Source organism: Macadamia integrifolia, chromosome 8 (genome assembly GCF_013358625.1).
Source record: "Macadamia integrifolia cultivar HAES 741 chromosome 8, SCU_Mint_v3, whole genome shotgun sequence".
Taxonomy (NCBI): Eukaryota; Viridiplantae; Streptophyta; class Magnoliopsida; order Proteales; family Proteaceae; genus Macadamia; species Macadamia integrifolia.
In genome coordinates this window covers 24,415,316-24,487,404 of record NC_056564.1, presented here as the reverse complement: position 1 = coordinate 24,487,404, position 72,089 = coordinate 24,415,316, and the positions used below count along the sequence as shown (strand labels likewise).

Here is a 72,089-nt window from a genome sequence, read left to right as displayed (position 1 = left end):
CTGCTATGAAAAAAGAAAGAAGGCTAAAATCGACACATTGATTGTTTCCCAATCAATCACCTATCATCATTTAGCAATGATGCAATTGTGTGGCCGAGCAACTTACAAATTTGTCACGACCAGACAAACAATTAATTTCAAGAATTGATTCCCCATGACACCTATGTGTGGGGAATCTCTTATCCCATGACACTAGCAGCGAAGAGAATTCTATGATCCACATTACAACCCACACATAATTAGGATAAGAGAGAAAAGGAAAATTAGAAAAAAAAAAAAAATGTGAGTAATGGCATTGTGGCTGTGGGGGCACCTTTTCCCTGTCCACTTATAGCATCCAGGGACACCTTAGGTTGAGTTTGGTTGTCAAGAAATGACATCATATTTATAAAAAAAAAAGACTTCATGATGTAATAATTAATTTTTTTTCTCTCTTTTTAAATTTTAAAATTTTTGAATTTTTTTCTCATTTTTTCCTTTCCATTTCTTCACAAACCAAACTAAACAAGTTACCTTGCTGAAATCTCGTGGCATGCAGTAGGAATATAATCCAATTATCTTCATTCGCCATGCGAGACAATGCCGGTAGGCTTATTAGCTAAAGGTTTAAAGAGACATTTTGGAGACATATCATAAAGGCGTTAGGAGTTACTATATACATTCAATTAATGTTAATTATGTATGGTATATAATATTTAAAAACTTTAGTTTTGCATGTATCATATTCTAACACCCCTCCCACAAAAAATAAAAAGTTATATCATAAAGTAAGGAAAGCAGTTCTTATTGGTGCATAAGGACTAGTGGAAACACACGAGGAAGTATATAAAATAATCATTTTTCCTTTCATAAGGATCAGACTAATCATTTTCCCCCTTGTGTAGGGGTGCAGAGGCCACATTTCCACACATAAAACATTTTTCCCATAAAGTATCAATCAAAGCACAATTCCACACGTGCGCAAAGGCTAATGGGAGCACATGAGAAAACATCAAAAGAGTCATTTTTCCTTTCATAGCGCGCAAGGTGGTCATTTCCCCCCTCCATGTGTCACGGCGCAGGATCACACCACCACACAAAAAACATATTCCCCATCAAGTATCGATCAAAATACAATTTTTTACATAAATATCTGAAAAAAAATACTACCTGATCATGTAACCCCTGCACCTATCAATTGATGACCACACTCGAATACCACCCTACACTACACTAGTGAAATCTAGGGCGCCCTCCATGCATGTGACAACATGCACTCTCATTAGCTCTTGTGCTTTCAGAAGAAATACATGACCAAACAGCAATCTCTTACCCTACATATTTAAGGGTGGAACTCAATGAAATAGTAAGATTACTCCATTGTTACATAGTAGCAAGGATTTAGTTATCGGTATCGGTATTGATATCGATATCGATCGCAGCTGATACCGATATGATATGGATCGATATCGGTAAGGATCGGTTATGGATCGGAAATTGTATAGTTTTTCCAGATAGGTCATGGTATAGGCTTGGATCGGCCACAGTTTTTTTTAATCAAAAAAACTCAGGAAAAAAAAAATCACCCATACTCGAGATCTGAGAGCTCATCGATAATACGAGGCCCCATTTGCCGAGCCAGAGCTCCGATCAGAAAACAAAGAGGCGGCGAAGAAACTCCTCACTCACTGCTTCAATCTCGGCATCTCTGCTCTTCCCTTTTCCCTCTTCCCTCTTCCCTCTTCCCTCCCTGTCATCGATGTAGTCAAACTCGTTGTACGTCTTATTTCTTTTCTTAATTCCTTTTTGTTCAATCTCTTTCTCTTAGTATTCTTTATATTCTCACATGCAACCACTACACAGGTGTGAGAACTGAAAACATATCCGACATTCAATTCGGGACTTGGATCGACGTTAACAGAGAAAGGGGCTGTAGAGATGGAGGCGAGCATTATGGATAGGAGCAAGAGGAGATGTGGAATCGGCACTACCTGAGGAGAGGTATTTTTAGATAGAGTTCGCTGTTATCACTCAGAGATTTCTCTCGATTTTGGAATAGGCACCACCGGAGGGGAGAGGAGAGAATCTCCTCTCTTCCGAGCAATTCATTGTCGTCGATCACCATAATCTGTTCTATAGATCGAGAGATTCGAGACCATCTAAAAGAGAAAAGCAGAAATTGCCCAGAAAAAGGAATAGTCGAATTCAGGGTTTCCTTCTCGATATGGAGCAAGAGAGCCAGTCACTGAAAGAATTGCATATCTTTATTCATCCAATTGAACTCTTTATTCATCCAATTGAAATATCTTGCATATTTACTCTTAAGAAAGAAAAATCAACCAATTCCATTAAAAACAGAAAGGAAAAAAGGAAAAATATGAATCCGACGAGAGAGTCATCAATAGCAAGAGAAAAGTATTCCATAAAAATCCAAAACTCCACATGCTGCAAAATATTCTCTCTACTAGAAGTTGTTAATCAGACAAATATTCCATGTGTTTCTCCCAATCCTCCCTCTACCTTGGACCAATTTGTAACGTCGATCTCTTTATCGAGGCATGCTGATACCTAATTAGATATGAATAAAAAATGGGACTCAAACTCCAGGGTTTGCACGGCAGAGCATACCCTGAAATAGCGATCTCGAGCTACTCAAGCCAATGCCAAGACAAAGAGTGAGACGCGTCGAAGAAACTGCACTGTGTAACGGAAGGAGTGATTGGACTCAACGCACCTCCAAAGGTAACCTTAAAAAGGTAAGAGACGAGAAACAAGTTCTAGTTGAAGGAATGGGCTTGCTACTGGGTTTATTCATGGCCCATTTTAGGAAATTGAGAACAGGTATTGAGAAAGATTGACATCCAGATGCCACGAGAAGACGGAGAGGGGCCCAGGGGCTAGAGAGGCCATCCAGCAACACCAGAACTATCGATGGCTGCAATCGTCGCAGGCTCTGCAACCGTCAGCCACCGCTGCAATCGCCCTCTCTCTTTTCCGTTTGTTTAAGTTTTAAAAAATATTTTTTTAACAGATCAGGTCAGATCAGCCGATCCGAATCGATATCCAATACCCAAGACAATACCAATACCCATCCCAGGATCAGTCAGGTATCAGGATCAGTCTCAGCCGATACCAATCCAATCCAACCGATCCGATGCCAATACTTGATTCCATGCATAGTAGTCACGGGTTAGAAAGAGACCCCGCAAGCAAGGGTATACATATATCTACACATATGCTACATGACGCTCCCCAAACTCCGCAAAAGAAAGAGAGAGAGAGGGAGGGGGGGGGGGGGGGGCATGCACTATATAAGCCCCTTCTTTTCTTCTATCCACATAATCAATTAACACATTTCAGGCCAATACATAGCTGAGACTACTCACCCATGGCCAAACAGACTAGTCAACAGCACAATGACCTATCGGCTCACAAGCAACCTAAGAAAGCACACTCAATAGACCTGAACATCTAATCTTTAATTGATTTGGGCCAAAAGAAATATTGAAATTTCAGTCTCATGAATCTAATTTTTTTTTTTTCCACTGAAAGTCTCATGAATCTAATTTATCAAACCAACTACATGAAAAGGAGCTTTAGTGTGTTTCGTTACTAATGCAGATGAAATGAGAGAGAGATTCAAGAAGATAAAATAAAACTTTCCAACAATCACTGCAACCTCAAAAAAACACTTAAACAGAGAAAGCTGTTTACTCATCACAAGCCGAAGAGGTCTTAGGGAGAGCCACTCTCAGTTCGTTAACTCCATGATGGCAGAAACAATGTCACCCTCACAAGCCTTGAGAGCCTTCACAGCTTTCGACCTAGAAACTCCTGCTTGTGTCATCACCAACTCAATGTCCTTGGGCTCCACTCCTGTCTCATCCACCTCTTCATCCTCCTGAGCCATGGCTGAAGACTCTGGCTTGGAGATAACGTGACTGAGATCAGGTGCCTTGAATTGCTCTGCAGCTTGAGTTTGAAGTTGTGAGCTCAAGTCCTCTATCTTTGCCTCGCCAAATATTACATAGGTATCTGATGTTGGGCTCTTGAAAACATCTGGTTTTGATATGACAAATAATATCTGATAAGAATGGAAATTATTTCAGTAAATACCCACAGTAGCATGCATTTGATATCAAGCAACAATAAATTAAAAAGGTATAAAGACGAACATTCTTGCTCTTCTTGACAGTTACACGACTAACACCGGGGATGGGTTTCATTCCAAGCTTCAACATTGCCTTGCGACTCTTCTTCTCACTTCTACTCTGCTTTGACCTACCACTTGCATCCCCATCTTCTTGTCCTGCAAAAACAAGTTAAAACAATATCAAGCAGAGGCATGTGAAAATTAACCAAACCAAAAGGGCAACACACAATTTTGATCCAGTGAAGAGATGCCTGCAAGATGCTTTGGAAGTAGGCCCTTTGAAATTGATGAATCTGACATTTTCAAGGTAGGCCCCTACTAGCCCAGGAGAATCTATGCTGAATAATCACATGAACCATGGGAGAGCAAATTTTAGGTGAATGGTGGCAGCACAGATGCAATCGTAGATTTGGAATTAAATTAATCTGAACCACCCATTGATTTCCTTTCCCCCACTTTTGTCACTGGTTCCTGGATTTTACTGTGAAAGCCTCATGGCTACTCTGAACCCCTCATCTCCCACCACCGTCCCCAGCACCACTCCTTGCATCACCTCACCTACGATGACACGATCACGAATGCTAAGAGGGTAGATGAGATTCCCACACGAACGAAAAAAATGAAATTCAACCAACCCTTTCCCCATCGGTTGTACATTCTTATGATTTGATTGCTATTCATGACTTGGTACGTTATACAAGCCAAGATGTCAAAATAATTTTCTTAACTTAAGATGCCTTTCATGATCCAGCAAAAGAAAATAATGCATTGATAAAAGAAAATAGGTTCAAAAAAATTACAGCAAAATAAATGCAAATCTTAACTTCCTTGACATACTCACCCTCAGCATCATCATCATCCTTGTCATCATCTTCATCATCGTCGTCATCTTCATCATCTTCATCTTCAACCACGGGCTCATCAGGCTGCAACAAACATCAATTGAAATTTTAGTACCAGCATCCAATCAAATAGGCAACAGAAGCATAAAAACATTGGAATTCTCAAGCAACTAACAGAGAGAAGGGTATAGAATCAAGGAAACAATAGGAGTTTGACCACAGCCACACTGGGCACTGTCTGTGTCAACCCTGGCATAGCTAAAGGGTATAGAACCAAGGGTACAATAGCAGGGGTGTGGCTAGGCTGTTTTTGCGTCAACCCTGGCACATAATCCCTCAACTGTAACCAAGCTTAGTTGGTTAGGCTAACTTTATATCAGGGAAAACCAGCCAATTTTTTTGTTTCTCAAATGGGACAAGCTAAATTAAGGCTAGTCCAGTCCAAGTTGGATTGATCCTCTTAACATCTTAATCATGCAATGCTTCCATATCACTGTTATGTAACACAAAGATATAGTTACAAAGATCGTACAAAATAAATGGTTACTATGATATACGAAAACAAAGTAAATTACAAACTATTACATGCATACATCTGACTACATATTACTAACATTAAGCGCGTAAGGTCAGGATCAGACCCGAGGCCATAACCCTCAGCAGCCCAGATGTAATGTCTAGGCCATATGATGTAAATTAACAAATGAATCTGCAAAATGAAGGGAAAAAAAAAAAGCAGAGTCCATGTGAATGACAGTTGTCAAGACCTTGACTAGGACATTGGTGACTTAGATGCCCCAGGAACTGATCGTCTCAAGTGTCATATGCATAGACCAGAACAAGGGGTAAAAAAGGAAGTGGGAGAGAAAAGGAAATTACTAGGACTAACATAAAAAATAAAAAGCGGGAGGGAGAAGAAGAAGAAGTATCAAAACATACCCACAAAATATTGATGGTCTAGGCCTCACCTGGGGCACCATAGCTTCACCTAGACATCAACGGCCGATGGCCAATGCCTTGGCTCACCTTCATGCCAGGACAAACATGGCTAATGGTGATGCATTCACCACCCCCAAAAAAAAAAGGGGGTGGAAGTAAACATTTTGTCATTCAAAAAGGGTTGAGAAGCAAGGGTTAAAATTCTGAGAAAACTGAGAAATAGATGGGAAGTTTTCTATAATTGATTCCCAATGAAGAGAAGGGGCAAGCCCAACACAACACAGGTATCTGGTTTACTGTGACACACACCAAGTCAGCAAGCCATCCTTTGACTTTCAATATCATCATATCAACCATTGATGCCTTTCTAAAACATTCTCCACAGGCCATGTTAGGAAGACATTTCAAGAAGTAACATGAGGGGTCATGCCAAGCTACCCTTGAGAATCAGTAAAAATGTTGCTCTGCAATAAAAGGGAATGAATCAAACACCCCTTTCTTCCCAGTAACAGCAATAGAGTTCTTGGAACAATATCACTTCACAGGCCATGTAAGGAAGACATTTCAAGAAGTAAATGAGACCGCTCCATGAGGGGTCATGCCAATCTACCATTGAGAATCAGTAAAAATGTTGCTCTGCAATAAAATGGAATGAATCAAACACCCCTTTCTTCCCAGTAACAGCAATAGAGTTCTTGGAACAATATCACTTCCTTTGCAGCAGCTTTCTTAAATTGAGGATAGTCAGAATTCATGAACAGCTAGAACAGAGGATCATTCAGCGCAGAAAATTCATAGTAAGAAGACAATTATCCATGACGCCACTTGGTATATTCCATAGTTCTTGTATCAGTACTGTATTGGATGACACAGCAGTATCGACAGTTTATCAGCCAAAAAGTGGATAATTTTTAAAATCATGCCCCCTATACCAACCAATTCCAGCTAGATCAGTATTGGTATCAAATTAGTATAAACCGAGACTGATAAAGATACCAATACATATAACCATGGTATATTCAGCGCATTGGCCAACTGTTTAATCAAATCAATTGAACCCATCAGTTCTACAGCGTCTAACCCAATTCCTCATCATTGAAACCAAATCTAAGAAATGTAAAACTTTACAAATAAGAACTCACGATTCTTTTTTACAAATATACAAGCTCCAAACTGGTTAGCAATGGAACAACACACTCACCAAGCATGAAGCCAACGCCAGCTACACAGATCCCAATTTGGACGATAAGACACATAACATCACAGAGAAAAACTACCGCCACCCAATAAATTATGTAGGAAAATTTCTAAGGAATAAAGCATCAGCTCTTCACCCAAAACATTAGCCTTTCTTTTACCGACACTAATAAATACTGAATTGAATTCAAAGCTCAAAAGGCACATAGCAATGTTCTGACTCCAATACTTATACTAGAACTTAGATCTGACCTTTAGCAAGTAAATCCACGGAAGACATGCTACTACAGAGGGGGTTTTACCCTAAAATCATTAAAGTAAACCATTTGTTCCCTTCTACCAATAAACCTCAAAAGGACCCAACTGGTTCAATACAGAAGAAATACATAGTTATCGAATAAAAGGGGAAATAAAAAAAGAAACGAAGAAGAAACCAGAGTTATAGATGGTTATAAGATAAAAATGAAAAGACTAAAAGGAATCTCAGGACGAAAGTAATACTAGGTTGAACTTCCATTTACATAATGATGAAATCAAACGAGAAGAATCGATCGATATGATTGAGAGATATAGAGAAGCTTACATCGATCTTTTGCTGCTCGAGGTGAGCGGCGAGAAGCTCCTCTTGTGTCTGCGCAGTCATGGCGTCGAGAGGCTCTTCTGAGACGAGAGAGAGACGAAAACCCTAAAAACCCCAAACTCGAACGAAAGCAGTCGTATGAGAGTGTAACCATGGAAAGAAAGGGTTTTATAGTAGGGATGATGTCTTAAATGACGATAATGGATTTCTGGTTTTCCAGAAATGACCCCAACGATGAGTAATTTGGAACTTCAGCTAGATGGGGTAGGGCCGGAACTTCGAAAAAAAGAAGCCAGTACTAGTAAGATTTTCCTTGACGCCTCAACATTTGGGTTATTGGTTGTGTAAATCATATTATTACCAAAAAAAAAAAGGTTGTGCAAATCATATTTATCAAAAAAAAAAAAAAATTTGTTATGTAAATCATAGTCTCTACCAAAAAAAATTGTATAAATAATAAGAAAGAGATAGGCACATTGTCTGCGTGCAACAAGTTCACAAGCTGCATCAATTGAGGCATAGGATGGGGCATCATACAGGAGAGTAGGGGTGTCAATCGGTCGTTTTCAATTAGCTTCAGTTTGGTTTAGCCGGTTTTGATGTGAGAATTAGTGAAACCAATACATGAACCAATAAGGGTGCATCAATTTTGATTCGATCTCAGTTTGGTTCGAGTTTACCATGTAAATATATTCAATAGTATGAAAAAAATTAATTTTTTTTAGGAAAATTATCTTGTACCACCCCTTTGTTTAAAATTTATCTGAGATACCACCCTCAAAAGTCAAATATAGCAAATGCACCCCTAAAGTCTAACATCGTTAGTTTACAAAAGCAATTTACCTTTTTGACCCTTTTTGACCCTTGAACAAAATACGAATAAAGTATAAAGTATGATGATTTTGATTGAACCCTAGAAAGAAGCCCCTGCTTCGCTTCTTCTCAAAGAGGCGATGGCCAGGAGTCCGACACTTGACGGCCAGCGATTGTAGGAAACCAACCATTGACAGCAAGCAATTGCAGGCGACGACCAACGATTGCAGGCGACGACCATTGACGGCTAGCAATTGCAGCAGCCAGCAGTTTGAGGATCATTGTGTGATCATCGAAGGAGGAGCAACCATTAACCAAAGGGGTTTAGGGAAGAGCAACCACTACCATCAACGTTGAAGTAGCAGTGGCCGAATGTGGTATTGAAAGCTCTCTATTAAATTTTTGGATTTTTATTTTAGATTAAAGAAAATAAGAAAATATGGGCAGCATATTTTTCCTTCTCTGCTGCGCACCATTACCAGGTTTATTATTTGAGATACCATGAGGGTGCCAGGTTCACCTTCCTCTTGTACTTGAGCTCTATAGCACTAAATGTTTTAGGGCTTGGAAGGAAGTCCATTGCCCTTCACATTTTCTCACATCCTCAATATTAACCCCTTACCATGTAATTAGGATTTCATTATCTGAGATACCATTATCAGGTTCTTCTCTTGTTTTTCCCCAATTTAAGATACCACCTTTAATTTTGTTACTCTAATGGAATTGTTTTTGCAGGTGAAATATGTCATCATCAAGGAGTGTTAATGACACCAACAACTCCCTAGGTCCTCTAAAATATTAGAACTTAAGGTATGAATGTCAAAAATGGCATCAGTGAGAATTTTTGAGTCCGTTTGGAATACGAACAAACTATATTATTGTTGCCCAGAGTTCCCAGAAGAAGGTTGTGGATTTTTTAGTTGGTGTGAACCTGCAGATGCACTAACTGGATGTAATGTGATTAGAGAAACTGCTCCAACAATTGTAGATGTTGGTAATGTTCAAATGGAGCAAATGATGGAAGAGTCCAAAAAACTTAGTGAAGAGATCCGCAGTGTGAAGAATACCCTGAATTTTATGAGTCATGTTGTAATAGTTTTATCAATGGTGATTGTTGTGTATTGTATGGATAAGCTAATATGACAAAATTGTATGAAATCCTTTTTAATGAAATGAGGTTATTTGGATCTAATGATTTTTCAAGTGTATGCTTTCAAATCCACTCAAAGCTTACCTATCAAATGGCAATAAAATCTCAAGAAAAAAAGAGGGGGGTTGTAAATAACATTACAACCTATCAACTTCCATTCAAACTCATAACAATAGGTCCACCTTCATCCATAAGAACCTAAAAAACACACCCAAACTATCCTGACACAACAAGTCCACCTTCACACATCAAGACCTAAAAAATCCATTCACATGAATATGACAATAATTCCAACTTCAAACAAAATGATGGTAACTCATTGTTCCACCAAGACTTTAAAAGACAAGTACTTTCTTACATATCCACACAAAGTATTAAATAGGTTCCAAATAAGCCCCACTAAGACTTAAAAACTACAAATTCTTTCACATCCATGATGATATTACAGTCCAAAGTATCACCACCACCAAAAATGACAAATTACATTAGCACCTAATTTTTTCTTCCACTATCTCCTTTCTTACTAGCTCTCTTTGCTGCCATCAATGTTGCTTTCTTAGTCATTCTCTCCCTTTGTCTTTCTTTAACACTAGATTGACTTCCTGTTGTTGTAGCTTGTGATCTAGTTACCATCTCCAAACTGGAATCTCCACCTAGGTCAACATCAGAATTCTTCCTCTACATATGAAGAAATCATATACATAAACATCCACATGAATTAGTTTCTATCCAAACCATAAGACAATAATTAAAGTGAACAAAATTAAAACATGAAATTGGGCCTTAATAAGTATTTAAATTCCTTACCTTCAAACCACCTCTTGGTCTAGATTGTTGCTTCTCCTGTTGATCTACATCTCTCTCGCAAGTCCTCTTATTATGCCATTTTCTTTTGTATATCTCACACTGAACCATATAACTTTTCTTTCTAAGATCTCTAGGTGCATCCTCACCAGGTTCTCTTTTCCTATTTTTTTTAGGTCTACCTGGTAATCTCTTCAATGGTGGATGCTGCCATACTTCATTGGCATCACTCAAGTAGTCCACATTTTTCAAATCTGGAATAGGATGAATCATCTCTCTATGTGACAATCGATATTTTTCTACAATGTAAAATGGGTCACAATAGGATTCAACATCACCTCTTATGAACTTGATGGCTGATGCAGCATGTCTACAAGGGATTCCTGTTCCATCCCATTCCTTGCAACAACATGTCTTGTTCATTAGATGCACAACCATTCTGGACCTCCCATCTATGACCTCAAACTCTTCTGTCCCTAATGGAATTGCATTACAAAATCCTGATTCATCTATGATCATGTCCAATTTCTTCCTTATATTTGGAGTTACCCTGCCCTCCATAGTTGCTGCTTTCTTGTATCTTTTATCTAGCCTTCTCATTAACTTACATCTAAGTTCATCAACTAATGTCAAGATAGGCTTACTTCTCAGCTCTCTGATCCAGTTGTTGAAAGACTCTGTCATATTGTTTGTGACATGATCACTCTTCGCGCGTTTATCAAATGCATGCCTAGACCACATTGAGGGATGATTGCTATTCAGCAACCAATCGTAAGCTGCCTTGTTCAACCCCTTAATTTCCATTGTCTTGTTGAAGATGAACTCCTTGGATGCTTTACATGCAACCCAAAATTGGGTCTTCAATAACAAGCCTGGGAAGGATGCCTTAAATTTACTGTACAAATTTCTGCAACAGTTTCTGTGATGTGCACCTGGAAATATTCCGGATATAGCATCTGCAAGACCCTACAGAAAGCATACAAATGTCCATCATTATAATTGAAATCCAGTTAATACTAGAGTAATAGTCAATAAATTGAAGAATCTTACCTTCTGTTTGTCAGACCCGAAGGTAAGCCCTATGTCACAGTCATCCAGCCTCAAGGCAGCATCCAAACAATGTAAAAAAAAAGTCCAACTATCCTTGTTCTCTACTTCAACAATACTAAAGGCAATCGGATATATGCCATTGTTCCCATCAACTGCAATTGCAGACAACAGTACACCACCATATCTACCCTTTAGATGACATCCATCTAGACCCATAAAGGGTCTACATCCATCCAAAAATCCATTCTTACAAGCTTAAAGGCACACAAATAATCTCTTGAATTGTGGGTTTTTAGTGAAGTCATGTCTCTCATAGGGTACCAGTTTGTACACAGTACCAGTTTGTACACAGTACCAGGGTTATGCCTTCTTAACAACTAACCATACTTGGGTAATTTTGCATAAGACATGTCATAGCATTCAGCAACCTCCCCTCTTGCCAGACTACGAGCTCTGTAGCATTGTAACCTCTGTGCTTCAAAACCATACTTTTGGTGCAATACTGCTCTCATGATCTTGACACTCATGTTTGGCTCTGCCTTAAGCATAGGTCCCAGTTTCCTTGCTATCCACTTGTATGTAATGCTCCTATCTTTTGTGGGGGGATTGGAGCATGTATGTGATGGACCTACTGACTTGATCTTGAAATTTGCTTTATCTTTTGTAAGAGATGCATGGATTCTCCAACTGCAACCATCACCTGTACACAGAACAGTAAATCTTGTTTTTTTCATTTTTTGTCCTCAAGATTTCAAACCCTTCTTGTATAACATAATTATGCAAAACGGCCCTAAAGTGGTCAACATCATAGAAAACATCTCCCTTTTCTAACTTCACTATTGAATCTGAATCAATATTATGTTCTCTGTCATGTGTGCCATGATAGTCATCAGAGTTGTACCCTGACACATCTGAATCATCAGAATTGTTATCTTCAAGTTGAGAATTACCATCAACATCCACTTCATCAGTATCCATTTCACCACCCTCATCATAGTCAGATTGACTATCTTCTGATTCAACATAATCTTTGTCACTATCATCTTCACATTCACCATCACTATCACTTTCAGATGACTCAGAAATGATATGAGGAGTTACTATCTCATCTTCACAACATTTGAGGAAGTACCACTTCCTCCAGCAGATACAAAACTCCTACTGACAGTTGATATATTTTCTCCAAACTTTGACCTTGCCCCAACATTACTGGCACTCAAATTCTCTATCCTTGCAACACCAGAACCACATCCAGTTGCACTACTTGTAGCTGTACCTGTACCACCACCTCTTCTTACAGTACGCTTACTCGGCCTGGAACTCCAGTCAGTGACCCTTGTAGTGTCATTGAGATGGCCCCTGCTTTTGACGTCCAATATGGGGATCACTTTACCAGCATAGCCATTGATGGTGTAATTATCCATTGTGGTCTTACTTACAGTCAGGCCATAGACACATATAGTGATAGTAGAGTCCGGATCCACTACAACCTCTTCATGTCTTCCATTGTATATGTAGTGTATTCGAAACAGATTGTCCATTGGTTAATCAACAACACCCTGTTCAATAAAGTGGACAAACAACATATGATAAAATCCAAACACAGGCTGGGCATGGAATGTAGGGAAATGCAGGGAAAGATTGAAATTTCAACCTAAGATTTATGCCTCAAGAATTTCATTGCAGGGAATGCACTGAGGAGTATCATATATAGTTCATAACTAAAGTCATTTATTCTCAATAAAATGGAACTCCAAGGATTTTGAAGGAACTTACCGATATGAAGCCCTAATTCGAATGTGGGAGCTGAATCCCTAATTCGAGTGTAGAATCCCCAAATTGATTATAATAGATCAATCATCAAGATGAAGCCCTAATTTGGAACATTGGGGAGCTGAGGCCCTAATCGAGAATTCCTTCTTCAATTGAGAGAGAGAGACCAACTGATTAGTAGAATGGGGGACTGAAGACTGCGTTCCCTGTTCTGTTCCACCAAGACCAGCAGCCAGAGATGGAGAAGAAGAACGAAGAGACGGTCATTGCTTCTGAGCGAGACCAACCAAGTAGAATGATCTCACCACCTAATCGAGAATTGCTTCTAGTAGAATGGCGAGACCAACCGAGTAGAATGGTGAGACGAAGCCTGCGTTTTCGTCTAGCAGCCAGACATGGAGAAGAAGAAAGGCAGCCGAGAGTGGGAAGGTACCTGCTTTTCTCTTCCCCTAAACCAAGACCAACACACGAGAATAGGAAATGAGATGGGTTATTAATCACGAGGGTAAATTAATAAGTTTACCCTTGAAGGGTAAACTTGTCATTTAAAAAATTACAAACATGACACATCATCACTTGACGTTTGGGAGCTAACGGATTGGATTTAAGAGAATTTATTTTTATAAAAAAGGGGGTATACATGTTATATTTAACTTTTTAGGGTGGTATCTTAGATAAATTTTAAAAATAAGGGTGGTACAAGATAATTTTTCTTTTTTTTAATATGAATTGCATATTACTATCTAATTCTTATTGGGTTATATCAGTTTTTGTCCGATTTTTAAATTTGATTTGGTGTTTTGTTGGTTTCAATGCTGTCCGATTTGATTTCAGTCTCACAAAACCCCAACCTAATCCTATAAGTTCATATCAGTTTTGATTTGATCTGGCTCGATTTTGTCAATTCCAACTAGGTTTCGACACCTATATAAGATGGGTGGGAAGTCATTTCAAAACCAAAAGAGAGATATACATAATGGGCATTAGCAGCACTCAAGCAATGTGCCCAGCCTTTTCCTAGATTCAATCAGCAATATAAGATGAGGGATGGGGCATCATTTAGGAAGGGCAAGAGGTCATTTAAAGGGGGATAAAGAGAGAGAACACACAGTGGCCAGTAGCTAGCAGCAAAAGGGAGATATACCCAACCTTTTCTCATAAAATCATTGATGAAAAACCAGGTTTTCTCACTTAGACTCATCCTCGTTAAAAATCTGGTGATTCCGACGAGTCAAACCTACATAGGAGGACTCATGTTATTCAGCTTTACTCTACATTCCATAAGGACCAATCCCATATCCATTTGGACCATACCCACACCACACCCACCAAGTCTCACTCCAACGCAACTACCTCTCCCTTTATCTTCTTACGAATGAAGTTACGGATTTGACTCATCTTCAATTCTTCATCTACCAATTCTTTACCATAAATCGACACATGTCCATCTCACATCCAACGACTGAGAGAGACCTTGCTTTTTATGACCCTCTTTCCCCTCCTCTCTCGGATCTCCCATCAACCCGTTTCTTCTCAACTTCCTTCTTCCTCTTTCTTATCTAATGCCTGGACTGACCATGTATCAAACTTCAACCTCAAATTTAATAACGGGAGAGTGTTATGTTCTCAGTGTGGGTGGGGATCTCCCACGCTACACTAATTGGCCCAGCTACAATTTTGTTGAAGTTTGAAATCTCAAGTATAGTTGATCCAGATTTGGAGATGGGTTGTCTCTGGTACTCATGGAGGGTTCTAGGGAAGGGAATCAAATTTCACCCAACAGATGCACTGTTGGCCTGTCCTTTTAATCAAGTCCTTCTCACCGTATACTTCTACTGGTCTTCATGCAAAATTTCTAGCTCATTGGCTTCAATACAGTTTGTATTAATTCTTTACAACCATCTATCTTCCTCTAGTCCCCAGAATAAGAAGCAGGCTGCACCTTGCGTTAGCATTTCCTTTTATATCATCCCTACCGTACATAACCCAAGTTTATACACATGCCCTCATCACGTATCCCTACTGTCCATACACTCGTCTCAATACACATATTGCAAGGGACCGTTGGGTGATCATTTTCGCGGGGTAAAGGTGGGGGGGACTGATTTTGAGATTAGCCCTAACTACAGTGAGTTGATGAGTGGTACACATTAGGATATATAGCAAGGTCAAATGCAGTATGAGCAAGAACTAGAAGAGCAAGGGCAGTTGCACATCAGGTTGCAAGTCAGAGCAATATGATTTCTGTATGCAATTCTGGCAAAGACTATGACGGGCTGCGCATAATGGATGGAGATGCAAAATTTTGGTTGAATAACTGGTTGCTGAAGCCAACCATGACCACAACGACAACGACAATGGCCAGAATGAATGGTCGTGCTAATGCCTAATGCCATTGTAATATCGAGGATGATGGGATTGAAGCTTGAGGACTAAGAGTGCTGAAAATGATATCTGAATCAGGAAGAAGACTAGCAGCAGCAAGATCAAAATTGAAGATCTTAATAGTATGATCAAGCAAATATATTTGTTGCAGACAATATCTATCCATCGCAAGAAAACAGGCTCCCATTGTTCCTCATAACCTTTGAACTTCATTTGCTTATTTTACTAACAAATGCATGAAAATAAATAAGCCAGGCTTCCTCTTCCATGGCAAGTACTATACCTAGATTGGCCCGCTATCGCATATGGTTCAAAATAGAGAGGGATTGGTACCCTAGAACATGTCAGGCTTCAGAATATCCACAAAAACATTGCTACACTTGATGCTCTTTTTGATGGAACTGCTCTTACCCTCTCTTTAATCATACAGTACATACACAATAAGCATAGGCAAAACTCACAGGCGAGACCATTTTCAACATTGATTAATGACTAAATAACTTAATTGAAGACAGTGACTTCAACCAAGGGCAGAAAACATTGATTCACCTACTGAGAAAAAAATATGGCACAGCTTTCCCTGTCTGCTACTCCGTAACTGAAAGGAATCATCACTTCAAGGCCTAACTACAATGGGTTCACCAACCACTGCCACCGCCACCGCCACCAGTCCATCCCCCAGCGCTACTTCCAGACCAACCATTTGCTGCCGGTTGAGCTGAACCACTTTTCTTAGGACCATCACCCCATCCCGAATTTCTGACATCAGATCCAGGATCCACAGTACCATCACCACCAGCGCTACCACCACCACCACCACCCCAACCCCCAGGAAAGGCTTCTCTGCCGGGAGAATTTTGAACTTTCGCACCAGGAAAATTGTTCCAGCCATCATCCCCATCCTTGGAACCTGAGCCCCATCTGGAAGAACCATAACTAGAATCTAATCTTTCATTGCTACTGTCGTTTCCTCTTCCATTGTATGAGCCACGGCCCCGTCCACGTCCGCCATAGGGCCTAGGCACCCCACTTGGATGTCCATGTCGATCACCACCATTTCTGTAATCATTTCTACCTGATAAACCAACAGAGGCAAATGTTTAGTTTCAGGTCCAATTCATGTACCAAAATTACACAAAAGCCCCATCCATAGCCATGTTAGTATTTATTGCCATTGCCATAGACAGTAGGGTAGAATACAAGGCACATCTTCCTAGCATGAAAGAGCTAGCAAAAGTATGCGTACATCTGAACTACCGTAAGGTGAAATACAAGATGACTTCAGACAAACAGCAGAAACAATTAAATTCTGGAAAGTATCCTTGGAAGGGTTCTTCCAATTGATGGGATGGTTTTTTCGGTCACTTCTAATGCAGGCCTAGTTTAAATTTGACCCAGATTTTAAGACTGGTTTGGTTAGGCCTTAATTTTTGGGTTTATTATTGTAATAGGCTAAAATATAAAGCCCAAAGTGGGGGTCTGCACCTTTCTTTTGTGAGTTATTCTCCGAGCTACTGACACTCTTATTTATGAGCAGTTTTCCCTTAAAAGTAGGTTCCCGAGGCCAAAGCCATAAGAGAGGGCGAGGGAGAGAGAGGGAGATAAGACGGCCAATTGGGCTCAAGTCATACGTTTTATGAAACACACATAATTAGATGATGACTCAAAAGATTGTTCCTGCAAAAAATTAAACACACACAGGTGGCTCTTAGCCTCAGGAAACAGATCTCGACAAAGAAACACCTTTTTGCATCCTAACACTCCTAGCAAATTAAGAGCCAATTTTCACCTCCTAAGTAGCATCTTTTCACAACCGACGACATTTTTTTAAGTATTGGCCCATTAAGTTACACTATCAAGTTGCAAGCCTGTGGCGTAATGGTTAAGTTGCACCACTGCAACATGTTGGTCATAGGTTCAAAACTTGGAAACAGCCTCTACTGCGAAGCAGAAGGTAAGGTTGCATACATTTGCCCCTCCCAGACCCTACAATAGCAGGAAGCCTTGTGCACAGGGTTGCTCTTTATTGGCCCATTAATGTGATAGGATCATAAGACTAGTAGAAAAAAAAAAAAAATAGAAACACTTTAAGCATTGGGAACTATTTGTTTTATAATAAGATTTTAACTGAGACAAATTTCACCCAAAAAATGGCACCTCTGCAAAAATCAACCCAACAATTCCGGGATACAACTTCATGGCATTGGGAAACTTAGCATGTGGAACCCAATATATAAGAACTTTTAAACCAACCATTACGTCATAAATAGGTATCTACTTGTTATCAATGACATTTGGTAAATATTGACTAAGCATTATGGTGGGGGGTAAGCATTCCAAATACAATAATATGATTGGTTAGTGTTAAGATTAGTGTCACGATAGGGGGGAATGCCCCCCATCGTGGACTAAGTTGAGTCTAGGTTTACTTTCCTTTATTGTTTCCTCATTAGTTTGAAACTAGGTGCAGTTTCTATTTTCACTCCTCTCTCTCTTCTCCTCCTTTTTTGGTTCTGGTTTCTCAAATTCTTGAATTGTTACAGTTGGTATCATTTTTTTTTCAAGCCTTGTTAGAAGGTATATTAAAAGGGATAACTCACTCATTAGTAATGGGAACATAAAGGAATAATGTGTAAAAGAAGGTCATTTTTGGGCAACTAAAATAGGAAACACATTACGATTGGTTCCACACTTCTCCTTTTATATGCACTGTACTTATCTTGTCATTTGATAAAATTGGATAGGAAAAATAAACTATGTGCAGCAAAGATGAGGATGAAATGGACATACAGCAAAAATAGGAAGGGTAAAGTAAGGAATGACCATATTAGGGCTGATTTGGGAGTCTCTCCAGTTCATAATAAGCTCCAAGAAAGCTGTCTGAGGTGGTACTGCCATGTTCAACAGAGGCTTCGGGATTTTCCAATAAGAATGAGTGATTTGATTCAGAGTGAAGGAACTAAAAGAGCTAGGGGTAGGCCTAAAATGACCATAGGAGAAGTAGTGAGGAAAGACATGTATAATTTAGATCTTGTCCCAAGTATTACCTTGAAAAGATCTGATTGGAGGACAAGAATCCATTTAGCCGACCCCATTTAATTGAGCTTCTACTGTTTTGTTGTCTTGTGCTCTTCCCCATTAACATACAACAACAAGAAGCATAACTTTATCCCAACTGAATGGGGTCGGCTACATGGATCAAATGCAGTAAAATAATAGAAAGTAAAGAAGCATAGAAGATGAGTTAAAAGGAGAGAACATGGGGGTAAGTTTAGGGGGTATCGTAGAATATAGATACGCATCATGGAAAAACATCCCTTATAGGGGGTCAACAACTCGTGTTCGTGTCCTCCACAGAACTCTATCCGAAGTCATACTAGGGTCTAGTCCTAAAATTTGCAGATCTTTTCGGACCACCTCGTTAATAGTCATCTTAGGTCTGCCCTTACTTTTTCTAACGTCTTCCCAATAAATCTGGTCACTCTTCTGTACTGGGGCCTCCATAGCCCTCCGTTGGACATGGCCATACCACTTCAATTGACTCTCGCGGAATTTGTCATGGATCGGTGCAACCCTCACTTTATATCTAATATTTGCATTCCTTACCCTATCCATCTTGGCCTTCCCGCACATACCTCTCAACATTCTCATTTCCGTTACACTCAATTTGTTCACATTACTCTTCTTGGTTGCCCGACATTCTGCTCCATACATCATAGTCGGTCGTATAACTGTCCTGTAGAATTTTCCCTTGAGTTTAATAGGTATCCTTGTCATATAATACTCCCAATGCTCCTCTCAACTTCATCCACCCCACTTTAATCCTATGAGCAATATCATCCTCTATATCTCCCTATTTGTCAATGATAGCCCCCAAATATTTAAAACAGTCCCTCCGAGGTAGTTCTTGTTCCCCAAGCTTCACCACTCCCTCCTCTCCTCTAGTTTGACTGAAGGGGCACATCATATATTCTGTCTTCGTTCTGCTTAACCTAAAACCTCTTGATTCCAAGTTTGATCTCCATAGCTCCAGTTTAGTATTAATCTCATCCACCGTTTCATCTATCAGTACGATATCATCTGCAAATAGCATATACCACGGGACTAAGTCTTGGATGTGCCTGGTTAGGTCATCCATAATGAGTGCAAACAGATAGGGGCTTAGAGCAGATCCTTGATGTAACCCAATTGTGATCAGGAATTCGTTACATTGCTCGTCTCTCATTTTCACACTCATCACCGCTCCCTCATACATGTCCCTAATTATATCTATATAATTAATCTGACTCCTCCTCTAAAGGACCTACCATATTAGTTCTCTCGGGACTCTATCAGATGCTTTCTCTAGATCAATAAAGACCATATGTAGATCCTCTCTGTGGGCTCTAAAGACTTCCATAAGCCTCCTTAGGAGATAAATGGCTTCTGTTGTTGATCTCCCTGACATAAAACCGAATTTGTTCTCCGATACCTTCGTTTTCCTTCTTAGGTGGGCTTCAATAACCTATTCCGGCTATAAGAGTGGATTGCACACAAGCTAGATTGATTTCTTTATGTCTAAAAGACCCGACAGAATGCTCTGTAAAGATTGTAAGGTTATTCCGGGAGAGAGTCTAACGACACAACATCGATCGTTGGTCATGGATATGCAGTTTAGTATGAGGCAACACAAGAAGGTGATACACATGCCTAAAAATAAATTGGAGACGACTGCACGGAGCCCCCTTAAAATCCTTTACTGATAACGTGATTGAATGAGGCCCGTGGGACTATGTGGGAAGTACTAATGAGATGTGGACTGCAATGACAACTATCATTAAGGAGGTGGCTAGAGAGGCCCTAAGCGTGACTAAGGATGGGTGGTGTACCCATAGAGAGACATGGTGGTGGAACAACGAGGTTCAAACTGCCATTAAGACTAAAAAGACTGTTTTAAGAATTGGCAGAAGACTAATGCAATTGAGGATAGAACAAGATACCACACAGCTAGGAATGAGGCCAGGAGGATTGTGGGGTAAGCTGGAGCAAAGAAATATAATGATCTGTATGAGAACCTTAATACAAGGGAGGGAGAATAAGGGATCTATATGATAGCTAAAATAGGAGAAAGATGAGCAGAGACTTGGACCAAGTTAGATGTATCAAAAGCGAGGGCGGTAGAGTGCTGATACGAAATAAGGACATTATGAAGAGATGGGGTGACTACTTTTGTAACCTACTAAATAGAGGTATTGTGACTGAGAGGATGAACCCAGCAGTAGAGGGGGGCAGACATGACACCGATCGAACTCTGGAAGAGCCGGATGGACATTTACTACAAGACAAAATCGAGGTTAGAGAGGCAATGCGAAGGATGAATACGGTGAACGACGGTCCGGATGAGATCCCAATCGAAGTTTGGAAGAGTTTGGGAGGACATGGGGTGGCTTGGTTGACCAAGCTGTTTAACAAGATCTTGAGTACAAAATCTATGCCGAATAAATGGAGGAGAAGCATTGTGGTTCCGATTTATAAAAACAAAAGGGATGTCCAAAATTACAATAACTATAGGGGCATAAAGCTTATGAGCCATACCATGAAGTTATGGGAATAGCAAGGATTAAAGTATCGGTATCGGTCGCCGTATTGGTCGGCCAAAATTAAGATACGTATCGGAGAGTATCGTATCGTATCGGAGATACACTAAGATACGCTAAAGATACACACATAAATGGATAGGAAACATTTTTTTAAACACTTTTACATAAAGAATTTGTTAAAAAAAGCTATTGATAACATGTATTATGCATAAACACTAAATTGAGGGTATCGTACTAAGAATTCAAGGTCTGTAGTTGTCCCATAAATGTAAAATCCTTGTTCCCAACCTTGATTTCTACTTTAGTTAGAGAGAAATATGGCTGACAGCAACTTTGGAACAAAAACCCTTCAAAAAATCATGTTTTTTTGAAAAATTACCCATCTTGGCCATTATATGACCATAGCGCACTGTATCGGTACATACCGATACTCACCGATACGTATCGATACTCACCGATACGTGCCAATATATACCGATACGTACCAATCGATACATACCGATACTCATCGATATGTACCAATACATACCGAAACGTATATTTTACCTCAATTTTATAATTTTCATAGTCATATCGAGGCATATCGTATCGTATCGATGTGTATTGGTGGTGTATTGATGCATATCGGTATGTATTGTAGGATATATATCGATACGAAAGGATTTTAAAAATTTCATGTATCGTATCGATTTGTATCGTATCGGTCAGCTAAATTTAAGATACGTATCGGAGGGTATCGTATCGGTATCGGAGATACTTAAAACCATGCTTATAGGTAACTAAATGTGCTTTTTTCTCGAAGAAAATATTTGTAATGCAGAGGTCATATGCCATCGCATAGTCCAACACAGAGGTCCCCTCAGTATTCCTCTCCCCGACTCCGTATCCTCCATGCACCTCTTCGTAACCTCTACGATCCTTACCCACATGGCCATTAAGATCCCCACCAATAATAACTTTCTCCTTCAGACCGAGACTCTGCATCATTTCATCCATGTGCCCCCAAATATGTATTTTAACCCTATCATCAAGCCCTGCCAGGGCGTGTAAGCGCAAACTATGTTAATCTCATCACCGAGCACCACTTTAATGGCGATGATCCTATCTCCCAGTCTCTTAACATCCACAACATCATATTTAAGATATTTGTCAACTACTATGCCCATGCCCCCTCTCCCACTTTCATTTCCTAAGTACCATAGCTTGAAGTCATCCAACCCTTTAGCTTTATGACATTTCCATCTCGTTTCTTGAATACACGCAACATTAATCCTTCTTTTCCGCATAACGTCAATCAACTCCATACACTTGCCCGTCAAATATCCAATGTTCCATTATGCAAATCTGATTTTACGCTTACCCACCTGCTTAGACCCACAAGGCATGCAATAGAGTAGGTTAAGTGGAAATTATAAGAGGTGTATTAAAATAAAAATAGGATCCATGCACAAGTGATTGGCTGTGTATAAATAGATATGGTGCCGGCTCTTCCCCATTTACATCTACTTATCTTTTGATGTCTTTGTTCGGATCCATGTAGCCAACCCCATTCAGTTGGGATAAATTGTTGTACTAATCTTGTCATTTGATTATCTCTCATAAATATTTTACCATTTGTAGTTGAGGTTAAGAGAACATTTATCATTATTACATCATTCACCATGACTACATAAATGTATCTCTATGGTAACTTATTCTACATTGTTCAGATGTCATTTGAAATTTTGAATATCATCACCAACAATATATCACCTAAGTTGACACCAAGAACATGTTAGTCACTAACTATAGCCCTTTATACTGTTCCATAATAATTAAAACTGACAGGAAAATATATGCATCAAAACAAGTCAAAGAGGATTCTAGGTTGTGCTCCAACCCAAAGCATCTCACAAGGTTGGCTTCTGCAACTAAAATAAAATACATATACAAATGTTTACGCATATGACTAGATGTGTACTCTTCTTGAGTTGTACGCCTTACCAATTTTTCATAATGATATCAGATTCAGATGGTATCAAGATCAGCATTCCATTAATGCCCCACCCCACCCCACCACACCCCCCCCCATCACACACTCGCTCCCTGCCTCTAACATGACTACACATGCATCTGCATATGAATGTTTACTAGTGTATATAGGATTGCCAATGCATCTAATTTAAAGGGTAGACAATTAACTAAAGCAAATTCATTCAGCTGAAAGGAAGTATGCAAGAAACCCAGCACATCCAACGTAAAACACTGCAGTCTTTTTTTTTTCGTACGCGCGCGCGCGCGCGGGGGGGGGGGGTTGCCGAAGCGTTGAACTTCTGAACATGAAAAAAATACAAACTGCACAACTGACAATGAATAGAAGACACTAAAAAAATACAAGACAGAAGCACAACTCAGAGTAGCAGGATTACCTGTTCTCGAACCTGGTGTGGAAGATCTCTCTCTGTCTGAATATGAATGACCTCTCCAACCACCGTCATTGCTAGCTTGCGAACCCCCCCATCCACTGCCTACAGACACCCCTCCAGAGGAACCTCCAGTTGCAGGGCTCTTCATTGGTACCATAGCGGCAACTGATCGAATTGAAGGCGTCGAACCCGGAGGGGGATCATCAATGTGTCTTTGGAAATATGCCACAAGGCGGTCTATGTCCTCAAAATCTTTTTGTCGAAACCTGAATCCCTTGGGATACAGCCCAATGTACTCGTGATGAGGATTTGTGCTTCGTATATAGGACAAAATGAAAGTACCAGGATGCTCATGACAAATGCCAAAACAGTAAACAATCCTCATTGGATGTTCTGATTTCTCAATTCTTAAGAGGTCATCAATCTCTGCCTTTGACCCCTTCTTGAATTTGCGGTAACTAAGCATAGCCTTCAAGTGTGTTACCAGTGGATCAACATAACGATCCATAACCTACATTAAAAGCAGTAGACATATGTATGTCAGATGTTAATCCGACATGATGAAGACCAAAATGGAGTGCTGCTCAAACCAACCATTGCACAGATCCATCTCTTAGATTAGTCACAATGGAAAATGAAATTTGGCTGAAACTTACAATATTATAGATGGCAAGGTGGAAATTTCCACAAAATTCTGCCTCACCTATACTATCACATGGCAGATGTTTATAGTTGATAGCGGCCTTTCCTTAATAAGCATGTGGATATCATACATATTGTAAAAAAAAAATACACTGATTGCCCAAACATATTGCACATGACATGCATTAAACTAGTTTTGAGATCCTTTCTTCTTCGATGAAATAACAGGTCCTTCCACTTTCTGGCATCAGCAAAATACTGAAGGCCTCACAACACTCTACAGGCCATCACTAAACATCTATTCCAATCAGCCTGTATCTCTGTACTGCTCAGTGTGAACCACCCAATATGACGCTTCAATGTCACTTCAAACACACTGCTCTTTCTTCCGGGAAGAAACAGCAAAACAGTGCCACTAGAACTAAATAGTAAATACCACAGCATTAACAATTTGTGGACTCAAATTGATTAAACTTCACAAGCAAACTTATGCATGGATCAACCTGCAGGTGATGTGCTCACGTAAATGAAAACAGGTAGAAAATTTGACAGAAATTAGAAGAGATTAGATTGTTAGAAGAGAGAAAAAAGATGGAACAAAGCCGAAGAGAGAAAATATATAAGAGAGGAGGTGGAATAACGCAGTCCTGGACCAAAAATAGATCCTGTTTTTGTAATAGATTGGTTTGGGGCTTTAGTTTTTTACATTTTTTATTGTAATTGACTGACATATAACATCTAAAACTTTGGTGTAAAGGGGGGGGTGCATTAATTTTTTGTGTGCGTGCGTAATTAGTTAGTTGTGAGTCTCATATTAAGCGTCCAAGCTTAGAAAATTAGTCTTAGCTAATAAAGAATCATATTGTTAGTAATTTTAGTCTAGTTTGGTTTCTTGTTAAAGTGTTTCACTTGGAAAATAATATAGCTGTTTAGAGTCCTTAAGCAATTGGTTTTCTTTGGGACTTATGTGTGTGCAAGGATTAAAGTATCGGTATCGATCACCGTATCGGTTGGTCAAAATTAAGATACGTATCGGAGGGTATCGTATCGTATCGGAGATACACTAAGATACGCTAAAGATACACACATAAATGGATATGAAACATTTTTTTAAACACTTTTGCATAAAGAATTTATTGAAAAAAGCTATTGATAACATGTATTATGCATAAACACTAAATTGAGGGTATCGTACTAAGAATTCAAGGTCTGTAGTTGTCCCATAAATGTAAAATCCTTGTTCCCAACCTTGATTTCCACTTTAGTTAGAGAGAAATATGGATGACAGCAACTTTGGAACAAAAACCCTTCAAAAATTCATTTTTTTCTGAAAAATTACTCATATTGGCCATTATATGACCATAGCGCCGATACGTATCGATACTCACCGATACGTACCGATATATATATCGATACTCACCGATACGTGCTGATATATACCGATACTCACCGATACGTACCAATACATACCGAAACGTACATTTTACCTCAATTTTATATTTTTCATAGAGTCATATCAAGGCATGTCGTATCGTATCGATGTGTATTAGTAGTGTATTGATGCATATCGGTATGTATTATAGGATATATATCGATATGAAATGATTTAAAAAATTCAATGTATCGTATCGGTGTGTATCGTATCGACCGACTAAATTTAAGATACGTATCGGAGGGTATCGTATCGGTATCGGAGATACTTAAAACCATGTGTGTGTGTGTATATATATATATATATATAATAACCCCTTATGATTGAGTTGAATGGATTAAACTTAGAGAGATTTTTTGATAACCAATTATCCTAACGATGAAGTAAAATAGGAGAGAGAGGATGCAGGCTTACTTCTGGAAGAGAGATATCCCTTATCTCATCAATAGAAGAGAAAGAAGAAAGCCAGCAGGGCAGTTTGTTATCAACAAACAATCTCAAAACTATCAATCCGATCATAGGGAGTCATATATATATATATAGAAAACCAATTACTTAATTTAATAAAGACTGTAACAGCTAGCATATTTTTCAATCTGAGGACTTTAACATGGAAACCAACTTAGACTAACATTCCTAACATTGTCAATTAAGACTAATTTCCTAGACTTGGACCCTTGCCACAACAAACTAATACTAAAAATATATTAATTTCTATGCATCCCCAAGACTTAGACTCTTAAATGGGAGCCACAACAAACTAATTACTAAGAACATCACAAAAACACATGCAATAAACATATGTCAGGCAACACCTTAGAAATCAGATTCGAGTCAATAGGCTGCAATCAAGTGCGAAATCCCACATAAATTTGAATTTTCCTTCTTAGTACAAGTTCCTCATACAATGGCATTAAAGTGGCTGGACAGACACGATAGACTTTGGAAACCAAAACGTCCTTGACTGTCGAAGAAGGGCTGCAGCAGTTCTGATCGAGCCAGCTTCATACTGGCCCAGTTTTGTGTTTTTTCTGGTTCAGTTTTGCAGCAGAAGAATCAGCCCAGTTGAGCCATTGAACCAGCTATATTTCCCATTTATTATGTTCTCTTTATATCTTCTAGAAGGCCATCTACAGCAGCAATCGATGGAGGATTCCAGCAGCTTCCAGTAACTTGTGTTACACACGAACAGTGTTTTCTGCCTTTTTGTCTTCTAATGGTTTGACTTGGCCAAAATTGTTTTGAGTGAAGACCACCAAGTCTTCTAAAATGGTTGTCATTGTTCTATGTTAGTTAGACAAGTCAGTAGTTAGTTGCCTAAGCTAGTTTTGTTTTCCTTTTTATTTACCTTTTATTTCGTAAGCTGAACTTACTCCTATATAAGAGGAGCTACTATAATCAATAAGAAAAAGGTGAATGAAGTTTATTTTGAGATGGCTTATGCTGTTTGCTGTGAGATACAGTTGGGTGAATGGCCCTAAGTTAGATGCCTAAACTTCACAGGTGAGATGCTTCAAAACCTAACCTTCTCTTCCCCACTTCTCAACCCCCACCCCCAAACATCGATTCTCTTTTCTTATTCTTATTTTCCTCTTTATTTCACTACTATGAGAGAGTGTTTTGAGGGACTATTAAGGTGATTTGAAGTACAGAAGACCCGCCTATAGATCAGCTAGAAATACACCCACAGGTCAAGGATTGATTTCTCCATTGTCGGGGTTTTGGAAACTTGGATTTAAGTCCAGATCTCCCAAACCAGCCAAGCATTTCAAGCTCATCTTTTGAAGGATACTAAGACAGATTGCAAGGGATCTTCATACCAATTTCGAGGATCATCCGATGCCACGAACCCTAGTTTCTGAAGAATGGTCAAAAGTCTCCTAATTCATGTCGACAACATAACTCCCAATTCAACCATTCGAATTATCTCATCTTTTGGGGGTTTGATGACCCAATAGGACCTTCATCTACTCCAAGTTTCAACTCCATGTGAGCATCGGTTTATGAGTAATCAAAATCTTCTCTATTCAGCCGGAATTTCAGATCCTGCTTGGGATTAGGATCACTTGTGATTCTAGTCTTACATCACCGTTATTAGCCATCGTATATAACAGTATATCGTTAGGCCTGTTTGCATCTGAGATTAAAATCTCTTTGCATATCGAGCGGCATAAGCTCCAAGCCACGACTTTTATGGAAACAGTCATAAGCTCCAGAACTTCCATCTGGGTTAGACACTTCAGTCACTGAGCTACTGCCCACTTAATTTGTACTAGGAGTAGGAATCCCAATTCAACAAGGAATACAAAATAAAAGAACTAGTAAGCATCTGTTATGGCCAAATGAAGTAAGCAGTTGATGACAACGGAAATCTCAGGTCATATGAATGGCGGACTGACAAAGCCTGCAGATCAGAAAATCAATCTCTGAATTATAATAGGAAGGAGATGGTCTAAATTTAATGTTAAACAAGGAAAACAAAAAATTGGATGATGTAAAGGTCCAACACAAAATTCACTTGATCGATTGATCTTTCTCAGCTTGCTGAAATTGGAGTGCTGGAATCATTTGAGAGAAGTTGTCGAAAATTGAAATAGATATTTTAGAAGAAACGATGGATAGAACAAAAGCAGTCCACCAAGCGAATAAGAAAATCTACCCTTGTAAACATTAATCAATGTAGCTGTATTCATTCTCACAAAAGTCGCTTAAGAACATCAACTTCAAATCATTGCTAAGGGCCAGAAATAGTCAAATGGTACGTGGGTTACAAAAGAAATGGTACAGGCTAGGAAGAAGAGGAAATAAATAAATTGACAGTAATAAATCCTAACTAGTGTCACAAGTAAATTGAGTAGGTTCAAGTCGTTCAAAGATGGATCCCCCCCCCCCCAAAGGCACCTGAACCACCTGGAACCCCCTTCTCCTTTCCCCTCCCATTGCCTCCTCTTCCCAGGTTCCAGGGCTACTTTGGTCCACAGCCTGCATCACTCAAGTTATTGAGGCTCCATAAAAGATAGTTGTATAATTGCTGTCATTGTAGTCTTCAACCAATTCACATTCATTAGCAGTGATTCTGTACCTCCTTCGGCACCTATGCTTTCACAGCTCATGAATGAACCATAGTTTTTCCATATAAGAACTTTTGCGCAATTGGACGATTGAGATCTAACTCCCTTCGAAAGCCCATTTTCATAGCTTGGATCTCAACTCCCTAATTAAAAGACTTCCTATGTTTGCTATGAATCTCTACAACTACTTGCACAATATCACTTTTTCATTTGAACATTTGCACCAAGGCCACAAACTCCCACTGAACCACCTAGGCACCTATGCGACAATGCCATGGACAGCAGTGAGAAAGAAATAAGTAGGGAAGCTAGCCTCAAGTGGAGTTAAATTACCTCTGGATAAGTAGCATTAACTTCCTCTCTGTCCTGTCCATCCTTAACAAAACCCATTTTCTTGGTTGGATTTTTTTTTTTTTTTTTTTTTGGGGGTGGAGGGTGGGGGTTGGGGGGGAGTAAGGAAGAGGCCTTCTTGCAACCAAGCGATCTAACTAAGGGCCCGTTTGATAACGTTTTTGCAGTTTCTGTTTCAAGAAACGGCAGAAACATAAATTTCCGTTTCTAGAAACAAAAACGGAATTGAAGGTGTTTGATAAATCATGTTTCTGGAAGTAGTAACCAGCGAAAGAATGGCCACGAGTCGTTTATAGAAGCGGCGAAACAAATAGAACTTGTTTCGCCTGGGTGGTTTCTTGAATCATAAATAGGTAGAAATTTCAATTTCTATTTCTGAAAACAAGTGAAACGAAACAGTTTTATCAAATGTTTTTTGTTCCGTTTCACCAGAAACGGCAGAAACGCGTTTCTTGAAACGTTATCAAACGGGCCCTAAATCCTCCGACTTCCAATCTCATCCAACTAGTAGATAATGCTCTTAAACATGTCTATTCGAAGACATGATAACATTTTAACAGAGAACAATGTCTCTCAAGTATTTGAGTTGCCAATGAGAGCCAGCACAAAAGAGCTAGGGTAACATCCAAAAGATGTAAGTAATAGATGCGAGGACAACCATGGATGTTTCAAAACACACTCAAAGCCACTTCTTATAGCCCTATTAGTTAGAACCCCAGAAGCGTGTGCCACAATAATATTAAAAAAAGATAGAATCTCATAGGTGAAGACCCCTATAGCTTTCGAAGAGCTTCTGTCATTCACTATTCAAAAGGATAGAAGCCAGCAAAAGGAGTAGCAAAACATTGACTTCCCCTATTACACAAATAAACAAATGCTCTTTCTATGAAAATTTTATGAACCAAATCCAGTATACCATTTCTAACTGTCAAGTCCATTCATTCATATGCAACAATAATTCTATCAGGGGGCTGTCAAAATCACCTCAGATATATCAACTTCATAAATGATACACCTTATCAATTAAACTTGATTGCATGTACCCAAATAAAGTAGTACTGTATTTGAGTAATCAAAACAGTACCAAGACAAGATCAAAATACAGTGAAAAATCAAGATTGAGGAGAAATCAAAGAGAACAAAATCCAGAGGTCTGATGGAGCAATACTCAAATCCAGTTCAACAAATAATGAACTACTGAAAATCTGAGATTGATCTGATGGTTAGATCAGAAAATAGAGCCAATCCTAGTGACACTTGGAAAAGGGTATAACAGCAACTTCATACCAACATAGAAATCAGTGAACAGAAATATGTTGAACATTTAGTTCTGATCACAAAGACAAAGTATAAATCTCGGTAAAAACATATCACTGAAACCAGAAAATCGATTTACAAGACTGAAGACAGAATTCAATCTTAAGCAATAAGGGTAGAATAGGAAATCTAAGGCACCGTTTGACAACATTCCGTTTATGCTGTTTTTGCATTTTCTTATTACCAGAAACAGAAAAACAACCTAAAAAGCGTTTGATAAAGTTGTTCCGTTTCACCCGTTTCTAGAAACATAAATCAAAATTTATGTCTATTTACAATTCTAGAAACGACTTTGACGAAATTCTATAAACGAATTTGAGAGAAAAAAAAGACTGTTGTGCCCAATAAATCTCTCAACTATTTAAACCTAAAAAAGAGGCAACTGAACCCTTTCTCCTTTTGGGCATCCAATGATTTTGGTGTTTTAGTGGCATTATGTCTGCAAAAAACCGTTTCGAGAAACAGGTTTATTAAACACCAAAAAATCCGTTTTTGTTTCTGAAAATGTGAAAAGCCGTTTCTACTATTTCTAGACACAAAAACAGCAGAAACGTTGTCAAACGGTGCCTAAATAATTCCAGACCAGCAGGTCAGAATTGCACCAAACTGGAATCGAGTTCGTCACAAGAGTTAATGAACATTAGGTCAAAATATAAAGGTATTCTAATGGCTGGATCTCTCTAACCAGAATTCATACAAAAAAAACCTTGGTATGAATTCCAACTAGAACAAGAATTTACTAGAAGATGAATTGCAGAAAATTAACTAGAACTTGAACTGACTTGTTAATGGATGAAGGAGATGATGGAATACCGAGAACAAAAAAAAAAATAACACTAAGGCTTCACAACACAAGGTGGTTAGATTGGATCAAACACCAGCCTACCTTGATCGCACACAAGGGGCTCCTTGATCAAACACGAGATCTTCAAATATGAATAGACAAGCAAAAGTTGAAATTTCTTTACTAAACGTGTACAATGATAGGCCCTTGATGCAGATAAGCCACTTAATGGGCTTATTTTATTGCAAATAAGCCTTGGGTTGGGTTATGTATGTGTTGGGCCTTTGATTCCATGGGTTTTCTTTGTAATGGGACACTTTAATGGACCTAAAATATGGGTAGAAAGTAGGAAAACGGGATTTAATTCATTAGTTTAGTTAAGAGTCCTGTTTTGAGTCTATTTCCTTTGTTATATCAGTTTGAATCAGTTTAGGTTTCCCTATTAGTGAATGACTAGTTAATTACCTACTCTATATTGGAGTTCTAGTCCTACTCTATGTTGGAGTTATAGTCCTAGTCCTCTAATATGTCCAAATCCTGCTAGGAGTGTCTAGTCCTATTTGGAAACTAGCTCCTAGTTATGATAGGATTGCTATTTTGCCTTGTTTAAATAGAGGAGTCTATGTACTCATAATTTCACATTTGAATAAAGAAAGTTTGCAATCAATTGCTTAGAGCAGCTGGGATAGCTGTGGGTGAGAAGCCCACGCTGAGATAGCCACTCCTCTCCCACTTTTCCCTTACTTCTTTGCTTTTAGCATTCATTTCTTTTCTTTGTTTACTGTTATTGTCATCAGCCTTCAAGAAGAACCAAATCAGTCCAAAACTGCAAGAGATCAGCCAAAGAGTTCCTGTTCTTGAAGCCAATCTACCTCCATTGGAGCCCTACAAACCTAGCTGCACCTCTCTCTCTCCAACTCTATAGCATGTCTTTCTCTCTCCTCTCGGGTTGGGTTTTGGCTGATTTTGCTCCTGTATTGGTATTGTATCCTTGGGGTTTTATTTGATGGTATTCTTTCTTTATTTCCTAGTCCTATTTGTATTATTAGGGGTGTATAAATTGTGGGTCTTAGCTTCTTGTAATCTACTACTGCATTAAGTGATATCAAAGCCTAACCAAAGATGGTTCTAAAAGTTCCTTACTTTGCTGAACAAAGAGATATATGCAAAGTCGTTGATGGGATAGATTCTCTAGAAGAGTATTTTGATTACTATAACTTGAGTCACTTGACAGACACAAAAGCTTCGATTTGTTTGCTTTCGGCTGATTGGTTGTGCTAGAGAATGGTGGAGAGTCCATGAAAAGCAACTCCAAGTTCGACGACATGAGCCTAGGACTGGGGAAGAGATGAAATACGAGTTGGCAACCCAATACCTCCCTGCATAAGTCCAAAGATATCTCTTTCATCAGCAAGATTCACATCAGAATATATCTACAAGTCTCCAAAAGGCACCCATAGGTGACAAGAATCCAAAACAATTGGTAGACCACTTGGCCACTATGTTGCAACAAATTGAAAAGGAGCAACATGAGAGGACACCTCCAACCAGTGAACCAGAGTAAGAAGTTTAGTGTTGAAGAAATTCCAACAATTACTATTGTTAAGGAAGAGCCAGTCAACGAACATTAGGATAGCCTAGTGGTGGTAGCTTCGGCTTGTGGAGCCGGCACCCAGGGAAGGAGGTCATGGGATCGAACCCTGTCATACTCATTGTGTGAGGGTGTGTGTTTTCTTATTTATTCTATACCCACCTGTGGGTTGCCCAGATGGTTAGGGTGAACTGGGGATTGTGTGGATTAGGCGCATGGTCTTAGGTTCGATTCTCCATCTGTGCATCTACGATTTAAGTGGAAATCATGGTGATGGGTTGCTGTGCTAGTCTCCCCGAGGATTAGTCGAGGTGCACGTAAGCTGGCCCGGACACCTTGGTTAACAAAAAAAAAAAGGAAAAGCCAGTCATTGATGTTCCCATCAATGAGACTAATGTGGAAGAATTCGAAAGCAATAAGGTTGCCACAATGGACAATGAGGTTGAGACTAAGGAACTTGACACTGCAACAGCTGTGATGACTTTGAACAGCCAAGAGAAAGGTCCTAAGGAGCTTGAGATTGAAATTGTGGAGGTCAAGAACACAGTGGGTGAAGGTGTACATGTGGACGACCCTATGGATACATCTGAAGACCTTGAGATTGAGCATGTGGAGTTCATCATCACATTAAAGTATCTTGAAAATTGAGCTCCTCACATTCTAGACTACATCTTTATTATTAAAGAGCTACCTGAATTTTTCTACGGCTTGAAGAGGGACGTGCACTATGATATAATCACCCTCACACTTTATAAAATTCAAGGATGAATTTTTTCTAAGAAAGGGAGAATTTATGCAGATAAGTCACTTAATGGGCTTATTTTATTACAAATAAGCCTTAGGTTGGGTTATGTATGTGTTAGGCCTTTGATCCCATGGGTTTTCTTTGTAATGGGCCTAAAATATGGGTAGAAAATAGAAAAACGGGATTTAATTCATTAATTCATTAGTTTAGTTAAAGACCTATTTTGAGTCTATTTCCTTTGTAATTTCAGTTTGAGTCAGTTTAGGTTTCCCTATTAGTGAATGACTAGTTAGTTACCTACTACATGTTGGAGTTCTAGTCCTACTCCTATTATGAGTCCAAGTCCTGCTAAGAGTGTCTAGTCCTATTTGGAAACTAGCTCCTAGCTATGATAGGATTGCTATTCTGCCCTCTTTAAATAGAGTAGCCTATGTACTCATAATTTCATATTTAAATAAAGAAAATTTGCAATCAATTTCTTAGAGCAACTGGGATAGCTACAGGTGAGAAGCCCAGGCTGAGATAGCTACTCCTCTCCCACTTTTCCCTTATTTCTTCTTTGCTTTCAGCCTTTCAGCATTCAATTTTTTTTCTTTGTTTACTGTTATTGTCATCAGCCTTCAAGAAGAACCAAATCTGTCCAGAACTGCAAGAGTCACAATCGATCAGCCAAAGAGTTCCTGTTCTTGAAGCCAATGTACCTCCATTGGAGCCCTACAGACCTGGCCGCACCTCTCTCTCTCTCCAGCTCTATAGTAGGTCTTTCTCTCTCCTATCAGGTTGGGTATTGGGTTGGTTTTGCTCCTGTATTGGTATTGTATCCTTGGGGGTTTATTTGATGGTCTTATTTCTTTGTTTCCTGGTCCTATTGTATTGTTTGGGGTTTGTAAATTGTAGGGGTTAGCTTCTTGTAATCTACTCCTGCATTAGCCCCCTTACAAACTTATGCAAATACTCAAAAATAGACTCAAAACACGTAAAAGAAAGGACTAACCCAATCCCTAGCCGATAAGGCAACCTAAACTGAATAAGAAATTGAAAAAATAAAGGAAACTAACTCAACATTATCAAGTTTTAAGTCCTAACATGCCTATAATTTAAGTTTGATGAGTACTCATGACAATGAAATAAATATTTAAACACAACTTAAACTGAACCAACATTGAACCGGTTCAATTGAACAAACCCAAAACAACTTAAAAATAAACTCAGTACAAGAAATTAAGCCCAAATAAAGAAATCCCAGATGCAGTCTTAATACCCACAATTTAGGCCTATAAAAGTGGCCTATTACATTGAAAACTCCATGGACCAAAGGCCCAACATGAATACAACCCCACCCTCAACTTATTCCTAAGCAAACAAGTCCCTTTGGGTGATGTCTCTGCATCACCAAAACTTTAAGGTCTAGTTATAAAGTTGATGCCCCAGATCATTCTTAGACAATAAAAGCTTAAGTTAATACTGTTCATCAGAGAACCAAGTCATAAACCCAGAACCACTCAAAAAATGCTTTTCACCCAAGAATAAGATTTGCCAAACAGCAACTTCAGGCATCCATACAACAACAACAAACTCAGTCTTATCCCAACTTTAGGCATCCATAGAGATCTATTAATACTTCGTATTCAACTTCCATCAGTAGTTTTTAAAAAGATAGTGATATCATCGTCCCACAAGGAGACGAAGTTTTCATCCATCCGGTGCCAAAAAGCAACACATTATAGTGAAGAAACAAAGAATACAAAGCATGTGACCTGATTTTCAAAGCATACTTTCATCAATTCAAACATGTTGATGGAAACTTCATCCTCTGAAGAGAGAGAGTATAATTCTATTTTTTTTAAATTGCTAAAGATTTATTCAAATCACAAGTAATCAAAAGAAGAAGAATGAGATCAACATGTGAAAAAACATACTAACCTCATCTAAATCCTCAAAAGTGTCATGACCTATTTTTAAGGTTTTCCCCAGACGAAGCAAGCTTGTGATATCCTTGTGTTCTTTCCCACCTTCAACTATATCTTTATGAGCATAAACTCCGTCATATATCTTCAACGTTAAAGTAAGAAAAGATGGCCCTCTAGAACTGGGACGGATAATAGCTTCACCAACATCCTTGTCGGAAAGGAACTGTTGAACCAAATATAGAGGAACAAAACTCAGAACTCAGCTGAGTAAATTGATAAACAATGAGTACAAAGAAAGTAATGGCAAAAACAAATTCTAGTTGTTAATGACAACAGACCTCCATGGCCTCATCGGCAGTAATATTCTGGAAACGGGGATGAACAATCATTCTCGGCTTGAAATGCTTCTTTGCTAACTCCTCCTTACGAGCTTTCTCCTGCTCACTCTGTAAACTGCTTGGGTCTTCCCGGTAGTAGGGATCACGGCTACGAGAACTTTGATATGAATTACTTCTTAACTCCCTCTCTTTGCAAGTCAGAAACACCTGGTACTTGTGCTTTTGAATACTTCTAATCTTGCAAGTTAGTATTTCTCCCTCATTCAGATGCTCAGTTAGATTAACAATTGGATCATCTGAAAAGTCCTCCCTATGAAGCATCCCACTCAAACCAGATTCAAGCACACAGAATGCGCGTTGTGCTTGTACCCTGCTAACCGTTGCCTGCACAAGACGGCCCTCAGCAAGGGTTTCCTCAGTTTCACCAGAAATAATATAGAATTCCTCATCCTGACTAGGTTCTTGGTAAGGATTGCGCCAGTCTTGGAACCCATGCAACAGTTCCATCTTTATATCATTTAGAGTTTGGAGCTTATCAGTTAATTCCTTGGATGTAGCATATTCCTCAAGATCAAGGGTTTTCAGCACCTTTGGGTTCTCTCTGACATGCTCAATCGCCATTTCCTGCACATCCTCATCTAAATCATTCGATTCATCATCTACTTCCACCTCATGTTTATAAACCTCCTTTGCCATTTCTGTTGCAATTTCATACGACTCCGGATGAATTCTCGTATCATCCAACAGATGTATAATGTGGCTGCTATTACTCGCAAGCCCACTCCGATGCACACGTAAAAACCCAACAGCATTGATGAATACCTTCTTTTTAAGCCCATTAAGAGTCAACTCTTTTCGACTGAAAATTGCACCAGCTCTTACTAATGCCCTCTGCAATGAAGCTGCTTTTCTAGGTCCTAAACCTGCAACAAATTGCAAAGGAGCAAAGAGCCACTCATGGCTAACTGCTAAATTGATGTCAATGCCTACCTGGTTGGTGGCATCAACCATCACCTGTTCAACCATCATATACTTCTCATCAGGAGTCAAGAAGTGCTCTAAAGGGCTGAGCTTCCACGATAAAATCTCCCTTGCTGGTCCACATAGAGTACCAACCATGGCCAAAGGATTTTGGAGGTAACGCCCAAGAGCTGCAGCACGTTTAACAATGCCTGCTAACAATTACGAACAGAACGTATTTGTTATTTGTTGCAACAGATCATCCAAGACAAACCAGTATGTGAAAATTGTACTCACCCGGTTGACCAGGTAGCTGATCTGAAGAAACCCGTGAGTTTTCATAAAGACGAGGAAGAGATTCATCTGCATAAACAACAACTAAATTGTCCATCTCTTGACCAACATCTCTGGGATATTCCTCCACCATCTTAAAGATAATCTGTAGGGAGGGGGGATCCAACATGGAAGACAGGTCAGTAATACAAAAAAATAAAGATGGGGAAAAGGACCAAACATATATATATGCATCATTAGAGAAATCACCGGAAATGTTCTCCTCTTTGTTTAACATGACATGTAATTTGAGATCTCCGGATTGTTTGCCTTTTAGAATGATCTCTTTGTTTATCATGACAAATAGTTGGAATTTTTTGGATTGTTTGCTTTCTTAAGATGATCTCCTCTTTGTTTACCATAATAGTTGGAGTTATTTGTATTATTTAAATGTTTGCTTTAGGATGTTCTCCTCATGGCGAGTAATTTGGGACATCGTGTTTTTTCTTTATCTCCTCTTTATTATTAATATTTTTTATTTTTTAGTTATTTCATATTTTGTAGGGTCAAGGTTAGGATAAACCCGGCCCTTGATGACAAACCAAGGTTGGTTAATCAGGGTCATCCCAGCCCGGGTATGGGCTGGGCTGAACCTTGAAGGGTTGGGCCTGAGTTGAAGTTTTGCGGCTCTGAGTCAGGGTCAAGGCGGGTTTGGGCCTAGTTAAGGGAACTGAGGGTTGGGATAGGGTTTTAAGAAACCCAGCCCTGTTGTACCCCTAGTACAATCCAAGACTTTTAACATCTAAACAAGAATAGGTCTATGCATGCATCCCATAACAAAAGACCATGCCCATATTAATAGAGAGGCAATGATCTCAACCAGTCAATGCTACCATGAAAAACATGATATATCATAAAATCACATCCTACGAAAAAAAGAAAAAGAATGAAGCCTTCAAGGTAATGCTGGATGCTCTCAGCAAATAAGGAGTTGTTGTAAACTTGTAACTCTGAGAATCAAGGGAAGAAATCCCTGAGATGCTCATAGTTGCAAGGGAGAGGAAGCAATCACACAAAGAAGGGGGGAAAGGAAGCACACAGCCAAAGGCTGCCAGGCCACGCAGGCACACACTCAAACCAATTCTTAATCCATTCTTCAATTCTAATTTGTCTAACGGTTACAACCAATTTAAGGGGAAAATAGAAGACATAAAAAATAGAAACTCAACTGAAATGAGAAACTACCCTAAGGAAGGAAACAAATTGCAAACTAACTCTCTAAATCCAGCATGAACCTAACTTTCTAAAATAAAGTGAATAAAATAAAATCAAAGACAATCTTCCTAAATAAAGCAAATTCCTAAAATCCTACTAGACCCAAAAATAATATGGATCTGGTTCACCTATATCAAAAAATCCAGATGGGTATGGATCAGTCCATGGGTGTGCATCTGCATCAAATTCAGGATACAAGAAGAAAGGACAACAGAATTTTTTTGGGAAAACTACAAGATTACTCAACATTGGCTTTTAGTTTACCAAATTACCCAACTCAATCTTTCATTTAACCATAGTTCTAAATCTCAGTCAAAACTTGAAATTCCCCAGTTTTGAGCAGTGTGGAAACGAAATCATGGGTCGAATTGAAAATATAACTGGCTTTGACCAGTTTCGACAATACTCCCACATTTCAGTAGTTTCAATCAGTTTTGACCAGCCCATGAAAAGTTGACTTTTGCCCCCAAAAGTACCTGGTTTTGACCCATATCTCAGTTTCGAGCTGGGTCAAAACCTGCCTCAAGATTGAAATTCTTATCCTTGGATTTAACTAAATTACCCAAATTAAAGATTGGTATTTTAAACAACTACTGCCTAGCACAGTTGGTGAGGTTGTGGTGTGCTAAAACCCACTCTAAGAGATCTCGAGTTCGAGTCACCTGGCTGCGACCTTCCCCCTCTCCCTCCCCATCCCCCCAACTTCTATAGTGTACCCATCAAAAAAAAAGATGGGTATTTCAAAACTACCCAAAATTGTGTCCCTCCCTCACCCACCTACCCTTTTTGACATTTTGTCCCCATCTTCCCTCCATCTTCCAAATAGCAGGTCACCCCGTAACCAACACCAACGCACCAACGATGTTGGTCCATGCACTATCCAAGTGTCCCTACAACACACCTCCGCCATGTCTCCAACTTTTCCTTCAGCCCATCTCTCTCTGCAACCAGCATATCGTATTGCCGCTTTAATTTGCCCCATCTCTTAGTCCACAATAGGTGATCATCAGTGTAACTCTTTAGTACCACCCAACACCAGCACATTTTTGTGATCATGAGTAGTAATTTTTAGGGGAAAATGGGATGGGATTGATTGGGATCAATCTTATGCGGAAAAAGAAGCGCTATTGAAGAGAGGATTAATTTCCAATGGGCAGGGAAGTCACTTACACAGTTATTTTGAAGCTATTTATCAGCCAGTCTCATGATTAACACGGATGTCAAAACTTATTATTCACTCCAGACCCAAGTCAACAACTAAAAACCTATCTGATTAAACTCATTAAAGTACTAAACATCATTTTTTAGTGGGAAGAGAAAATAAAAATTGCACATTTTGTAGAACAAGGAGAATCATCAACAGGCTCAAAGTCGATATAGCAGAGCTCACCTCCAGGAAAACCGATCTCTCTTTCAATAATCTGAATTTTCACCAACAACCGATGCTTCCCGTACAAATCGGGATTCTAGGGGGCGATCTAGGGGGCGACTTAGGACAAGGCAATGGCAGAGATGGAACAGAAAAAGTACAAGGAGCAGCCATTGATGGAATTTCAGATAAGCTTGCCGGTGAGAACTACCAATATATCAAACCTGGCAACAAGAGAGACAGGAGAATAGGGGGTGGAAATAATGAGCTGGGGAAATTAGGGTTTAGGGAAGGAATGCAACACCAAATGCAGAAAAATTAGTGCAACTTCTAAAAAATAATGGCTCCAAGCTCTGAAACGGCAACAGAAACATATGAATGCATTCTCTCAAATGTCTAATGTCATTGTCATCGTGGCTTCATGGGGGGAAGAAACCTTGTGATCTGTATCTCTGACCCCTCAAATAGTTCAGGTGAAGAGAAGATTGATGTAGCATATCAAGGACCCAGAAATTAGGGTCCTCTTCAGCCTTGAAGAAGACATGAATGAGGGCTTTCTATGGAGAGGAGGAAGAAGCCGGGTGGGGTCTGGTCGGGAGAGCGATGAGGCATATGAGACATTGGTGATGATTACTGTGATGCGGCCAGTGTGATGAAGGTGAATATCTCGAAAAAGCACGTTCCTCAGGAGTCAGCCATGATCTTCAGGGTTCATCGTCTCTGCGGAGGACAGGAGGAAAGAGTGAGGAAGAAGAGGCGCTCGGCTATCTTTCTTTCTAATTGGTTGAGGTGGTGTACCGCTGCTAGCCTTTTGGCGGTGGTTTTCCTTTTTTACTTCGTGAGGATTAAGATGCTTGAAGAAATGAGTATACAGTGGAGGTAGTGATCGATGAGAGAAGAAGTGGAAAATGTATGTTGGTGAGCATGAGGTACAATTTTGGGAATTTTTTTAATACCCAAACTCAATTTGGTGTAGTTTTGTTAACACAAACAATGGGTGGCTAATTTTGTAAACCAAAACCAATTTTAGGTAATCCCGTAATTGCTTCAATTTTTTTTCCTTTGGGCTAAGCAACAGCAAAGATTTTATTCGTACAAGGATGAAAATACAATGATGAAATGTAAGGAGTAGAGCATCAAAAAATAACTTTTTTTTTTTTGGGGGGGTGGGGTGGGTGGGTGGGTGGAGAAGGAGATGAGGCCATAAATAGAATATTAGTTTCATGTTTTGATTAAAGATTCTCTGTGCTTATAAACCCACTCTATTTCAACCTCCACAATTGTGAAAAATCAACTTCTAAATGGAATTAATAATAGTTTTTGAAAAAAAAAATCAAAAACAGGAAATCAGTGTTAACAATATAGAAGATAGAGAGAGAGGAAGAATATAGATAAGAGACTAGAGAAAAAGTGCCGCAAGCTAGAGGAGAGTAGTTGCTCACGGTTGGACTGAACACTCCAACCGTGGGCTACAGATATATATGTAAAGAAATAATTTCAGGGACAGCAACACCCCTGACATTACAACTAATACAGATAAGGCCTTAACTAAATAGGAACACCCAAAATACCCCCTGCGGTTATACTAAACAGAATAAATACAAACTTTAACAGTTTCCCAGTGCACCATTAAGGAGCAGACTTTTGTCCCATTTGAGAAGAGAGGCAAATTTTATCTGGAGGCATCTTTTTTGGCAATAGTTTGGGCCCAAGAAAAGACAAGAATTCCAAGCTATGTCAGGATCAGTTCCTTTCTACTTTGTACATTATTGGCATGATCACAATCAGTGATCCACAATGGAGCTTCTACATTTACCTAATCAGAAGAATAAATGGTTTACTTGCGGCATTGGCAAGATTTCATCTATCCTCCATGATTGCTACAAAAAAAACAGACAGCCACTTTGTTAATCTACATTAAAATTTAGTTGTAATAGCTTTTCTGATGGAGATTTCAAGGCCATCAGATTATGATGTATAAACTCCCAATATACAACACAGTGAACAGTAAACACAGTTCTACACAGTAGAAACACTTTGAGATCACTTCTACCCTTAGGATGTAATTGGTGTAGTTTTGAGAAGTTGTATTTGTACAGGAAATAAAATTATAAGGGAATCGATAAAACCTCCTGCATTCCTATTAACACAAATAAATCATGCCAACCCCAACCACATCAACAAAATTAGTTCAGTTATAAAGGAAAAAGATAAAAGTTTTTGACACATATGCATACCTCATAAATATCATCCTTCAGCCGTGTGCAGGACAAATTCACAGCTCCTAGGACCACCACTTGTGGTTGGTGGTCGGTCATGAACTTCAGGACACGTTGTTGGCCATTTTTCTTCCGTTGCTGATCATTAGCATTCTGAGATTTAATGCTGAGAGACCCCGTATATAACACATCCAGAACTTCACCCGATGAATCCAACATCACGAAGGTAGTTGATGGCTTACCAGGACCCCAACAGCACGCCATGACCCTTGGTGCAGCTTCATCATCAGCAGCAATATCACTTTCCTTCCGTTGATATGGTGCAACAGAGACCTTGTTCCACAAGTTCTTCCCATATTCCATAAGCAGCCAGTTTTTTGCTCTAGCAGTCAACAGTGAACGAGCTTCCTTCTCCATGGAAGGAAGAAGAAAATTGGAGAGCGCATCTTGCAAGATCAACTTGCGCTGCTCATTCCAAAGTTGAGCAGATTTACTGACACCATCACTGAGATACGAATCATTAGCCTCTCTTACTAACTTGTTTAGCTCATATGCTGGCAACTTAATAGTTACCACCAGGAGTTTTTCTTCTTCAGCCTTCTGGATTAAAAGCCACTGAGCATCCTCAAATTTCACCAGTGGCTTCTCGTGTAACCACTTTACTCCTGCAAATTGATGAAAAGGATCTATAGCCGCATTACCCGCAGGTGTAGGACTTGTGGAGACAACAGCTTTTGCCATATAAGTATTACGAACGTGTTTCCGGACACATGGCTCACAACAGATCTCCACTGCTGCCTGGAGAATGGATTTTTTTTTTTTTTGGTTGGGGGTGGGGGGGAAGAGTGCTTAAGCACATCAAGCATAGAAGATATTAACACAACACAGAAAAAGAATGTGAATGCATACCATGTGCCTGGCGCCTTTAAGCACAGCCTGAGGAGTTTCAAACATTGCACATGTGAAATTGGAAGCTATTTCCTCTGGAGTGTCTTTTGCATCATTGTCTATGTTGTCTCTCTACAATAAAGTGAAGCTTGAAGGTTTAAAATAATTGGCTAAAAAGGATTGCAGTTTAAAGTCAGAGCAAACTTAGAATAGTTCTTGTACTATATAATCAAGGCTTGCCGCTAATTTGAACAGTCTCTACAATAAATTAAGGCCGAATAATTTAATTTTGCTGTAAAGAACTGCCATTTACTAAAAACATACAAAAAACATTTAGAATGTTAAAGGCAATCCAGATTACTCAAAGGTCATAAGAGACCTTTCCCTCTTAGGGAAACAACATACTACTACTCCACAGTAAGGCACAAAGACTAAAGTCTAACTCAGTTAGTCTCTATAATCAGGTTAGGCTTGAATACTTAAGCTTTTGCAGAAAATTATTCAACTTAAACCCCACCCCCACCCCCACCCCCCAACAACAACAATGAAAATAAATAAAAATATAAAAAAAACACTAACCATTTTTTCTAAAGTCATATGCAATCCAATCTCCTCAGAGTTGTAACCGAACTTGCTGGCAACCTCCCAAAGACCAGCCTTACTACATACACTGTATAGGGATTTTCTCTTTGGCCTTTTAAATTGTCCTTCTTCTACGCCCACTTCGCCTGGAGGGAAATGCAGATTAAACTTTGAGTCAACATCATCAACCTCTCTTTCTGATTCAGCAGTCTTGAGAGAATTGGTAATTGACTCAAAGAGCTGCTGATTCAAAGACAGCCTTGTTTCATCATATATCCTACGAGTCTCCTCTTCATAGCGCTTGTTATAATACAACTGAAGAGCATTCTTCCGCTTCTGAAGAACTAGCCATTTCCGGTCTAAATCCTTGATGAGCCACAAGACCTGCAAGGAAACATTTCTGACCAATCATCATGAGGCTTCACACCTTAAAACCAAATAACGATGTTCTACTCAAGAATTCTCGTGCCCAGTATTCCCAAATGGCCAAATCCATGACAATATAAACTACCTTGTGCCACTTTATTCTAGGTTTCTTGTGTGCATTATCCCCCTCGCCACCTTCTGCCTCATCTTGCACTGGTCCTCCCAACAGAGTTGGGCAAGCCTCTTTCCGATACATAGCAATAAAAGGAATCTATAACACAAAAAACAGGAGGGCATAAGAATACCCAGGTAAGAATAAAAAAGACACTTTACAACGTAACAGGGTGAATACTTACATCATACTTCTGCACATGCAGCATCTCCAAAAACCTTACAATGTCTTCCTTCCTTATTCTTTTTATTATATCAAGGCCATCCTCATTACTTCCTTCAGTAAGCGTCTTCATCCCAGGTAAGGATACCATATTGGTAAGAAGCTGGTTGTGTATCCAACTGCTCGCTTCTTCTATACTCAGCCCATCAGTTGGAGGTGGCCCAGTGCTTTCCTCAGATAACTATTAAAGGTTCAAAGGGGCAAAAACAGTTTAGTTATAAGGTACTGAAAAATACAGCCTGAGTTAAAACAAATATCACCAGTAAGTTATACCTGTATTCTCTCTGGCACATCAATTTCTCTTATCTGATTATCCTTCTCAGTCATGTACTTCTCTGTAAGGACGAATGGTTCAAATTCATCCTCCAACCGTTTTTCCTTCCATTCACCAACTTCATCAAGCCTACTACCCTTCTCAAGACTTCTCTTGCGACGATCCAAGAGGTCTTCAACATCACCAAATATATCATGAGCTTCCTGCAGTGCAGCTGATGAAACTCCAGGAGCCTGCCTCAGCTTCTTTCTTTTTGGCTTCTTACGTCTAGAAAGACAGTTGACCAGAAAATAAATACTTACACAAGGGAAAGAACAACCAGAAACAGAATGGAAATAAATCGCATGGTAAGATATACCTCACAGGAGCTCCATTTTCATCAAATTCTTCTTCCTCATGCACAATAAAATCTGCCATTTCATCCTCATCACCCATATCCCCATCATCATCTTCTTCCTCTGGTGGTTCTTCCTCTTCAGCGATATCCTCAAGAGGTGCTCCTATTAATGTAACTCTTCCAGATCGATAAGAATAAATAAAACCTTTAAAAGAGAGAGAGAGATAGAGAGTTGAAGCTACATGCCTTCATCATCCCCAAATAAGCTGCGCTTAAGCTTTTCCTCTGCAGTTCGCCCACTCCGACCAGTTTCATCAAGTGCTTCCTCGTCAGAAAATCCAAATCGCTCTTCCTGTTCACTGTCTCTACCAGCCTTTTTTAAACGCTTAAACTTTTTGCTACCCTGCCAATATTTCAAGCAACAACTTTAAAATGTGAGCAACAAAACACACATAGAACTTCCTGAAATAAATCCCAACCCTTCCCCCCCCCCCCCACCAAAAAATAAACAAATAGCACACATAAAGAGCAGATAAAGAGCATGACTCACAGGTTTCAGGCGCTGGAAACCCGGAGCATTGTTGTCCTGAAGCAATTCATAGTCATCTTCATCAAGAACATAATTCTTCTCTGATTCTCTGAAGTTACAAATTAACAGTAAGCAGTGAACAAGAATCTGCACTGAAAAATAGCAATGACACCCAAAAAAATAAACATAAAAGAGGCGCAAGCAATACCTCTTTTTCCTCTTCTTCTTCTTTTGCCTCTCTTTATCACTGTCTTCCCTTTCTTCTTCTTCCTCTTCCTGTTCTTCCTCTTCATCCACATCATCTACGATAAACCCATCCTTCTCATATTCATCCTGCCCCTCTTCTGCTGAACAGAAAGAATTTAAGTTCACTATCATGCCCCTCAGGAAGGACAACAATCCCCACCCCCACCACCACCAAAAAAAAAAACCCTACTCCCATTGAAAATTACACGTAGTTACATCTCCACCCTAAAATCTAAAAACCTAACCAGCTTTCCCAGCGCACACAACAAGAAAAGAAGGAAAGAGAAGCAAGCACATGAACGCCATTGAAGAGCATTGGAGGTTTGGAGCCATTACAAGCAAGGAAAGGGGGTTGGGGGGGGAGGGAAGAGGAAGAAGAACAGTAACGAAAATCAAATAAATGTATAATGAATCAGAAGAGCATTACATAACGCGAAAAATCAAACCCAATAGAAAACAACTCAAAATAGAGCAGAGAAAATCAGAAACAGAACTGCACAAACCAATGGAAGCAAAGTGTTATGTCAAAATCCAGCAATAGAGCAAAGAAAAATCCTCTAATCAATTCCAACAAACCCTAGAAACCCAGATCATCCGCCCCAACCTCAAGAAACAACAAAAGAACTTCGTAAGCTTTGGAAGGGAGGAATGATAGTGACGAGAACCATTACCATCATCATCTTCGTCTTCGTCTTCGTTCCTCTCCTCAACGTCTGCTTCTTCAGCATCACCTTCTGCATCAACTTCTTCAACTTCCCTCTCTTCTTCCTCCTCTGCAACATCATCTGCAAAAAAACCCAATTGACCGGATTCAAAAAAAAGGGGAGGTAAACAGATTACCATAGAGATGGGAATGAAATCAACTCCAACGCTTCACCTTCATCGTCAGAGACTACAGTTCTTCCCCCCATGTTTCAACTCAGAGAAAATTTAGGGCCAAAACCTTAATTCAAACTATCAAGCATGAATGCAATCGAAGCAAAACTATATGAGAGAAACCGAAACCCTAGCTTTCTTGAGATCAAGAAGCGACTGCTGCATAGATCGAGAGAGAGCGAAGACGAGTATGGCGGTTACGTGGAGAAGAAGAATATTGTCCAGTTCCATCCAATTCCCCTCTCTCTCTCTCTCTCTCACTTTCTCTGGTTTTTTTTTTTTTTTTTTTTTTTTTCTGTGTGCTGTGGTTGGCTAAAATCCGCTTGAATAAGAATGCATGCCCGTTAAAAGGGTATCTATTTGCTGCTTTGGATGATGGAAATTATTTAAGATTCCGATCTAACGGTTTTTCGCAGTTATTGGTTACTTTTTTGTTATTTAATTCTTTTTTATTTTAGGGTAAATTATGTAACTCTAGTGGCGGTTTATCGGATTATGGTTCCGATTCACTCAAATGTTGTGTTGTGCTGAGGGAAAATGGTATGATCGGAGCTAGGTTCTAGTCAAGTGTCTCAAAGATTCCATATGTTCTGGTTGAAGACGACCGGTTTTAAACACCATCAAAATTGAATCTTTACTCACTGTCAATAAATCTGAGCCACTGTTTTTTTTTTTTCATTTTTCCTTTTTTAGTCAAAAATCTGAGCATGAATGGCGGAGAGGTGAGGATTATTTATGTTACTATAGATCTGCATAGTGTGAAAATCATTTACAATTGTTGCATCAATGTAGTGAGTATCAGGTCGGATGGTTGAGAGCATTTTCAGGTGCATGTCCATATGCTCTCAGTCTTCCGATGCTCGCTATACCTCATCGTTCGCTGTAGAAGATGTGGACTCCTAGGTTATAATGGTCCCCCAATGATCCATAGAGATATGAATCGAAAAGGAATTGGGATCCTCTTTAACTATTCTCCAACTTCTTGCATGCATGTGTAGGATTGTGTGCTGACCACATGAGATTGTATGCACCTAATTGTTGGGCTTTTTGCATATGAAAAGTTAGAGAAAGGTTGGAGAGAAAATCGTTAGAGATGATCAAAATCCGTTGGAAAGTCATTCCATATCTTATGTTGAAGGCCTTAGAAAAATGATATATTTGTCTTAAAGAAGGCTCTAGCGAGCCTACGAATAGTTACTTTTATGATTAAAAAAAAAAAAAGGGAACAAAGAAGATACTTACCTTTTAACAGTTGGGCTACAAAGTATCAGAATTATGAATATTGTGCAACCTTGTCAAGCAAGTAAGTCAATATTAAAATATTGAAGCTCATGAAATCCTTAAGCCCCCAATTTCTTTTTCTAAGACAAATGGAGGTTCTATTTTCACTGACAAACACCCTTATATTTGTTATCTTTCTACCATAAGTGCTAAATGAATTTATAACAGCATCCAAAACATTATCCCAACTTAATGAGGTCGGTCACACGGAGATTCCAAACAAGGATTCCAAGAAGTGGTGAATGAGTTAATTAAGGTCATAAACCATGATGGGTATGACATGTGCTGGAATGATAGTTGCAACACCCGCTTGATGAAAACTTTCTTACTAGCAGCAGAAAGGAGCAAGTCCTTCCACCCTACAAGTTTGGATTGCACATGCTCTACAATTCTACCAAAGAGCGTACCAAATTTAGTTGGTAGACTAAGGTATTTCCCATGGTTTTTCAACAACAAAGAAATTTGTCAATAAAGAGACATCATGCTTTTATAGCAACAGGGGTACTAAGGCTAAATAAAATACTATACTTAAAGTCTATCTATGGTTCTAAAACTACACATTAATTAGCAAGTAGAGATGTCAATGCCTAACACTCCAATTTTCCTGTTATAGAAAAGAGCATACAATCATCAACAAAGAGGAGGTGGGAGATAGGGAACAACCCTACTTGTTCAATGCTATATAGGTGCTTCTAACACTTAACGTGCAACAAATGATAGGGCAAAGCCTTTTGGCAAATAATAAGCAGGTACAAGCTAGGAGAATAGCCCTAATTAGGGGTGTCAATTCGTGGCCCGACCCGACCAAACCGATCGGGACCGACCGTTTATAGACCGACCCAGCCCGAACTGTTTATTAAATGTGTCGGGCTTGAGCCCGGCCCATTTATAAATGGTCGGTCTCAGTTTTGCTACTTGGACCGTCAAGCGCCCGACTAAGACCGACCGAATAACGCCCGACCGAGAGCGGTCTATTGTGCACCGACTTGGCCCGACCCTTTAATGATTGTAGAATACCTATTTTACCCCCCCCAAATTAAAGAATAAAAACTAAAAAGTAAAGACATGTTCACATTTTAAATAATGGTTATATTTGGTATCATTTATTGATTTATTTTCATTTTTTTGGGTTTGCATGAGTGGGCAGGAATATAAGTGCACATTTTAAAGAGGGCCCGTATAAAAATCGGTTAAAACCCGTTTAACATTAAATATGTTCGTAGCCCGATTAAGGCCCGACTAAAGCCCGATTAAAGTAACCCGATTATAACCCGAGGCCGACCGACCGAATATAAAGTGTACCATGCCCTCAATAACTAAGCCCGATTAGTTAAATAGGCGGACACGGTGTAGCCTTTGAAAGTCTTCAAGCCCGATTAAGCCCGACCAAAACCGGACCTGCCCGACCGGTTGACACCCCTAGCCCTAATAGTCCGGGATGAGGGAACCTAGCTGAAAATCAACTCTTTTACTTTCATGTAGTAGGAAATAGTTGTAACGCATTCCATAATCCATCCAATCCATAAATCTGTAATCAGCAAGTAGAGATGTCAATGCCTAACCCTCCAATTTTCCCGTTATAGAAAAGAGCATACAATCATCGACAAAGAGGAGGTGGGAGACGGGGAACAACCCTACTTGTTCAATGCTATATAGGTGCTTATAATACTTTACGTGCAACAAATGATAGGACAAAGCCTTTTGGCAAATAATAAGCAGGTACAAGCTAGGAGAATAGCTCTAATAGTCCGGGATGAGGGAACCTAGTTGAAAATCAACTCATGCACTTTGCTCTTCTGCCTCTAGCTCCTTCATCCTCCACGGCAACACAAACGCCATTTTTCAACATGTTCCAAGCTGCTCGGCGTCATCTTCCAATTTTAACAGATGAGCAGATCCAAAAGCATATTCTTACTTCTATCGGGTTTAACCTTCAATCTGACAATCCTGCCCTGTCATCATCATCTTCATTAACTCTTCCTCCTTCCGATGACAGTAGCCAATGCGCTCAACGACCTGATTACTAAAGGTCTACAAAAAAAAATCGAAGGGAAAAGAGATCTCATTGCACCTTGACCCAATGTTGTACTAATCTGACACGCCATTTTGATTCTTATCAGATGCTTAGAAATTGATGATCTTAGAAACAAAATCTTGAAAAGGTCTTGCTATACAGCTCGTCAGACCCTGAGTCCAACACTGTGTCTAACTCAGATCAAAGGATTGCTCACCTCGAGTTTGACTGTGATTCTTCCAAGTATAAATCCCAGACTCCCCATTATAGTTGTGATCCTTACCAGGCTATGCTAAAAGAAAATGGCTTAATGGTTCTATCAACCAAAGAGTCATTTCTCTTGAAGGCAATTGACCAAGTTACCGATCTAATGACTAAGGCTCAACTCCTTCATGAGTATATCACCTTAGTCAAGGATATTATTCGGTCTAGCCCTGTTCCTGCCATTAAACCTGCGGTTCAATATTATAGTTTCAAAACTATAATCAATCAGGTTAAGGCTACCTCCCAAACTCGTAAACCTACTATTCAGGAACTTCATAAAGATCTTAATGAGGCCAATAATGAAGTTAAGAGCCTTAAACAGAGAATTCAGACTCTTAAACTTTATAATGAACAACAATTAATTGAGCCAGACTCCGAAGAAGAAGCTTCCTTCAAGGATCTACTAGCAGCTCAAAATACAGCAGCTAGTACCTCTGCAACTACTGCTGCAGTTTCTTTTGAAGACGCTCAAATTTTAACTATTCAAACAGGTTCAAACTCATTGATGGCATATAATGATAGACATCGTTATCAATCGAGAGTTTAGCCTAAAAACCATTGCCTTAATTGATTCAGGCGTAGATATTAATTGTATTAACGAATGGGCTTGTACCTTAGCAATACTTTGAAAAGACCACTCATAAACTGGTTACTGCTGACGGATATAGAATGTAAGTTGAGTATAAGCTCTCATCTGCTTCTATCTGTAACAATGGACGCTACCTGAAGACTCATTTTATCGTGGTAAAAGGACTTTTTCAATTCATACTTCTAGGCACTCCATTCTTATCTCAATTGTATCCATTACAGATTGACACAGTCGGTCTTCATTCGGTGGTTAATAATCACCCTATAATTTTTCACTTCATCGAACCTCCTAAGTTTCATACGGTGAATGAAATTCGGACTCAAATTTAGTCCAAAGAAAAATTCATATGTTCTTTATCAACTGAAATCCAACAAAAGAGTATTCAAAATAAAATTGATGACCCAACCTTTCAAGTTAGAGTTCAAAACTTTCAAGCTCAACCTGAAAAGGAAGTTTGTTCTGAAATCCCTATTGCATTTTGGTCTAGGAAAACTCATATTGTTACTGTTCCATATGAAGATAACTTTTTCGAAAACCAAATTCCCACAAAGCTCGGGCAGATCAACTGCCTGATCATTTACGGAAAACTTGTCAGAAAGAGATTTTTGAACTCCTTGCCAAAGGTCTTATTAGACCTAGTAAATCTCCTTGGAGCTGTACTGCATTTTATGTAAATAATAATGTAGAAATTGAAAGAGGTGCACCTGGACTTGTTATCAATTACAAACCTTTAAATAAGGTTCTTAAATGGATTTAGTACTCTATCCCTAATAAGTGGGATCTTCTTAATAGACTATACGCTTCTAGTGTATTATTTAAATTTGATATGAAATATGGGTATTGGCAAATTCAGATTGCTGAACAAGACAGGTAAAAGACAGCTTTTGTTGTCCCATTCGACTAGTATGAATGGAATGTTATGCCTTTTGGTCTAAAAAATGCTCCATCTAAATTTTAGAATATTATGAATCAGATTTTTAATCAGTATTCATAGTTTATAATTGGTATATTGGTGATGTCCTTATTTACTCTCAATACATTTTCCAACATTGGAAACATTTAAATCTTTTATTCTCTGTTATTCGTCAAGCAGGACTTGCTGTCTCTGCCAAAAAGATAAATTTACTTGAAACTAAAGTTCACTTCTTGGGACATTACATTTCATTTGGTTCATTCATTCCCATAGAACGAGCTATTCAGTTTGTTGATAAATTTCCTGATGAAATAACAGATAAGACTCAACTTTAAAGGTTTTTTGGTTGCCTAAATGTATATTGCTGAGTTCTATAAGGATTTAGCAAAGGAAGCCAAACCTTTGTTTAACAGGCTAAAACAGCAGCCTAAGCCATGGACAAATGTACATACAGAATCCATCCAAAAAATTAAGCTTAAAGTTAAGGAACTTCCGTGCTTAAACTTAGCATGACCAGATTGTTTTAAAATTGTTGAAACTGATGCATCCGAATTCGGATACGGAGGTATTCTGAAAAAAAAAATGTCCTAACCTTCTCAAAGAAGTTTTAGTACGTTTTACTTATGGTACTTGGAATTCTACTCAACAAAAGTATTCAACAATAAAAAATGAGATTCTTTCACTTGTTTTGTGTATTACTAAATTTGAAAGTGATATTCCTAACCAACATTTTCTTGTTAGAGTATACTGTAAAGCGACTAAAGATGTCCTTGAGAAAGACGTGAAGAATTTAGCTTCAAAACAAATCTTCGCTCGATGGCAGTCGCTACTTTATGTTTTTGACTTTAATATTGAATTTATTAAAGGTGATACTAATGGTTTGCATGATTTCTTAACCCGAGAATTCTTACAGGGCTCCTAAGTAGAAGGCGATCATCCCTGCCTCACAAAATAAAGACGTTGCCTCGTCATCTTCTAGGCAACTTCGAGAAAATTCCTCTCCTATTTCATCTCAGTCTCCATATCCTGCATCAACATTAAAGGCTACCAATAACTCTCTCTTCATAAAAATAAATTTTATCCTAGTTATGCCCATTGAAACTTTCCACCTCCGTCGTACTCCCTCTGAAATTGCAACCATCTTTCTTCGTGACCATCTTCACCCATCCACTGGTGATAAAACCAGATATTTATATGAAATAATACTAGAAGAAACTCAAAGTGCTCAAATTCAACACTGCTATCGAAGTGCTCATGTCAGGGCTTATTCAAAGCTCAACATATTACACAACATAAGGGATCGTGAATGGGGATATTTTGCCTAATTTAAACGGGAATTTCATGATGTCACTGGCCATAAAATTAGGTCCTATGATTACGTTGATTATGTCAAATCTTGGGACATAATATTCTTACATCAGAACAATCATGAAACACATTCATGGTTCGTGAAGTTTTGACTTCAACGCACCTTATCAGGTATGTCGAACTGGTTTCTGCAATGGTTTTACACATGGGGACCACCTCCTTCAAAGCTCCTCCCAACATCTCTTTAGCAGTCAGTCACTAAATTCAAAGAATTCAATCAACCTTTAGACTCCCGGGTTCTCTTTGTCCAATTCTTTATATTATACGAAGTACCCTGAATTCTTCAATGGAAATATCAAATGACTATTGATGAATTCAAAGAATGGAACTATGTTCCCCATCTAGAACGTCACGTTTCGATTAAATGGTGGGATAAATTTGATATTTCACCATTAACTGGTTCCAGATTTGTGCCTAAACGAGGCATTGGTTCATATCTACCTCTAGCTCCTTCATCCTCCACGGCAACACATACACCATTTTTCAACATGTTCCAAGATGCTCGGCGTCGTCTTCCATTTTTAACAGATGAGCAGATCCAAGCACGTATTCTCATGGCTATTGAGTTTAACCTTCAATCCGACAACCCTGCCCCGTCATCAGCATCTTCATCAACTCTTCCTCCTGATTACTAAAGGTCTACAAAAAAAAAAGATGTTTCATTGCACCTTGACCCAGTGTTATGCTAATCAGACACACCATTCTGATTATTGTCAGATGTCAAGCATCCACATCTAGTATTACTCTAGTCAGACTGACGTCCTGGCATGCGTCACTCAGCACTATAAGCGCATTATAGTGAGTGTCACGGGTGAATACTTTAATAATTCACCTAACAGAGACTCTTCTGGAAAACAGTGGGCCCTCCCAAGTGGCATGGTAGAGAATCTCTTCGGTAGTTTATTTCCAGTCACACACCTGGACTATATCATACTATCATACTGTTATTCAAAAGCACGAAGTGGCAAATCTTTTACTTGACTACTTTATCCTTTCTTTTTATCCTTCTCTCTTTCTCTTATTTGACAATTATTTGTACCCTTTTTATTTATCTTTAATTAATGCTATCCTTTTATTTATCTATATTTTTATATTCAAATAAAAATAGAATCAAACTCTATTTTTCACTTTTCCTCTTTTCTCTCAAACTCTTCCCACCAATAATAATAGAATTAATGATATCCTTTTATTTATCTATTGATTTTTTCGATTATTTCCAATCCCAATCCAAACAGTTATTTCAATTGGTCTTATTGGTCAGACAGATCACTAATCGCACATTCACACTAGAGTTGGGACCAACCAGATTTCCATATATAGTAACTGAGATCTATCCAAAACAGTTTTCCTATGGTAACTAAAACTGTTCAAAACCATATCACCACATCGGCTTCAATTTTCAATAATGAAAACGTGTTTCATATAATCCATCTGTTCCTTCCATCTCAAACTCTTTCTTTTAACTCCTACTTACCTTTAACTTCTATAGCCTTGTTTGTCTCTCCCTTCCAATTATTTTTTCTTCTTAAACTCCTCCGTTCCATTTTTCTTTTTCTTCTCAAACTCTTCCTCTCCCTCCCACTTTCTTTTTTCTGAATAAAGAAGAAAACAAGTCATCTCTTCCAACCAAACCTTCAGTCCCTCCTTACCCAAACCTTTTCTTTTTCTAACAACATTGTGTAAAAGAAAATATGTCATCTTTCAGACTTTCCGTCCCTCTCCCTTCTCCTTTGCAAACCCGCCTGCACAACAATACCTAAAATAAGAAGCAAGAGTGATTGGGATTTACGGAGCCAGAATCGTCTCTAGAAAGGTTTGGCTCTGCACTACCTTTGAGCGTCTATCTAAAGAGGGACAAAATTGTGGGACGAGATAAAAGTTACATGTTCCTTATCATTGAGTGGAGAAGAGAGAGAGAGAGAGAGAAAGAGAGAGAGAGAGAGAGAGAGAGAGAGAGAGGGGTAAAAAAAGAAAGAGTGGGTGGGAGGAACGTGTGAGAGTGGAAGGGAGAGAGTTTTAGGGAAAAAAAAGGAAAGAGAGAGAATTTTAGTAAGAAATGAAACAAAGAGTTTTAATTAAAAAAGAAAAGTGTATAAAATCTTGTGAGACTAAGCCTCTCTCCTCTTATATTCTTTTTCTTTTCTTTTTTCGCAGACTGCAGATCATCCCACCCTTTCTCTGATCCCATTTTCTTTCTTTTCTTTCCCTTCTCTTTCAGGAAACACAAGAAATAGAAGAAGAGCAATCTAGAATTCAAACCAAAGTGGAGAGAGGAACCAGAAAACTAGATATATCACTGGAATAAAATATGTTTCTTAATTACATGTAAGTTTTCTTCTGAATTTTGGGTTGTTTTCAATTAAATAATCTTTTTTAGTACATCAAGACTTTTTATTTTTTGCTTCATATTAGTTGCTATGGAAGATAAAGCCATAAGCATCTATAACTTGTCTACACGTTCATTCAAATTTTAGTTTTCTTTGACTTGGTTGTTGTGTAATAGTTATTTATGTTAATTTTTGGTCATCGCTTAGTAAGCATAAGAAAGAAAAAAAAAAACTCAATTTTTGAACTTTGATCTTAACACCTTTCTATTTTCAGTTTACTAAATATGAGGTCATTCAGATCAGACAGGCTTTCCATCCATGTTATTGCGTCTTCCTGTGGTTCCATTATCATCTACCTGGAGAGCTTTTGTTACCTTGGGATCAAATCATGAAATAGGAATCACTGCTCTTAGTTCATAAATTAGTTGGTTTCTGTATCCCTTATGAAGATAGGTTCCCTCAAGAATCTATAGGTTGAGAAATGTTAATTGATAAGCACAATAATGTGTGAGATCTTAGGGATATAAGTGTACATTTTGCCCCACTTTGGATAGTACTACTTTTATTTTTCTTGTTTTTTTTTTTAGTTTCCATGTCTACAAGAGAAAGTGCTTAAAGTGAATCAAGAACCGGTCCAAGCTTGAACTAACTTGTCCAAAGGTGAGACCCACTCATTGGTACCACATCCTCTCTCCTACAAAATTCTGAAGATTATTCTCTCTCCTTGCCATCTCACAAGATCTTGAAGATGCTATGCAGAGATTTCTTTCTGATTTAATCAAGATTGCAAGATTTTGGTTAATATTGCAGGAAAGGAATAGAATTTTTTAATTTTGGATACAGATTCTCTCTTTCCTCACACAATATCTCAGAGAATGAGGATTTTTATCAAGATTTAGTTTAATTTTATTTTCTTTCTTTTATTAAAGAAGACATGTAGAAGGAAGGAGGCATGACCAAAGCCCTATAAAAGCCCCTTCCTCCCCGCTCCTGTTTATTATTATTCCCCATAGTTCATTTTCTAGTTTATGCTTAGTTCTCTTCTCTCTCTCCCTCTCTCACTCTCTTTAGTTTTAGTTCTTCTTTATTTTTGCTTTAATCACTTTTGTAATAGCTTTTTATGTCAATTAATGCAAGAATTCTTTTATTCTTATTCAACCTTTTATGTTTATGATTTTTGCAATTGAGTTGTAATTTTTAAAGTTATAGTTCTAGGCTTAGATCTAGGTGACAAGATCACGAGCCATGGATCATTTTTTTTTTTCAAGTTTAGTTTTTTTTTCAAGATTTTTTTTCTCTAGTACTAGAAATTTCAGATTTGGTTTATTCTAGATTTGGTTTTTAGTACTAGTAGTATCTCAAATCACCCAAGCTTTCAAGTTCAAGCATTGATTCAAGTAAGTAGGCTCCTCCAATTATCTTCTCTCCCCCCTCTCATTCCCTCTTCTGACTATCCTTTCTTTCTTAATTTAGGATTTTAATTTCAGTCGTTACATTATTGCTATCTCTTTCTCCCAAGGTTCATGGCTTGTGTATGTGTTGGCTTTGCCCCTCCTAGCCATAGAACCATCAATTTATTACTTTTAGTTTAATTGTCTCTCTTTTCCTAAAGCCAAATAGAGTAACCCTTGTAAGAGTGACTCTCTGGTCAAGTAGGGAAGCTCATATTATGATGCATCCCTCGGGCTAAGTAGAGAAACCTACTTCTGAGTCTCTCTCTAGCTGTATCCTCTTTCTTTTACTTTATTTTTATTTCAGCATTTTTTTCCTTTTATTGTTTTTTTTTTAAAATTGCGTGGGTTGTTTATTTTCAGTTATTTATTTATTTAATTTTAATTGCGTGGCTTGCGTCTTTAAATTCTTAGATGATGAATGATTAAGATGTTATTTTAGATACATATGGTTAGGACGGAAGTTAGAATAAGATCACTACCATTAATAGGTTCACTTTCGTATTATTAAAAGAAACAAAAAAATAAAGTGGCTAGTCTCCCTGAGTTCGACCCATACTACACTAATCTGTATGCTTGCGGTTATATTTAAAATCTCAAACAAGTTTTTGGCACCGTTGCCGGGGAGACAGTTCCCTGTTATTTTTTGCTTTCTTTTGTTAAATCGGAGTGCTTTGTTTGCTTTGTTTTGTTTTTTCTTTTCTTTTATTGAATTTCTGAGAAGATCGACTTGCAATAATAGTTGTATCAGTGGAGGTTGCCATGCCTCACCGTATGATAAAGATAGGTTTTGCCCTATAGCAGTACCTCAAGAATTGACCTGAGCAACCCCGGATCCTTGCCGGTAAGGTCCCAAAAAGCCAAAAAAATAAAAAATAAAAAAAAATCAAAAATCAAATAAGGAAAAAAAAGAGTTTTTCTTTCCATTCTTTTGTGATTGTCTTACTCTAGTTGTGGATAGTTTTCTGTTGCATGAGTGTGTGGACCATTGATTCTACCAATCGTTTAGTAAGAGTACCTATTTTAAGAATGGTAGAACAACCTAAGCCTACTTTAAAAGATAGATTCTACCCAGCTAGGGCAGCCCAACCTTCTTGCATTAGATTACCAGCTGCCACAGGAAACAATTATGAGCTTAAAACTCAATTCATCACTATGTTACCCCACTTCCATGGGCTATCCTCAGAAGATGCTTATTTGTTCTTAAGAGAATTTGAGGAGGTTTGTGTCCTCATTAAGATACAACAGCTCAGTGATGATGCTGTTAAACTTAGATGCATTACCTTTTTGCTCAAGGATGGAGCAAAAAGATGGTTATATGGGCTGCCAACTAATTCCATTACCACATGGGATCAGTTTACGGTAGCATTCTTAAGAATTTTTTTTCCCTTGCATAAAACAAACAAACTTAAGAGCGAGATCATGCAGTTCTGAAAAAAACCTCAAGAATCATTTTCTAGACTCATGGAAAGGTTCCAAGACCTTCTCCAAGAGTGTCCCCATCATGGGATTGACAAATGGCATCTTTTCCAAATAATTTATAAAGGGATAGACTATCATACCAAGCAGATGTTAGAGTCTATGTGTCCTACAGGCTTCACAGTTTATGCGAACGAAAACGAAGCTTGGAACTTTTTGGTTGACCTAGCTGAAAAGACAAGAGAATGGGAGTCTACTCAGGAAAGTGAGAGAACTATAGGAGGTAAAGGGTACTATGTCGATGAGATAGTAGCCAAGGAGGCCCATTTAGATAGCCTCATTAAGAGAATAGAAGCCCTTGTCCCTAAAGCACATGCCCCATCCACCAAGTCCAAAGTCAGGTCTCTATGTGCAATTAGTGTCACTCCCCTGGACATGTAATGGAAAAATGCCCCAACAGTTCTGGGGGCAATGAAAGTGTTAATGCTCTTTACCTGAACAACCCGTTTAGCAACACTTACCATCCAGGGTGGAGAAATCACCCTAACTGCTGTGTGTCTGCACCAAGAGGCTCTGGGAGAGAGTTTAAGAAAACTTGCTTTAGATTTTTCATTCATCAAAGCTCCTTATATAAAGCAAATACAAAGATAAGATAACTATAGGATTCCAAACATTTGGACCCCACTTACATAATACACGAGGAGATAACTCTCATTACAATATGGACCCCACACACAAACTCTCATTATAATATGGACCCCACACACAATGTGTACACTATATGACAAAGTTACATAATACATGAGAGAAGAAAAGATACTATATGTCCACGATCCGTTTAGCTGTAGCTGTCAGAATCAGAGTTGCTGGCTGTGTAAAAACTGGCAGTATCAATTAACCAGTCATTGTAGGCATTGAGTAGTTCACCAATACGTGGATCAGTGAGTCTGCCAGTTTGATGAAGTTCCCATGCACTATCAAGTCGGAGGAGAAGTGGAGTTGGGACCTGAATTGGGAGGACATCATTAGCAGCGCGCATAGTGGCAAAAAAAAATCTCCATTCATTCCGGTGCTGGACTCGGTTGGTATAGAGTTCATAGGTCCTGATGTTTAACACATGGAAATCAGGAGTGTAATGGATGTAATGGCAGGGTTGTTGCTGATCAAAGGTTTGGTGAACAAGAGGAGGTCGGTGGAAAAGGATGGTAATATAGTGTGGGTTTGGGTCATCTTCGTGTGGAAGGTGAGAAGAAAAAAGGTGAAACCAGTGAGGTATAGGGGCAAAGAGTTGCAGGTAGTGTAGGATTGTTAGGTTAGGCCAAGAAATTCCGTGGTTGGGAAACATCCAGCGAGTTGTGAACCAGTGGATGGTGCTTAAAGGGAGGCTTAGGGCAATAGTGTAGGCTGAGCAGAGGTGCCAAAAGATATAATCTTCATAGTGAAGAGAGGATAGCATATGTATGACCTTATCTTTTTTGCGAGACATGGGACAATTTTTGGCAAAATGTCCGTTTTTCCCACAGACATAATAAGCAGTGGACTTGTTCTTTCTTCGATTTTTCTTTTTCCTGAGAAATCTCCATTGTTTCTTTGGAGAGCGGAAGGAGAATTTCTTTCTGGGTTTCCACTTTTGATGGTGAGAAAGAGGGGGAAACTGTTTGTGGTGAAAGGGCTTATTGGTAGAACAATCACAAGATTTGTCCCCTTTGCACTTAATTTTGAGATACGAAGTATCACAGGCAGAAGAGACTTTATCAGAATGATCTTGCAAATCTTTCTAGACCTTTTTGATGTTGCAAAGCTTATCAAGGGCAGTGAGAGCATAGCTATAAAGAGAACCAATAGTTCATGAAGCCAAAGGAATACTCTGGTTCTTCAAAAACTGCTGTGTGTCTGCGCCAAGAGGCTCTGGGAGAGAGCTCAAGAAAACTTGCTTTAGATTTTCATCATCAATACCGCCAATTTTGTGGAATCGGTTAGTTATTCTGGAGAAATGTTTGTCAAGATTTGATATGAGTAGGGAACAAGACTTCATTTGGAGGAATTCGTCACTAGCCTTTGCTAGATCATTTGATACTGGGCCAAGAAACTCTCGATAGAGAGTGGTAATAAACTGATTCTCAGTAAGTTGCACAAGTTGCAGTTGTCTATAAGGGCCAAGAGCTAAATACCATTCCTTGAGTTTTCCTTGGACTCTTGCAACAAATTTAGACAAGACAGTGGCGTTAGAGGCTCCTTCATGAAGTAATTCATCATTGATCCATGCATGAAAATCTGTAATTCATGATGCCCATTTGGGAACGGGGATATCATCTAAGGTGAAAAATTACTTAGGGTCCTGGTTTTGATATGGTGTAAAAGGTGTAAAAGGTGTAGGCGGGACAGGAGGTGGCCTAGGTGTATGCTCAGGATTTTGTATCTCTGGATCATCATCCATTTCGGAAACATGAGGTGCAGCAGGTTATGGTCCTTCATTCATGAAAGAAAGAAGAGGATTTGAAATAGTAAGGTTTGTGAGAAACTCAGATAAAGGATTTTCTGAGGGAGAAATGATTTTTTCGGAGGGGGAAATGATTGTATGGATAGATTTAGGTGGAGGAGTAGACACAGGGGTAGATGATGGAGGAGGAGGAGAACTAGGTAAGGGGGTTGACATATTGGGGACTGGTGGTGGTGGTGGTGGTGCTGGGTATGAGACAGGCATAGGGTATGGGGTAAAAGGAGGTGGTGCTGGTAGGGCATCTGCAAATTCGTCTTCATAATCACTAAGATCCATAAGTGCAGCAGTAGAGGTCCATGCTGCGCGAAGTCTACTGCGAGCACGTCCTCTGGCTGCTTGTGTTCTTTTGGGACGAGCACGTTGTTATCATTGAAGTTCTTTGAGTTCTTCAGTAGGAAAAGTCCTTGGAGAAGAAACAACTGGTGGTGCAGGAGTGGCATACATAGCAAAAGGATCTTGTGGAATGAAGCTGGGAATAGTAACTAGAAGTGCTTGCTGTTGCCTGTGGTGAGATGAGGCAAAAGAAGGAGGCTGTGATTGTTGCATCTGTTGAAGTTGGGCTTCAAGATACCTGAGATGCTTTCCCTTCTGGCCAATAAGGACAAAAGCTGTAGTGGTATCAGTAACACTAGAGGCAACTCCAGCAAGTTCAGTATGGACCTGATCAATTTCTCTGAGGAGAGATTGGAGAAGATGATCATGATGGGTCAAAGTGCCATGAGTTTGTTGGGTTTGAGCCAAAATACGCTTAAGATACTGGTTCTGAACAGTGGCATTTTCTGCTTGCCAATTCAAAGCTGCTTCAGCAGGAGAAATTGGTTCAGTATGACTCGTAGCTCAAACTGACGGTTTGACCTTCCAAATATGACGGATGCCATGAATATCGCGACGAGAATCATCGAGTCTTGGAAAATGTTTAAGAGGAGAGGAAGAAGAAGAACCAGGAGTATACATACAATAGGGAGGAATGATTGGAGGGGGCAAATCGGGTTTTGGAGGAGGTTTGCAAGTAGAGGGAGAAGGTTTAGAGGAAGCCTTGGGATTTCCATACTTAACAAAGAAGGGGTATATGGATTCATTACTGAGGGGACCAACAGAGGAGTCACCTGCCTCATATCGTTCTTGTAAATTTTGTTGGGAAGACTTTCGTCTAGAAGAATGGTGAGGAGGAGGGAAGTCATCTTCAGAATCTTGTAGACAATCATCACCGTCACAGAGGTCAAAGTATTTATGACCAGTAACCGGATCCATGAAGAAGGAAATTGGATCACCCTTAGAATCAAAGGATTTGATAGGAATTTTCTCTTGAATCATACCAAAAGAAGTTGGAAACGGAGAAGGACGGGCTTGGGGATTTGGAGGAGGAAACCGAATTTCTACCTCACCAGTAGGATGAGTGATATATTCGGGATCTGTAGACTGGACTGGATCAGGAGGGGCTTGTGGTTGAGAAGTTGATACCTGTTGTTCATATGCTGTACCCCAAGAAGAGTGAAGGAGATGGAGGAGTTCGTCTCTGGATATTTGTCGTGGGACATAGGTACAACAAGGGACTTGGTTAGAGTCCATAGTGATGAACAAAGCATCTTCAGAATGGCCTATGAGAAGATCAAAAGTATGATTTTGCAACCAATAAGCCATCTGATAGTGCAAAGTGGCAGCCTTAGCAATAACATTCTGGGGAACACCAGTAATTTGAATTTGGAATTTTAGAGCAGTAGGGAGAAGAGGGTCAGACAATGGAATGTTAAAATTAGGATACAGGGTTAAGAACACTGTTTCAGCATTCAAGGTTGTTTGGACAGTAGCGATCACGGCATGTTGATACCGTAAGAACCGACTGTCAAGGAGAGCAACACGGGAAACAACTGGGAGTCCTTTCCGTCCATGAAAGGAGAGAGCAAACTTGATAGCTCCGAGATGGAGATGAATATATCCTTGCTGGATCCACTGAGGGATTAGCTATAGGGGTATCTCGAGGGTAAAAAGTTGTTCCTTTTCAGTAGCAGGGACCTGGAATTGGTCAAAACGAGATGCCTGTACCAATTCTTTTAAGGGTGGAGTCTTCTTAAGTTTAAGAAATGTAGTCCATTTTGAGGGTGTAGGAGTTTTAGGGAAACCAATATATGGATTAAGAAGGGGAGAAGGAGTAGCAGGGATGACTTGTTCATCAGGAGCATAAGAAAGTTCATACAGGTAATCTAAAGAAGAAGAAGAAGAGCGGGATGAAGAAGATTGGCGGGGGGAAGAAAACAAAGAGGAAGAAGGTGAAGCCATAAGATTATCAAGGAAAAGATCGTGGCAAAATCCAAATCTGAACCATCACCACTCACTGGAGAAACTGAAGTAGTAAAGACACAGCTAGTCGAGGCCGATCAAGAACCCCCTAATCATAGTACCTAACTGCAAAGCAACCCGACAGGGCACGAAATGGCATCCTTAGCCTGAAAGCCCACAACGCTTAAGGGTCTTTTTCTGCCAGTAGGAACCATAAGCAGGGATTACTTGCAAAAGGGTATGGCCTAGATTGTATCTTTCGCTACAATAGGTTCAATCCAGGGGAGAGTGATAGCCAGAGAAGGAAGTTAGCCGGAGAAGAAGGACACTAGCTCTGATACCATTTTAGGTTGAGAGAGAGATTTTTGAACCAATGAAGAGCCAGTGTCCTTCTTCTTCTCCGGCTAACTTCCTTCTTTGGCTATCACTCTCCCTTGGATTGAACCTATTGTAGCGAAAGATACAGTCTAGGCCATGCCCTTTTGCAAGTAATCCTTACTTATGGTTCCTATTGGCAGAAAAAGACCCTTGAGTGTTGTGGGCTTTCAGGCTAAGGATGCCGTTTCGTGCCCTGTTTGGCTCGGGTTGCTTTGCAGTTAGGTACTATGATCAAGGGGGTTCTTGATCGGCCTCGACGAGCTGTGTCTTTACCTACTTCAGTTTCTCCAGTGAGTGGTGATGGTTCAGATTTGGATTTTGCTACGATCTTTTCCATAATACTCTTATGGCTTCACCTTCTTCCTCTTTGTTTTCTTCCCCCCGTCGATCTTCTTCATCCCGCTCTTCTTCTTCTTCTTTAGATTACCTGTATGAACTTTCTTATGTTTTTGATGATCAAGTCATCCCTGCTACTCCTTCTCCCCTTCTTAATCCATATACTGTTTTCCCTAAAACTCCTACACCCTCAAAATGGACTACTTTTCTTAAACCTAAGAAGACTCCACCCTTAAAAGAATTGGTATAGGCATCTTGTTTTGACCAATTCCAGGTCCCTGCTACTGAAAAGGAACAAATTTTTACCCTCGAGATACCCCTAGAGCTAATCCCTCAGTGGATCCAGCAAGGATATACTCATCTCCATCTCGAAGCTATCAAGTTTGCTCTCTCCTTTCATGGACGAAAAGGACTCCCAGTGGTTTCCCGTGTTGCTCTCCTCGACAGTCGGTTCTTACGGTATCAGCATGCCGTGATCGCTACTGTCCAAACAACCTTGAATGCTAGAACAGTGTTCTTAGCCCTGTATCCTAATTTTAACATTCCATTGTTTGACCCTCTTCTCCCTACTGCTCTAAAATTCCAAATTCAAATTACTGGTGTTCCCTAGAATGTTATTGCTAAGGCTGCCACTTTGCACTAACAGATGGCTTATCGGTTGCAAAATCATGCTTTTGATCTTCTCACAGGCCATTATGAAGATGCTTTGTTCATCACTATGGACTCTAACCAAGTCCCTTGCTGTACCTATGTCCCACGACAAATATCCAGAGACGAACTCCTCTGTCTCCTTCCCTCTTCTTGGATTACAGCATATGAACAACAGGTATTAGCTTCTCAACCACAAGCCCCTCCTGAGCCAGTCTAGTCTACAGATCACGAATATGTCACTCATCCTACTGGTGAGGTAGAAATTCGGTTTCCTCCTCCAAATCCCCAAGCCCATCCTTCTCCATTTCCTACTTCTTTTGGTATGATTCAAGAGAAAATTCCTATCAAATCCTTTGATTCTAAGGGTGATCCAATTTACTTCTTCTAAGATCCGGTTACTGGTCATAAATACTTTGACCTCTATGACTATGATGATTGTCTGCAAGATTCTGAAGATGATTTCCCTCCTCCTCACCATTCTTCTAGACGAAAGTCTTCCCAACAAAATTTACAAGAACGATATGAGGCAGGTGACTCCTCTGTTGGTCCCCTCAGTAATGAATCTAGATACCCCTTCTTTGTTAAGTATGGAAATCCCAAGGCTTCTTCTAAACCTTCTCCCTCTACTTGCAAACCTCCTCCAAAACCCGATTTTCCCCCTCCAATCATTCCTCCCTGTTGTATGTATACTCCAGGTTCTTCTTCCTCCTCTCCTCTTAAACCTTTTCCAAGACTCCTTGATTCTGGTCCCGATATTCATGGCATCCGTCATATTTGGAAGGTCAAACCGTCAGTTCGAGCTACGGGTCATACTGTACCAATTTCTGCTGTTGAAGCAACTTTGAATTAGCCGGCAGAAAATGCCACTATTCAGAACCAGTATCTTGAGCGTATTTTGGCTCAAACCCAACAAACTCATGGCACTTTGACCCATCATGGTCATCTTCTCCAATCTCTCCTCCGAGAAATTGATCAGGTCCATACTGAACTTACTGGAATTGCCTCTAGTGTTACTGATACCACTACAACTTTTGCCCTTATTGGCCAGAAGGAAAAGCATCTCAGGTATCTTGAAGCCCAACTTCAACAGATGCAACAATCACAGCCTCCTTCTTTTGCCTCATCTCACCACAGGCAACAGCAAGCACTTCCAGTAACTGTTCCCAGCTTCATTCCACAAGATCCTTTTGCTATGTATGCCACTCCTACACCACCAGTTGTTTCTTCTCCAAGGACTTTTCCTACTGAAGAACTCAAAGAACTTTAACGACAACAACGTGCTCTTCCCAAAAGAACACGAGCAGCTAGAGGACGTGCTCGCAGTAGACTTCCCCCAGCATGGACATCTGCTGCTGCACTTATGGATCTTAGTGATTATGAAGATGAATTTGCAGATGCCCTACCAGCACCACCTCCTTTTATCCCATACCCTATGCCTGTCTCATACCGAGCACCACCACCACCAGTCCCCCAAATGTCAACCCCCTTACCTAGTTCTCCTACTCCTCCATCATCTACCCCTGTGTCTACTTCTCCACCTAAATCTATCCATACAATCATTTCCCCCTCCGAAAAAATCATTTCTCCCTCAGAAAATCCTTTATCTGAGTTTCTCACAAACCTTACTATTTCAAATCCTCTTCTTTCTTTCATGAATGAAGGACCACAACCTGCTGCTCCTCATGTTTCCGAAATGGATGATGATCCAGAGATACAAAATCCTGAGCATACACCTAGGCCACCTCCTGTCCCGCCTACACCTTTTACCCCATATCAAAACCAGGACCCTAAGCAATTTTTCACCTTAGATGATATCCCTGTTCCCATATGGGCATCACGAATTACAGATTTTCATGCATAGATCAATGCTGAATTACTTCATGAAGGAGGCTCTATCGTCACTGTCTTTTCTAAATTTGTTGCAAGACTCCCAGGAAAACTCAGGGAAGGGTATGTAGCTCTTAGCCTTTATAGACAATTGCAACTTGTGCAACTTACTGAGAATCAGTTTATTACCACTCTCTATCAAGAGTTTATTGGCCCAGTATCAAATGATCTATCAAAGGCTCATGACAAATTCCTCCAAATGAAGTGTTGTTCACTACTCAGATCAGATCTTGACAAACATTTCTCCAAAATGATTGACCGATTCCACAAAATTGGCGGTATTGATGATGAAAATCTAAAGCAAATTTTCTTGAACTCTCTCCCAGAGCCTCTTGGCGTAGACACACAACAGTTTTTGAAGAACCAGAGTATTCCTTTGGCTTCATGCACTATTGGTTCTCTTTATAGCTATGCTCTTACAGCCCTTGATAAGCTTTGCAACATCAAAAAGATCTGGAAAGATTTGCAAGATTGTTCTGATAAAGTCTCCTCTGCCTGTGATACTTCTTATCTCAAAATTAAGTGCAAAGGTGACAAATCTTGTGATTGTTCTACCAAGAAGCCCTTTCACCACAAACGGTTTCCCCATCTTTCTCACCATCAGAAGTGGAAACCCAGAAAGAAATTCTCCTTCCGCTCTCCAAAGAAACAATAGAGATTTCTCAGGAAAAAGCAATATCGAGGAAAGAACAAGTCCACTGCTTGTTATGTCTGTGGGAAAAACGGACATTTTACCAAAAATTGTCCCATGTCTCGCAAAAAAGATAAGGTCATGCATATACTATCCTCTCTTCACTATGAAGATCTTTAGGATGCGAACCTTGAATCTTTATACTCTCTTGATGAAACACCAACAAACCTTTCTCTATTTGCTATTGATTTCCCAGCTACCGACTCAGACCCAGAGTCTTCTCTCTCCGTGTCCGAGGAATCTGATCCCCTTTACCAAGTGATCCCTTTCCTTTCCCCTTCTCAGCCCAGCCTCCAACCTGCTCTTCTCAAATAGGTAGTCTCTCTCCCTCATGTCTCTGTCCAAACAATCCATGAACCTTATGCCAAACCCATAAAACTCATTGCCTTCTTAGACACAGGAGCTGCTACAACAATCCTAAACCCGAAAGTCCTCCCCAAACCCTTTTGGAAAACACAGGATCCACCCTTACCTTTCCTTGTAGCTAATGGTGAAATTTCCATATCACCCTAGTGTCTAAACAACCTGTAAAAATCCAACTTCTTCCTTCCTTATCTGTTACCCATACAGTTCTAGGAACCTATTTTCCAGGCAAAGACCTTATCATAGGTTTTGATGTCCTCAGCCATCTCCCTCTCCAATGGACTCCCAAGGTCTTGTGTATAAACAACAACTTCTCCCCTGGTCTCCTATTTCTAACCTCTTTTTTACAAGACCATCTATGTTTGAAGAAATCAAAGTTCAGATCTTTGCAACATCATGTGCAGATTCTCATTCGGATTTTCTTACCAAGTGTTCTCGACCTTTATGGTAGAACCCTGACTTCTTCATTACACTTCCTTTTAAGAAAAATGAAGATGTCAATCCGACAAAAGACAGCCATCCAGGGTTAAATCCAGATCATCTTTCATTGGCTATTCAGGAAATTCAGCAACTACAGTCCCAAGGTCTTTTGGAACCTACCCTTTCTCCTTGGGCATGCCAAGCCTTTTATGTCAACAAGCGAGTAGAAAAAATTTGTGGTAAACTCAGAATGGTGATTAATTATCGGCCATTAAATTCCTTTTTGGCTGATGAGAAATTTCCACTTCCAACTCGCCCGGCTTTGCTTCTTCAGTTAGCCCATGCCATTGTTTTCTCCAAGTTTGACCTAAAAGCAAGTTTTTGGCAACTTGGAATTATTCCAGAAGACAGACCAAAGATAGCCTTTTGTATTCCAGGTTACCACATGCAATGGACCGTTATGCCTTTTGGTCTAAAGACAACACCATCTACCTTCTAGAGAGCCATGATGACGATTTTTGCCCCCATCTAAGACCATGCCCTGATATATATTGATGACATACTTCTCTTTTCTAAAGATGAGACAGATCATCTTCATCTTCTCCAGCAATTTCATCAGATTGTTCACGATTATGGTCTTATGCTCTCTCCCAAGAAGATGCAAATTGGCGTCCCTTCTGTTGATTTTCTCGGAGTAACCATCTCCAAAGGGCAATATAATCTCCAACCCCATATTGCCACCTCATTAAAATTGTTTCCAGATGGCCCTCTCACCAAACATCAAGTTCAATTGTTTCTTGGAATCGTCAATTATATGACAGAGTTTCTTCCTCAACAGATCATACATACTTCTCTACTTCACTAACTTTTGCGCAAAAAAGCTCCTCCTTGGTCTCCTGCTCATACATCCGCAATACAAGCCTTAAAGAAGCTCTCTGAGAACCTCCCCACTCTTCAGATCCCTTCTACTGGAAAGAGAATTCTACAAACAGATGCTAGTGACACCCACTAGGGTGCAGTTCTCCTCGAAGAACAGACTCCAACCACTACCAGAACTGTTTGTGGATACAAGAGTGGATCTTTCAAGCCTTCTGAGGCCCATTATCATTCTAATTTCAAAGAAATCCTAGCAGTCAAGCATGGCATAGAAAAATTCCAATTTCACCTGATTGGTCATAAGTTCATCGTTGAACTTGACATGTCAAGCTTTCCCCGCATGCTTGAATTTCTTCAGAAGATCCTCCCTCAAACACAACTTCTCCGTTGGGCTCAGTGGTTCTCCCAATGGTCTTTTAATGTTAAGCACATAAAAGGAAAAGAAAATGTTTTGGCAGATTTCCTCTCCCGACCTACTTCAGCCTTTACCATCATCCCTTTACTTTTCCCCATAACCCCAGGCGCCTCTACTTCCCAGTCGCCACCACCTGGCCATAACCTCTGCTGTTCCCTTCCACCCGGCCTTCCCCCAGAAATCATCCAAGACCTCACCCAAGGAAGAGTCATCTCTTATAGTAAGACAACAGCCATCCAACTCCTCATGATTGCTCTTCGTCGTGAAGGATTAGTCTTACCAGGAAGCTCTTTCCACCCTAACTACCCATATCTTACCCTTTTCTCCTTTACCACCTTACAAGAGCTACAAGACCTTCCCCTCATCTACAAATGTATCTTTTGGCACCTCTGCTTAGCCTACACTATTGCCCTAAGCTTCCCTTTAAGCACCATCCACTGGTTCACAACTCACTGGATGTTTCCCAACCACGAAATTTCTCGGCCTAACCTAACAATCCTCCACTTCCTGCAACTCTTTTCCCCTATACCTCACTGGTTTCACCTTTTTTCCTCTCACCTTCCACACGAAGATGACCCAAACCCACACTATATTACCATCCTTTTCCACTGACCTCCTCTTGTTCACCAAACCTTTGATCAGCAACAACCCTACCATTACTTCCATTACACTCCTGATTTCCATGTGTTAAACATCAGGACCTATGAACTCTATACCAACCGAGTCCAGCACCGGAACGAATGGAGATTTTTTTTGGCTACTATGTGCTCTTCTAATGATGTCCTCCCAATTCAGGTCCCAACTCCACTTCTCCTCCGACTTGATACTGCATGGGAACTTCATCAAACTGGTAGACTCACTGATCCATGTATTGGCGAACTTCTCGATGCCTACAATGACTGGTAAATTGATACTGCCAGTTTTTACACAGCCAGCAGCTCTGATTCTAACAGCTACAGCTAAATAGATCGTGGACATATAGTATCTTTTCGTCTCTCATGTATTATGTAACTTTGTCATATAGTGTACACGTTGTGTGTGGGGTCCATATTGTAATGAGAGTTTGTGTGTGGGGTCCATATTGTAATGAGAGTTATCTCCTTGTGTATTGTGTAAGCGGGGTCCATATGTTTGGAATCCTATAGTTATCTTATCTTTGTATTTGCTCTATATAAAGAGCTTTGATGAATGAAAAATCTCAATCCGATCCTTGGGTGAAAATCTCAAAAATCTCTCTCTCAACCTAAAATAGGGAATCAAGGAGGTCCATCCAACTTTTACAACTAAGGGCAGCCTAGTCCCTAGAGGCCCAATTTTGCACCACTACCTAATTCTATCCCTCTGCCTAATCTAGATCTTCAGTCAAATTTTGCTAGGCCCCCTCTCCAAGCACCTTATCAACAACCCCCGGGGTTTACAGCTACTGGAGAGGCAGAAAGAATTAGTGAGCTAGAGAAAAGCATAGCCCTTCTCATGAAAAGCCACATTAATGTGGAGAGGCAACTCACCCAACTTGTCACAATCATGCATAAGAAGGAGAAAGAAAAATTACCTAGTCAGCCAGAGCCAAATCCTAGACATCAGGTGCTGACTCCACAAGGGCTACTTGCTCCTCAGCTCAATATTGTACAAAGTCAACAACACCAAGGGCCCTCCAAACAGTGTAATGCAGTATATGCCCTACAGAATGGCTGAGAGTATCTATGGAATGGTACCTGTGATATCCTACTTTTTAAACCAGGTCTAATTACACGGTTGACCTGGTTTAACCATGCAGGACCCGAACCAGAGAGGGTTAAGGTGGGTTCCTTATGGACCATGATGGCAAGGGTAACTTTGAACACAGGTTGGCCAGACAAGTCCGAGTCAGTGCCAGAGGAGACGGGTGTACCCAAGCCGTGCACATGCACGTATCATAAGGCCATGTACGGATAATGCTGGTATGTAGCTGTATCCTAAAGCGCATACGTATAATATACCCTGTGCCAAGAGTGAGATATATGCCGAGAGTCGAATTCCATCAAAATCTCACTTGTTGGCCAACTTTCGGCCCTTAGGTGGGCGGTCACAGGTGGGCGCATCCACCCACTTGAGTGACCCACCCATGTGGTTAATAGAAATTTTAAAAAGGTATAAATACCATTTATTGTGTTTTCATTTTCTCATTTATTACATTAGGGAGTTTGGTGAGAAGAGTAAAGAGGAGAGAGAAAAGAAGGGAGAAAAGAGAACGAAGAAGAAGAAAGGCGAAGGAAGAGGAAGAAGAAATGGATTTAAGCGGCGCCAAGGTTTGATCTTCCTATTCTGACGCCAGAAGAATGATCCCCAACACGAGACCTACGATTGGAGGTGAGCAAAGGCTATGCTTCTTAAACTTTCACCAAACCCAAGTAAAACCCTTGTTTTGGGTAGAGTTTCTTGAGATCTTGTAAATCCCACTTGAGATGATGAATCTAAGGTTTAATAAATGGTTTATGTGTTGATTTTGAAGGATTTAAAGAAGTGTTTACAAGGTTGGAGAAGCATTGGTGATTTCTTGAGCTAAGAAATGATTTTGGAGTTTTGAAAGGAGTTCTTGAGCAAAGAAGGTAGGATGGCTTCTCAATCCTTAAATCTAACCTAAATCTAGGTTAGAATCATCTTATAAGACCTTGAATATGTGGAAAATGGGATTGAAAAAACCCCATTTGATTCCCCAAAGGTTGGGAAAAGTTTCAGGGAAAAAAGCATTTTTCTGCCCACACAGGTGGGCTGGGACCGGTGGGCCGCACAGCCTGCCTGAGGGCACCCGCCTGAGAGGGTAGGCCCTCGGTCCCCATCGGTGGGTCGACCGGTGGGCCAACTTGGCCACCTGAGAGGACCGACCCTCGGTCCCCACTGGTGGGCCAGGACCGACGGGCCGACCTGCCCACCTGAGATGACCGGTGGGTCGTGATAGGTGGGCTGTCCGACCCACCCGAGAGGCCCCCAACGTGGTTTTTGTATCCGAATGGATCCAAAATGGATGTGCGACCTTCTTTTATGATTCTAAACATGATTTAATCATCAAATCTTATTAGTTTTGACCCCAAAGTGGTGAAATGCTAATCCCATTCACTTATGATAGGTTCACCAAAATTTACATTTCCCGCGTCGGATCTCACCCGTACCGGGTGTGAGTCTTTGTACACAACAAGTAAGTGGGGAGATGACGTTTGGATTTAGTTTAAGGCTTGTTTTGCATCATTCAATTGTATCTAGACATAGCCATG

General features: G+C 39.7%; 3 protein-coding genes and 1 long non-coding RNA gene across 6 annotated transcripts; 1 reads left to right on the top strand and 3 right to left on the bottom strand.

The window, feature by feature from the left end:
* Positions 1-1,616: 1,616 nt before the first annotated feature.
* Positions 1,617-2,276, top strand: LOC122085523. Its single transcript, XR_006142143.1, has 2 exons — positions 1,617-1,755; positions 1,843-2,276. It is a non-coding gene; the product is annotated as an uncharacterized LOC122085523 (long non-coding RNA).
* A 1,062-nt stretch (positions 2,277-3,338) lies between these two features.
* LOC122087519 (nascent polypeptide-associated complex subunit alpha-like protein 1) lies at positions 3,339-7,850 on the bottom strand. Its single transcript, XM_042656676.1, has 4 exons — positions 7,694-7,850; positions 4,974-5,058; positions 4,155-4,288; positions 3,339-4,063 (listed from the first exon to the last, which is right to left on the bottom strand). Exons 1-4 carry the CDS (start codon positions 7,751-7,753, stop codon positions 3,731-3,733), a joined length of 612 nt encoding a protein of 203 aa, XP_042512610.1. The 5' UTR covers positions 7,754-7,850; the 3' UTR covers positions 3,339-3,730.
* A 2,098-nt stretch (positions 7,851-9,948) lies between these two features.
* On the bottom strand, positions 9,949-13,739 carry LOC122086418. Of its 2 annotated transcripts, XM_042655215.1 has the most exons (5): positions 13,284-13,739; positions 11,508-13,066; positions 10,796-11,423; positions 10,461-10,711; positions 9,949-10,331 (listed from the first exon to the last, which is right to left on the bottom strand). In XM_042655215.1, exons 2-5 carry the CDS (start codon positions 11,721-11,723, stop codon positions 10,146-10,148), a joined length of 1,281 nt encoding a protein of 426 aa, XP_042511149.1. In that variant the 5' UTR covers positions 11,724-13,066; positions 13,284-13,739; the 3' UTR covers positions 9,949-10,145. The 2 variants fall into 2 exon arrangements, with proteins under 2 accessions (XP_042511149.1, XP_042511148.1); XM_042655214.1 differs by having other exon boundaries at positions 10,461-11,423.
* Positions 13,740-16,054: 2,315 nt separating this feature from the next.
* Positions 16,055-46,715, bottom strand: LOC122085854 (transcription elongation factor SPT6 homolog). Of its 2 annotated transcripts, none has more exons than XM_042654450.1 (17): positions 46,420-46,715; positions 46,214-46,327; positions 45,505-45,643; positions 45,318-45,405; positions 45,014-45,170; positions 44,789-44,930; positions 44,430-44,697; positions 44,119-44,337; positions 43,908-44,033; positions 43,394-43,780; positions 42,836-42,946; positions 41,945-42,724; positions 37,088-37,229; positions 35,831-37,002; positions 35,506-35,715; positions 23,653-24,160; positions 16,055-16,740 (listed from the first exon to the last, which is right to left on the bottom strand). In XM_042654450.1, the coding sequence occupies exons 1-17, from the start codon at positions 46,451-46,453 to the stop codon at positions 16,304-16,306; spliced, it is 5,034 nt and encodes a 1,677-aa protein (XP_042510384.1). In that variant the 5' UTR covers positions 46,454-46,715; the 3' UTR covers positions 16,055-16,303. The 2 variants fall into 2 exon arrangements, with proteins under 2 accessions (XP_042510384.1, XP_042510385.1); XM_042654451.1 differs by having other exon boundaries at positions 45,505-45,640.
* Between the last annotated feature and the right edge of the window lie 25,374 nt (positions 46,716-72,089).

Excerpts from the sequence above, each read along its gene's own strand:
- LOC122087519 (XM_042656676.1), bottom strand. The coding sequence starts at position 7,753 with ATGACTGCGCAGACACAAGAGGAGCTTCTCGCCGCTCACCTCGAGCAG. Across the intron at positions 4,289-4,973 it reads GGATGATGATGATGCTGAGG|GACAAGAAGATGGGGATGCA; the intron begins GTGAGTATGTCA and ends TTGTTTTTGCAG. Across the intron at positions 4,064-4,154 it reads CTGTCAAGAAGAGCAAGAAT|ATATTATTTGTCATATCAAA; the intron begins GTTCGTCTTTAT and ends CATTCTTATCAG.
- LOC122086418 (XM_042655214.1), bottom strand. The coding sequence starts at position 11,723 with ATGGGTCTAGATGGATGTCATCTAAAGGGTAGATATGGTGGTGTACTG. Across the intron at positions 11,424-11,507 it reads TCGGGTCTGACAAACAGAAG|GGTCTTGCAGATGCTATATC; the intron begins GTAAGATTCTTC and ends TGCTTTCTGTAG. Across the intron at positions 10,332-10,460 it reads GACCAAGAGGTGGTTTGAAG|AGGAAGAATTCTGATGTTGA; the intron begins GTAAGGAATTTA and ends CTTCATATGTAG.
- LOC122085854 (XM_042654450.1), bottom strand. The coding sequence starts at position 46,453 with ATGGGGGGAAGAACTGTAGTCTCTGACGATGAAG. Across the intron at positions 44,338-44,429 it reads ATGTGCCAGAGAGAATACAG|TTATCTGAGGAAAGCACTGG; the intron begins GTATAACTTACT and ends AACCTTTAATAG. Across the intron at positions 37,230-41,944 it reads TGAAGGATGATATTTATGAG|ATTATCTTTAAGATGGTGGA; the intron begins GTATGCATATGT and ends CCCTCCCTACAG.